This window comes from Triticum urartu, chromosome 4A (genome assembly GCF_056163025.1).
Source record: "Triticum urartu cultivar PI428250 chromosome 4A, HENAU_Tu73, whole genome shotgun sequence".
NCBI lineage: Eukaryota > Viridiplantae > Streptophyta > Magnoliopsida > Poales > Poaceae > Triticum > Triticum urartu.
The window spans coordinates 281,764,460-281,836,548 of NC_141876.1; the positions used below are offsets into that span (position 1 = coordinate 281,764,460).

Genomic DNA, 72,089 nt, shown 5'->3' on the forward strand with positions numbered 1-72,089 from the left:
GATACTAAATTTCTTAGCCACTTTTGGAGATGTTTATGGGCTAAGTTGGGGACTAAGCTGCTTTTTAGTACTACTTGTCACCCCCAAACTGATGGACAAACTGAAGTAGTCAATAGAACATTGTCTACTATGCTTAGGGCTGTTTTGAAGAATAACAAGAAAATGTGGGAAGAATGCTTGCCTCATATTGAATTTGCTTATAATCGTTCATTGCATTCTACTACTAAGATGTGGCCTTTTGAAATTGTGTATGGTTTCCTACCTCGTGCACCTATTGATTTGTTGCCTCTTACATCTTCAGAGAAGGTTAATTTTGATGCTAAAGAACGTTCTGAATTGATTTTAAAAATGCATGAGTTAACTAAGGAAAACATTGAGCGTATGAATGCTAAATATAAACTTGCTGGAGATAAGGGTAGAAAACATGTTGTGTTTGCGCCTGGAGATCTTGTTTGGTTACATTTGCGTAAAGATAGATTTCCTAATCTGCGCAAATCAAAGCTAATGCCACGTGCTGATGGTCCTTTTAAGGTGTTAGAGAAAAGAAATGATAATGCATATAAACTTGAGCTACCTGTAGATTTTGGGGTTAGTCCCACTTTTAACATTGCAGATTTGAAGCCTTATTTGGGTGAGGAAGATGCGCTTCCGTCGAGGACGACTTCATTTCAAGAAGGGGAGGATGATGAGGACATCAATACCATTGTTACACCCACAGACCCTACTGTTACATATACTGGACCAATTACTAGAGCTCGCGCACGCCAATTAAATTACCAGGTACTTTCGTTTCTTGGTAATGATTCTAATGTTCATGAGATTATGATGCTGCCTAAATTGGATACATTTGTTTTGCTTACAAATGAAGGGCCTAGCTTGGAGAAGGATGAACATTGGAGCAAGAACACGCATGGAGTTGATGGCATGCGCAAGGGGGTCAAGAACGGAGTTACAAGTGATGATTTCAGGACTTTGAAGCCGCCATAAGGAGTGCATGAAGCCTTGGACGAAATATACAAGATGCCACTTCATAATATTCGTCCATAGGCTATTCTAGGTGCTACGTCACCTTATTAATGGGCCAGGACCATGTAATTTCGAAATACTTAAGTATAGGCTATTTTTAGAGTCCGTATGTGTGGGGAAACAAGAGTTAGGGTTGGTTTCGGACCCCATCCTCAAGGGCCACGAAATTCCCCCCTCTTCCTCCATATATACAGCCCTTAGGGCGTCGTTTAGACTTTGGGTTTTGTTTAGATTAAAAGTTCGCCATAGCTGCAAATTCGCGTACTTCGTTTGTGTCCAATGACCAAACCAAGACGTCACAGAACCCCACCTTGATCAATAAAGCTTTCATCTTATATTCGCAATATCCCGATTGCAATCTCAGTTTCTTGCTTGTTCTTCGTTTGCTCGCAGGAAACAGACCCTCGTGGTCAGGTTGATCGTGCTCCGGCGTGGTCAATAACCCTCGGAAGTTGGTTTAGCGATTGCTAAGGCGCGACGTCTCGCACGTTCGTAGTCGGATCGTCAAGGTCGACTCCCACAGAAAACGATAGCCACCATCTCATCGAAACATCGGGACACCTTAGCCTCTATCACAAGCTGGACTGCTCGCACGTGAGAGATGGATACGAAACACAAACTTCATGGTTCAGTTCTTGGCATGACAGAATAATATTGCAGTTGGCACGACAAGATGAATGATTATTCTCTATCTCATAGTCAAATTATGAAACCAAGTTTGAAACCCTTAATCTTTAGAGCATCTCCAATAGATGATCAAAATTTGGAGATGTAAAACTAGGTGTTGTATATTTACATCACCAAAAGTGCTTTTTTACATCTCTAAAAAAGAGCCGACTCCAACAGATGATGTAAAATTCCAACTCCGATAGATGAAGTATTTGAAGATGTAAAACTAGTGCACTAAACCTACTGTCGAAACTGTCAAATCTCGTGCACTCCTGTTGTTGCTCGCCGGGGGCGGTGGGGATGGCCGGAATCGGCCAGCGGTGGAGAGGAATGGGTAGGAGAGGTCAAGAGGAAGCCAAACCGGTTGCGGCATCACGGGGCGGCGCCGGAGCTGCCTGTAATCGGCCGATGACGACGGCGGCGGAAAAAGGATCGGGCTGGTGGCGGGCTGGTGAGGCAGGCAATGGGGATGGGAGCGAAGTCGCGACGGCCCCAGCGGCCGCCGGAAAGGCATTTAGGCCAGCCGCAGCCACCGAAGAAGCTTCAATTCGGTGATGGCCGAAAGTGAATCAGCGACTGCTGGCGGCAGGCCGACGGGGCAGGCGGCGGGGGACAAGGGCGAAGTCACGGCAGGCCCGGTGATACGGGACGCCTTGGAAATGATCTTTCACGGTGCCAAAGAACTCACAAGGAGCAGCAACAAACTCACTCGAAACTTGTTTCAACAAACTTTGTTTCTCTCAAGTGGCAAGAACAAGAGGAAACACTCTCAGATAAATTGCAGCGGATAACTAACTTGATTTACAAGGATGCAACCCAAAACATGAAGCTTGTGAACCTATGAAGAATCACAAGAGGGAACCACAAGGATCCTATATGAATTGAGGACAAGCCCTCCAATCCACACACACGAGCTAACACTCAACGATACTAGTGCTCACAGCACAACACAACCTCACCGGCTGTCTACAAACATAAACTCAGAAATCTCATGCCCCCCTTCACATGGAACAGCTGTGGAGTATTTATACTAGAAGCACCCACTAGTTAGGTGTGAAAACAACTCAAAATGAAGGGTAAATTCTTGAGCCCCAAGCTGTAGCAAGAGCAAACTTGTTGAGCCTCGCGCTGTAATAAATTCCTGGACAGCTTGCATCGAAACTTGCACAACTTTTGACTCAAGACCTCAAAAGATGCACCGTTTTTTTGAATGAAAGCTGACTTCAAAGATCATCTTTTCCGGCCTCTATAAAGTGCTAGAGACTTCCAGAATTAATTAGGTTTAGGTGGGAAGTTGCAGCTGGAAATCTGATATGTCATTTCTTCCAAAATAGGGACCGGAAGCTTCCCAACTAAGATAATGGTTTTGCCCTTGTCTTCCTTTGGATGCTCTAATGGTTCAGCATTTGTGCTAGCATTAACCTCACTCTTGGATGCCTTGGTCATGATCTGGTCCACATCACCCGGCGGCCGCCAAAGAAGGCGTTTAGTCCAACCGTAGCTGCCGGAGAAGCTTTGATTCAGCGAAGGCCGAAAATGAATCAGCGGCTGCGGGCAGCGCGTCGACGTGGCAGACGATGGGGGACGGGCGGGCGAAGTCGCGGCGGGCGCGGCGGCAGTTGGGCGAGGGGGACGGTGTCGATTTGGTGCGGATTTGGCCGGTGACAGAGTCGCATGAAAGGGGAAGGAAATGGCAGTTGGGCGGTTGGCGGACGGACACGTTTTTACATCTCCTGTAGGTGGAGATGTAAATTTGCACCACGGGGTGTTATAGTTTACATCTCCGGGAGATGTATGTTGGAGCAGTGTTTTTGGGCCTCAGAGATGCAAAAGGTAGTTGTTTTTGCATCTACATCTTCTGTTGGAGATGCTCTTACAAGATGGGATCCCTCTCTCTCCCCCTCCCCCTCCCTCTCTCTCCCCCTCCCCCTCCCTCTCTCTCATCATTTCCTTCGATTAGTCGTGTGCCCTTCCTTCCCTATTCTTGCGGACTCAACTAGAGCGCATTCATAGGTGGGCGCTCCAATTAGGAAAACTTAATGTTTGTCCAATAGTCCATCAGACTACTCCACCGCTACAATGTCTCATCCATCATGCTCAAGCTTGACATTGCCAAAGCTTTCGATTATGTCACGTGGCTCTTCCTCCTTGAGGTTCTGCAGCATCGTCTGTCCCAGATGGCTCACTAGAATCTCACTCAAGTTCTCCACTGCTAGCACGAAGCTGCTGGTTAATGGGAACGCCGACGAATGTTTCTGGTATGGCTGTCGTTATGGCATGGGTATCCCACATCTCCCCTTATGTTCATCACTGTGATGGACGTCCTCAACGCCATCTTCAAAGAAGAGGGGAGAATGTGGCTTCTCTTCTTCGTTTGATTAGTGGATGTTCGTTATCGCCTTTTGATTTTCGTTGATGATGTGGTCCTCCTCCTTCGGCCTGTCACCTCTAAGGCCTCCACTGCCCTCACTCTACTCTGTGCATTGTGTGCCACCCAAGACCTACACAGTAATCTTGGGAAGCGCTCCATCTCACTTGTCGATTGCGGTATTGTGGTCCTTTCCTCATTCATTGATGTTTTGGGCTACCTAATCCGCCCCTTTTGGATAACCTACCTAGGTTTGCCCACCTCTCTCTTAGCATTCAAAACTAACCTCCAACCATCTCCCTTAAGTTTATCTAAACTAAGTGCAATAGCCTTGTTTTTTAGAGTGTCTCTTCCCCTATGGCTTCTGTTGTCAGCCGCATCAAGGCTGGATTTCATCTATGGTTATTAGCTAGGCTGAGTGTGTCAAATCGAGATGAAACTTAATCTTTTTACGTGTGGAGTTGCCCTTGCTGATACTTGTATTGTCGAGTGGCTTAAACGGTAGTGCTACTTCTTCCTTATTGACAAAGGCATGCAATCCTTTTTTCTCGAATATGCACGAGTGTGCATATTATATATTAAAGAAGAAAGGCAAAAGCATGCCTCCACCGAGATTACAAGAGTTTCATTACAATGGACTACTCATTCGTCGCCCACCACTCTAGCCGAAGGAAGAAAGGGTCTACATTCCCTTTGAACTTGCCGGCTTGCAACCATAACCTTCCCTCCGCCCTAATCCTACCAATAAGTCCAATAATAGAAGGCGATGCCCCCTCGAAGACAATCGCATTCCTATGCTTCCACAGCTCCCAAAGTACAAGTAGGAAGATAGTATGGAGATCGTTCCGATTGTTGCCAACCATACCAGGGCTCTGACCGTTGAGCATCATTGAGATTTAATCCTATGGGACAATAAAATAGTGATGATGGTGACACGCACGGTGCCTCAAGCTCGTACCCCTTCGCTTGTACCCAAAGGCACCCACTCGCTTAGGGTTTCCAGCGCCGTAGGAGCCGCCAAGGTCTACCTCGTCTCCTATGGTCTAAGGCCATGGAGGTGTGGTGGATCTTGGCCCTTGCCGACAGTGGGGCTCCGTTTTTAGGTGTTTTTTGTTAGGGTTTGTGTCTTGCTTAGAGAAATAAAGCGGTGACTCTTTCAAGATGAAATAAAATTCTCCCCATCTAGCCCCCATTCATGTGGTGCTTCTAGTATCATCGGAGGCATGTGGAGATTTGTCTATGGTGGATCTTATGGGATTCGGTCAGCGTTTGTCTTCAATGGATCCACACAGATCTGGTCTTTATTCGTCTTTGTTCGTATGTCTACATGTTAGACCCTTCCGATCTACGCGTCTGCTTATCGACGGTGGTTGTTGTTCTGGTGCACTGATCCTACGAGGCCTTAGCATGACAACTTTCCAACTATCTACTACAATAAGGTTTGTCCAGCTCCGATGAGGAAGAGGCGGTGATGGTGGTGCGCCTTCGCTCACTCTAGTCCTCTTGTAGTCGTTGATGGGTGGTCTACGGACCTAGATGTATTTTATTTTTTTACTTCCAATGTTCTTTATACTACCTTACAGTTTATGAATAGATCAAAAGTTTTCCCCAAAAACATAGTGATGATGTTCACCGATGAGCTGGTGACCATATCTTGGGTGCTTGCGGAGGAAACCGTTCATGGACAGCTTCCTTCACACACCTTGAATAGATGGACTATATGATTGGCTCGCTGGTGTATAGAGAGGCCAAGGAAGATCCTCTTGGACAGAGAGATGGAGGAAAATATCATGGGTTTAAATAATGTGATGGGGAGTGCAACCAAAGCCAAATGATTTCTTGGAGTTCACTTAAGAATTTGCTTTGGATTGTGGATGCAAGTAACTCTCATAGAGAATGCCACAGAATGTTCTACTTACAACAGCAAACAAGGTTGATCTAGAGAGCATGTCTAAATTTTACAATATGGTGTCAGATTCAGTACAAGTGGATACACTTCAACAAGACAACCGCGAACCACCACAACCTCTAACTCCGGTTTAACATCTACAGTAGCTTCCATCAAGTCTTACCTTACAATAATTCTCAGGAAAAAAACAAAGGCTCAAATTTGACTACTGCTTTGAACAATCATCTTCTTTTCGTGGTTTTCTCAGAAGAGGTATCTTCAGATTGTGCCAGAGTCAGCTTGGAATCCTCATTGATGTTCCATTAGTGGGTGGGTTTGTAAGCTCTTCCGGAATTGCAAGGGCAGAAGAGTATTGCTTAATCCTCAAAGAAATGAGAATGCTGGACACAATTCCAAGTATTGGGAACAAATAAGAATAGACATGAGATTTCTTAGATCCTGTAGTGGAGGCCACCGCTGCATCAGCAAGGCTTACAATGGAAACATTCTGTAGGATCATTGGTAAACAGCCAACAATTGTAGGAAGGAGAAAATCTCCAAAAAATCCAACATCTGTGGCAGATAGAGCGTAGTTGATGATGTACGAAGGCAGAGGAGAGAATCTAGCGAGTAACACAAATTTCCAGCCATCCTTCTCAACACCTTTAACCACAACATGGAAGTACTTATTTCTTTGTAACCATTCCATTGCTGAAGTAAAATATTTGAAAATTGCCCTGGGAAAATTCGGGAAAGAACCATGAGAAAAAAGGACTGGAACCAAATTACAAGCAATGAATCTACTTGTGTGCACAAACTGCAGAAGGCAAAAATCTCTGAAAAAAATTCAACATCAATGGCAGATAGAGCAAATGATTACAACATGTAGCCATGGCTGCAGAAGCTGATAAGGCATAAAACGCGTTTCAGGACATCAATCTGCCAGTTGCACATCAAAATAGAGAGTGACCAACACTGGATCCATCTAACGTGTGAAGTGACTTCACCGAGGGTACAGTAAAGGCTAAGGGCCAGCTTGCATGGACGTTTTTTTGGTCAATTCGGGTGTAAATTACAGGCACCCACAAAAATTCATCATTTCCAAAACCGATTGACATTCCTTGTCATATTAGCCCCATAAAAACCACACGGTTTGCCAAATAATACCTCTGTCCACAAATGTAAGACGTTTTGGCAGTTTCAATTTGAACTGTCAATAGAACTGCCAAAACGTCTTATACATACTGAAGAGAGGTGTACAACCGTAAAATATATAACTCTCCTTTTGACCTCTGCTTTCTTTTCCGTGTTTGCTCAATCTCCAGAGGCATCAGGGCAAGGCCAGGCCGCGGCCACCTTTCAGTCCGGCTGCTTCCCTGCTGCTCCTGCCTTTCGAGCCCTCCACCCTCAAACCCCGGTGCTTCCCTGCCAAGGGCACCGCCCCGCCTACGTATGGAAACGACCATGGCCAGAAGATCCGCCGTCGGCCAGCAATTGCGAGAGCTATGCGTAGGGTGTGGCTGCAGCAGTGAGCACCACAAGGTCAGACATGGCGGCAGTGTAGAGCCACGGCAACCCTATGGAACGATGTCGGCGAGAGGGCCTTGAGCCCAGCCACCTACTATTACGATCGCGGCAGCCTTGGGAACAGCACCTTGCTGCAGATCCTCAGCGCGACACCATGTAACAGAGCTCGTCGGTGGCTGGGAGGACCAGCGGTCCTCGCAAGGGTGCCACCGCCGGCTCATCTACAACAAAACAATGACACTCGCCTTACTCATTTCTGTCCACGCAGCCACTGGCTTCATCGTTCTCGTCAGTAACGGTGGCGCCGGCATCAAGCTTGCCGTGACGGGGCACCTGTCGATGGCGTACACGACGATGGCCAGAACGATTAGTGCTTTTGGTGCTCTTGGAGATGGATGTGCTCCCAAACAGCCTTGTACAAGGGAGAGGATTTCTGGTGGTTCCTCACTGATGGCTAGTAAAATACCGTTGTAAACTTATTCGTGTGCCCTGTTTTACAGAGTTGCCAAGCGGGGCCTAAAGAGGTCATTTTCCTTCCCCAGAGAAATGTCCGCCTGGATTCACTGTAATGTGTTCGCTGATCAGCCTTTTTGAGCTATCTTAAGGCCGCATAAGAATCTTCAAGTTCGATCAACTTTGCTGTTGAGGTGTCATACTGTATACTTTATGAACAACATGAGTTAACACGTGTATTTAAATATTTTGCATAATGTGGGTATGACTGAATTTGTTGCCCAGGAATCAAAGTAGCGGTGGCGGCTAAACACTATAGCAACCACCAATGCACAACACATTTGGAGTGTTCTAAAAGGCACTGCCTAAGCAGCACAAGTTTCCCACCTGACTGGCAAGGAAGCGAATGTCTAGCCTTCAGCTAGCCAGGTTTGTTCTCCATGTACAGGTGCATATGATGTCGACCGTGGAGTATAGCTTTATAGGTAGCAAAATCAAATTTCAGCTGGTATTCACTGCATACACTGCATCATTAATCTACAAATATATTGGTAAGTTTGAAAAAAGATTTAACCTCCAACACTATATACGCGGCACCTAAAATCGCGTATATTGTCCTTTACTCTAAATAGCTATGCTTCTTTCCCAACCTTCCTGGAAAATTGGGTCATTGCCGTCTTTATATCATCTGTTACTAGCAATATCAGTTTTAGTTTTTGCATTAAGAAGTCTAAGGTGAACTGTATATAGAGTATGGCCAATGGCAGAGTTAGCACCCGGCGAGCCCGGGGGCCTGCCCAGGCTCCGGCGACGAATCACCATTGCTTCATAGCAGAAAATGTTAATTCAGCTAAGAGTTCCTTTGGGCAAATTCCGATCAAGTGGCCACACTTGACTCTTTCCCAGACTTGCAGAATGGGCTGGCTCCGCCACTGAGTATGACTAGAATCTAGAAAGTGTAATGGTCCGGGTGCAATTAGTAACTACAAAAAAACCCTGCTCAGCACCTTACTGAGACACTCAAATGATGAAATAAACCATAGATACAACCTGGTGATTGGTAAAGTGAGTTCTAGCCTTCTAAGAATCTGCAGCTTCAAAGTAAACCTGTTTAAATACTACGAGACATTTAGGTGATAAACCAATAATACAAAAGTGTTCGCACACTCATCCAAATGTCCTATATTGGGTAAGCCCAGCTTACGTCCTTTTACCACCACTCTGTTAGGGCACCCATTGTGGCGTAAAATTGTTGAGCAGAATTTCAGATTTTTAACAAAGGGTGGATTTTATTTAACTCAAAATGAAGCATCAAGTACAAACTTAGTGAGCAGACACCCGGCTTCTGCATAACTAGGATGCACACAGCCAACACCAATGCACACACACAAAATCTGCCGGCAAATAGCAGTCATATAAGACCAAAGCTATGCCTAAGCGAGAAAAAAGAAAAACTCCGAAGAGATCAAAACTGCGATCGACAAACTATAGCAATGACCATATCCGCACCAACCATTTCTTGACACCACAAAGAATACGAGGATCTTCAACAGTAACGCCTTCACGAAGGGAGCGACACTCGAGCGCCGCCGTCACCGGATCAAACTACCAAGGCCAGAGTTTAGGTTTTGGCCCTAAAGAACCAGTCTGAGCATATCCTAGCAATGCCTTCAACAAGGTAACAACGCAAAAATCTCGCCATTGCTAGGTATAACCAACTCAAATCAGACCTAGGTATTCACCCCGGAGCTCGAGACCAAGTACTCAAGAAGTACCACCATCAAAGTCAATCATGTGTTATCGCCACCACTTCCACGCAAACATAGCAACTACAAGCGCTGGGCTAGAAAACCGACCGTCACTGTTGCACAACCATACCCTCTGAGTCAAGCCATCGTCCATAGATTGCATCTCACCATCAAAGGAATCTACCAAATCTATAGACTAACCCTCGCAATGACCTTTCGGTGGCGATCGCAATCCAAAGCTAGGCCGCCATCGCAGGCGGAAGTGGTCACCGCATGGACCAACACTGACGGCGGAGCACCTCACCGTTGACTGCCACCTAACCGGAGAGAGCTCTTCCCAAGGGCCGACATTACCGGACAGGAGCACGAAACGCAGATCTGTCCACTTGCCGCTCGCCAAGAACCAAAGGGCCACCACCCGCCTACGCACAGCACCCATGGCCCCTGGCCCACCTCCACCAAAGCGCTCGACGGCCGGCAGCCAACGCCCAATGCCACGCACTAGAGCAGCCGCCCTGAGCACCCGTGTGTAGCGCCGGCCGAGCCTAGCTGCCGGATCAGAGAAAGCCTTGGCCATGACACATGCCGGAGGTCGGAAGCCGCCGGATCAATGACCAGAACACTGAAGGGCGCACGGGGATCGCGCGCACGCCGGTGGTAGCCGTCATGGAGCTCACGCTAGCCAAGGCAGCCATGGCCACGCCGCAAGAAGAGGCAACGATGCAAACCAGAGGAGGCCAGGACCAGCTCTGACAGCACAGGCCAGGCATGGGCGTTGGCATGAGACAAGCGGGGAGGGAGGAGCACACACACGCGGGTGGGCTCCCACCGCCCTAGTCACCATGAGGGACTTTACCCTGGCGACTCCAGCTCGCTGCAGCGAAGGACAGGGCAGGCAGAGGGAGACTAGGCGGGGTGGCCACCCGAGTCGCCTGCAGGGATGACGAGGGGACATGTGTGTGTATTTCGGATCCCTTGTTACTTTCTTTCCCTCTTGTACAACAACTCCTAATTTGTGATAAATAAATAAATCCAAACTAGTCCAGAAGCACACAGAAAGGCTGAGATTTCTAAGTAAATGTGTAATTTTGCTCGCACCTAACTCTAGAAAACCTTGCCAATCATCTAAGAAACCGAACCTTAGATCTAAAGTGGCAGAGCTTTAAGGGTTACAAATATGTCAATGAATAGACTCAAGAAAGGAAGAAATAAAGGGATGTACCCTCTTGTTAGCCCTATGCTTCAGCAACGCAAAATCCCCCTTAATCTGGCCAGCCACAAATTGTGTGAAGGTTGCACCCCTCTGAACAACTTATCATTCCTTTCTTTCCAAATATTCCAAGCTGTCATCGAAAACACCTCCATAAACATAGGTTTGTGCCATGCTCTTCGCCCTTAATGCATCAATTCAGATCGTATGTGTTTGGCCAAAACATGGCTAGCGTGTCAGCAACAAGCAAAGGCAAACTCAAAGTGTGACGCGGAGCATCCTATGGTCATCCCCATGTACACTACGACTACTCCCCATGACCCAAGGAGACATAAGACGAGACCTCAAGCATGCGCCATTGGACACAAGGTTAACTCGCTCCTCTCCGAACCTTCACTTTCCACATATGAGACATGGCTACTACCTCAAATGTATGTGCTATGCATGATCACAAACCAAGAGGAAGACCATGAAGCAGCTAGGAACATTGGACGAGAAGGCGAGGAACCGGAGCAAGAGAAGGAGCTGCCAGAAAGCTACAGCTCTCGGACGTCCGACGATCACCGGACGGCCGACGATCTCCGGACGTCCAACGCCTGCAGACTTCACCAGCCAGAACAACTACAGACAAAGGCCAAGTCTACAGCGCCCGAACGACCGACCCCGACCGGAAATCCGACGCTACCGGACCAGAGCCAAAACGTCGAAAGTCCGGCCTCCTCCGGACGACCGGACACTCGCGAGCGACCGGACGACCGATACCCGTCGGACGCCTATCTGCGCACAGCTTCAGGCCCGAGGCCCATGTACCCGTTTCGCCCCTCACTTAACCCTTCGTGGCTCTAGACTATATATACTCCTCAACCTCCACCATTTTAGGGTGAGCATTGGTTTAGCTCATTTTGTGAGATAGAGTTGTGCTCATCCACTTGACACTTTCTCCATCGAAGACCACGGCCTTACGGAGAAGATCCCCAAGTGGATTCAAGACCCCTCACGGGAAGACCTTCAAGACCTCCTTCTAAGGGGATGAACTAGTTACTGTATCTTTCCTTTGTTGTCTTTGGATCTTTGTGACCTCGTGTGTGTATGGATCCAGCACATGTGTGATCGTATCTTGTTGATTTGAGTGTTTCCTCTCGTTCCCCTCGTGTTTTCCTCCTTATGTTCTTCGTGTTCGTCGTGGGAATCCCCTCCATTCGTGAAGATCGGCCTAGATCGGGTTAGCCCCGCATCATATGGTATCATGAGCCATGGTTGATCACAAATTTGGATCCCCTACCCCCGTTTTCTGCGTTGTCGAGACACGCGATCGAGCGAGGAAGATTAGAGAGAGCGATGAACACGAACGAGAGAGAGTCAGTTTTGTGCTGCCACCAACTGCGCAGCGTTTTCTGTTGATTGCTTCTGTTTTATCAAAGTATAACGATAAAAGAGCTAACTAACTCCTGGTCAGCTGGTATGTGATCCGAGACGGCCGCGCCATCCCACGGCCACGTCCACAACCGCTGCTAACCAGGAGGATCCAAGAGAGAACGTGCAATGAGCACTTCTCCTACTCTACGTGCATGCATGGGTCACATCAGATCGGATGTGCCACTTATTCTAACAGAAAACACAAAGAAAGAAAAGGCAGCCATGAGATTAGCTAGGCCTAACATTTCACCCCCTTAACCTCATGTCCCAATGCTGATCACCCCAAGCCTCTGCCTCATCTCAATGAAACGAACACGCCCGAGTGCCTTGGTCGATGCATCAACTAGTTGGTCTTGAGTCCCCACATGATCGATCTCCACTTGTCCCTTCTCCATGCAATCTCTGACAAAATGGAACTTCACATCTACTCCCTCCGTTCCAAATTACTTGTCGCAAGTAAGGATGTATCTAGATGTATTTTAGTTCTAGATACATCCATTTCTGTGATGAGTAATTTGGAACGGAGGGAGTATATGTTTGCTTCTATCATGATGGATTGGGTTCTTGCTCAAAGCAATCGCTGATTTATTGTCCACCAACAGTCTGAATTTTGCTGGTGAGACCCCTGTCATATCTTCCAGCGCCCGGCTTAGCCACAACCCCTGGCATGTCGCAACAGCTATGGCCACATACTCCGCCTCACAAGAAGAAAGGACAACAATTTTCTGCTTCTGAGAACTCCAAGTGATCAGGTTCTTGCCAAGAAAGAAGACATGTCCAGAGGTGCTCTTGTGATCGCCGGTGTCGCCGGCGTGATCACTATCACTGAACCCAAGCAACTTGGCACTGTCCCGACCTCTCTTGTAGTTGCATCCATGGTGCATGGTGCCTTTGATGTACCTCAGAATTTGTTTGACTGCCGCACAATGGTGTGTGCTAGGTTTCTCCATGAAACGGCTGACCATACCCACCGAGTGTGCTATGTCAAGCCATGTGTTCACAAGATAACGCAGGCTTCCGATCACTTTGCAATACAGAGTGGCGTCAAATGGCTCTCCGCTGTCTTCTTTCTTCAGTTTGAGATGGCACTCCATCGGAGTGTGACACCCATTGCAACTTGCCATGTTTGCCATCTCTAAGATCTTCCCAGCATAGCTCTTCTGACTGAGCATGATGCCGCTGCTGTTCTGCTCCACTTCAATTCCTAAGTACTCCCTCCATTCACTTTTGTAAGTCATTTCAGACAACTCAAAATGGGCTGTTTTGTACATTGTCTGAAATGTCTTCAAGGTCTTATAAAAGTGAACAGAGGGAGTAGTAGCTTAGCAGTCCAAGATCACTCATTTTGAATAGTTGTTGCATCTGGATCTTGAAAGAGTTTATGGCTGCTGCATTTGTGCCAGTTATGATCAAATCATCCACATAAACACCCACCAGCAGATACGAGTGCGCGTCACCACGTCGGTAGACGGCGTGTTCCAGCGGACTGCGTGTGAAGCCGAGAGCAGCCAGCGACTCGTCCAGCTTCACGTACCAATCACGCGGAGCCTGATGCAATCCGTACAGCGCCTTGTGGAGTCGCAGTACACTATCCTCCTTGCCGGCGACCTTGTACCCCGGTGGCTGAGCGACGTATACCTCTTCACGGAGATCACCATTCAGAAAGGCAGATTTCACGTCCATATGATGGACCTCCCAGCCGGAGTGTGCCGTATTGTTTCCATGCGAGCTACGGGAGCAAAAACCTCCTCAAAATCCAACCCCTGGCGATGGACATATCCCTTGGCGACGAGGCGGGCTTTATGCTTGATGATGTTGCCCGCCGGATCACGCTTGACGCGGTATACCCACTTCAGCCCGATCGCCTTGTGTCCGGCCTGGAGCTTAGCTAGCTCCCAAGTTTTGTTGTCAATGATCGACTGCATCTCAACATCCATGGCACCCTTCCATGCCTTGCTTGCAAGCGCTTCGTCCACGCCTCGTGGCTCCTTGGCGCTGAAGAGACAGCGCACTAGCAGTCAGCGCTCGAACTGTTTGCGCACCGCCTGGTCCTCGGTCTCCTCCAGCACACTCGTGAAACGCCGGTAACGAACCGGCTGCCCGGTTGGCACATCGCACCTGTAGTCGTGGGACTGAGGCATGTCCCAGCCGGCCCTCGGCGAGTCCGTGGGTGTCACCGGCTCGGACTGCGACGACTCGGGCGTGTCTGTCGATGGCGTGGCGACTGCAGGTGACCGCAGTGTCCCCAAGGCTGGTGTAGAGGGTGTCGCCGCGCTTCGAGGAGTGACCGGCGGGGTTGTCGACCCACTGTCAATCTCCTGGACACCGTTGTCCATGGTGTATACCACGGTAAATGTCGCCAGCGCCACGGTGACTGCGCTCGTGCCCGGGGTGCTCCAAGCCCATGGCCTGCTCTCCTCAAAAACAATGTCACGAGTTACCTGGACTTTCTTCGTTGCTGGATCATACGCTCGGTACGCCTTGGAGCCCTTCTCATAGCCAACGAACACCATCGTCGTCAACCGGTCGCTCAATTTGGTGATGTCGGGGCCGACGCGCTTGATGTGAACCGTGCACCCAAAAGTGCGCAACTGCTGCACGTTGGGTTTACGGCCGTGCCACGCCTCGTAGGGCGTGACATCCTCTAGGCTCCAGGTCGGCGCGTGGTTCAGCAGATAGACGGTCGTCCTCGCTGCCTCTGCCCAGAAGAACGCCGGCATGCCCATGCTCTTCATCAGGCATCGGGCCATCTCCACTACAGTCTGATTGCGGCGTTCGACGACTCCGTTTTGCTGCGGTGAGTATGGTGCAGTGCTGAAGTGCTTGATGCCGTTCTGATCGCAGTACTCACTGAACTCTGTGGAGTTGAACTCGCCGCCGTGGTCCGATCTAAATGCACGCAGCTTGCATTTTCCGTCAGCTTCGACCAAGGCATGGATCCTTTTGAAGCGTGGGTACGCCTCGTCCTTGGACTTCAGTAGTTCTAGCCACATGTAGCGACTATGATCATCAACCACAAGCAAGTAATACTTGTTACCTCCTGGAGTCGTCGGTGTGATCGGCCCGCACAAGTCTGTGTGCACGAGCTCCAGGCCGCGTTCGGCTCGGTACGCCGTGGTCTGTGGAAACGGCGCTCGGTGTTGCTTCCCAAGAGCGCAACCATCGCAGTACTCCTCAACCCGATCGATCACGGGCATGCCGCGCACGAGCTGCTTGGAGGACATGGTTCGAAGCGCGCGGAAGTGCAGATGCCCCATGCGCACGTGCCACCTCCAGGGCGCGTCATCCCCTTGTGCCATCAAGCACGCTGGCGCGTCGATGGTGAGCGCGCCGGTGTATAGCCTGCCATGACGCCGTCAGCGATGCTTATGATGCAGCCCGCCTCGTCTAGCTGCCCCACGAACACGATGTTGGTGTTAGAGTTATATTATAAGTCATGTACCCCTTTGTATTTATCCCGTTATATAAGGGGTTTCCTGCATATGTTTCACATCTGTACATGTATATATATCGGCCTATGGCCTCATGGGAATACAAGTTGCATATTCCTAACATGGTATTAGAGCTAGGTTAACTTTTTTTGCACGCTGCAACTCGTGCGATTGATCCGTCTCTCCTCCCGATAGAGGCCGCAGCCTCGATCTCCTTGTCCCGCTCGGATCCCGTCCTGGATCGGATCGGGCCTCCTCTCCCGTTCTCGATCCTATAAGGATCGCTCGCAGCCCCTCCCCCGATCGATCGCTCGCAGCCCCTCCCCCGATCGAGAAGGACGCTCCCGCTCGAGCTCGCCCTTGTTCCGACTCGCACAGGCCCTGCTAGATCCCGCCGCTGCCTCCAGCTGCCAGCCACCCCTTGGTCTGGATCGACCGCCTGCTGCTCCCCCGATCCCGTCCTGTTGCCGATTGGAAGCTGGTGGTCTCGTCCCTGCTGCTCTCGTCGGATTCTGCTGATTTTGGATCTCTGCTAAAAAAACAAAAAAAAGAAAGAAAAGAAAAAAAAAAGATATGTCTGCTGCATCAGGCTATGTTGCTGTCCCTCGCTGTCCGGTGATTTTCGATGGTACTAACTACACCGAGTTCACTGGCTTTATGCGCATTCACATGTGTGGCATTCGTCTCTGGGGTGTTCTTTCTGGCAAGGTCTGCTGTCCGCCACGTCCGGTTCCTCCGGTGGCCCCTACTCTGCCGACTCCACTGGTTCTTGCTCCGGATGCTAATCAGGCCGCCAAGGATGCGGCTAAGCTTGCTGATGAGGCTGCTGATCGTGCTTATGATGAGAAGGTTTTGGCTTATGAGGAGGCTCTTCAGATTTATCATGGTGCTCTGTCTGCTTACACCCAGTGGCTGCTGATCGTGCTTATGATGAGAAGGTTTTGGCTTATGAGGAGGCTCTTCAGATTTATCATGGTGCTTTGTCTGCTTACACCCAGTGGCTTGATGATGATGCTCGTGCTGCTGCTATTCTCACTGCTAGTGTTCTGCCTCAGTTTGCTTCTGAGTTTCTGGGTCTTCCTACTGTCTTTGAGATGTGGACCCGTCTTCGTCAGCGCTATCAGCCCTCTGGTGATGCCTTATACCTTTCTGTGGTCCGTCAGGAGCATGCTCTTCAGCAGGGTGACTCTACTGTTGATGACTTCTATGCACAGAGTTCTGCTATCTGGCGCCAGCTTGATTCTCTCCACAGTGCTGGTTGTCGTACCTGCCCCTGTTGCCAGGCTGTCCAGGCCAATTTGGAGTTTCATCACGTCTATGAGTTCCTGTCTCGGCTCCGTAAGGAGTTTGAGCCCCGGCGTGCTCAGTTGTTTGCTCGTGGCCGTATTTCTCTCATGGAGGCGCTTTCTGAGATTCGTGCTGAGGAGACTCGCTTACGTGGTGCTGGTTTGCTGGAGGTTCCCTCTGTGCTCGCTACTCGTGCTCCTACGCCACCTGTTGCACCGACCCCTTCTCGCTCGAGTGCTCCGCCGCTCTTGCCCACTCCTTCTGGAGGCTCAGGTCGCCCCCGTCCACATTGCGACTACTGCAACAATGATGGTCATCTTGAGTCTCAGTGCTACACGAAGAAGAAACACCTTCGCAAGGCGCGATCATCATCTTCAGGGACTTCGTCATCTACCTCGACAGCTTCAGCCATTACTTTGACTGAGCAGGATATTCTAAGACTTAAGCGTCTGCTCGCGGCTTCAGGTTCTTCCTCGACGGGTACTGCTGGTTCTGTGACTGATGCTTCCCGCACTGAGCAATCACCCTCTACACAGTCAGGTACATCCCCATGGGTTCTGGACTCTGGAGCTTCTTTTCATGTCTTCTCATTCTTCCATTTTGTCCTCTCTTCGCTCGCTGGATTCTCCTGTTCATGTCCTCACTGCTGATGGTACTCCACTTTCTGTCGTTAGTAGAGGCACTCTTACCACTCCTTACTCTGTTCCTGATGTTGCTCATGTTCCTCGACTCACCATGAATCTGTTTTCTGCTGGTCAACTTACTGATTCTGGTTGTCGCGTCATCCTTGACGTTGACTCTTGTTCTGTCCAAGACCGTCGCACGCACACTCTTGTTGGGGCTGGCCCTCGCCGCCGTGATTCTCAGGGTCTTTGGGAGTTGGACTGGCTTCATGTTCCTTCTGCTGCCACCACTATCGCCAGTTCCTCCGCTTCAGTCGCCTCTGTTACTGGTTCCTTCAAGCAGTGGCATCATCGACTTGGTCATCTGTGTGGTTCTCGGTTGTCGTCTTTAGTTCGTCGAGGCCTTCTGGGGTCTGTCTCAAGAGATGTCTCTTTAGAGTGTCAGGGTTGTCGTCTTGGCAAGCAGATTCAGTTACCATATTCACATAGTGAGTCAGTGTCTAAGCGTCCTTTTGATTTAGTCCATTCTGATGTATGGGGTCCGGCTCCTTTCGCTTCCAAAGGTGGTCATAAATACTATATTATTTTCATAGATGACTTCTCTCGTTACACATGGCTTTATTTCATGACTTCTCGTAGTGAGGTGTTGTCTATTTATAAGCGTTTTGCTGCCATGGTTCATACTCGGTTCTCTTCACCCATTCGTGTTCTTCGTGCTGACTCTGCTGGCGAGTATATCTCTAAGATGTTGCGTGGTGTTCTTGCTGAGGAAGGCACTCTCTCTTAATTCTCTTGTCCTGGTGCTCATGCTCAGAATGGTGTGGCTGAGCGAAAGCATCGTCATCTTCTTGAGACGGCTCGTGCATTGCTGATTACTGCCTCTCTCCCGCCTCATTTTTGGGCTGAGGCCGTCTCCACCTCCACCTATCTTATCAATCTCCAGCCTTCCGCTGCTCTACAGGGTGGTGTTCCTTTCGAGCGTCTTTTTGATCGTTCTCCCGATTATTCGATGCTTCGCTTGTTTGGTTGTGTTTGCTATGTTCTTCTTGCCCCTCGCGAACGCACCAAACTGACCGCTCAGTCTGTTGAGTGTGTCTTTTTAGGCTACAGTGATGAGCATAAGGGCTATCGTTGTTGGGATCCTATCGGTCGTCGGATGCGTATATCTCGAGACGTGACTTTTGATGAGTCTCGTCCCTTCTACCCACGCCCATCTTCCTCGACCTTTTCAGTGGAGGATATCTCTTTCCTCACTTTTCCTGACTCACCTATCACCCCCGTCGAGCCTGTGCCTATTCGTTCCGCTCCCTCTGCTTCTCCACCTCTAGTCGATTTGATGCCACCATCTTCCACGGTCTCCTCATCTAGCATGTCACCGGATTCTACACCTTCATCTCCGGTGACTTCTTCGTCGCCACCCCTCGATTCTACCTTAGCGATTCCTCCTTCTATTGTTCCATCTTTTCCTCAGTATTACACTCGTCGTTCACGTCCTGTGGATGCCTCCATGGATGTGTCGTCATCTTCCTCTCAGCCTACTTATGGCTTGCGTTCTCGTCCTCGTCCGCCTGTTGATCGCTTTGGATTTCCCACCGCTAGTGCTGCTGTTCTTGAGCCGACTTCTTATCGTCAGGCTGTTGTTCATCCTGAATGGCAGTTTGCGATGGCAGAGGAGATTGCTGCTCTTGAACGCACTGGTACCTGGGATCTTGTTTCCCTTCCTCCCGGAGTCCGTCACATCACTTGTAAGTGGGTCTACAAGGTTAAGACTCGCTCCGATGGTTCTCTTGAGCGTCACAAAGCTCGTCTTGTGGCTCGTGGTTTTCAGCAGGAGCATGGTCGTGATTATGACGAGACTTTTGCTCCTGTGGCACATATGACCACTGTTCGTACACTTCTTGCCGTTGCCTCTGCACGCCACTGGTCTATATCTCAGCTTGATGTTAAGAATGCTTTTCTTAATGGTGAGCTGCGTGAGGAGGTGGACATGCAGCCACCACCTGGGTATTCTGTTCCTGATGGCATGGTCTGTCGTCTTCGTCGCTCTCTCTATGGCCTTAAGCAAGCCCCCCGTGCCTGGTTTGAGCGTTTTGCCTCTGTGGTCACTGCTGCTGGTTTTTCAGCAAGTGCTCATGATCCAGCATTGTTTATTCACCTTTCTCCTCGTGGTCGGACTCTTCTTCTTCTCTATGTTGATGACATGGTCATCACTGGGGATGACCCCGAGTATATTGCCTTTGTAAAGGCCCGTCTTAGTGAGCAGTTTCTTATGTCTGATCTTGGCCCTCTTTGCTACTTTCTTGGGATTGAAGTCTCTTCTACCTCTGATGGCTTTTTTATATCCCAGGAAAAGTATATCCAGGATCTTCTTGCTCGTGCTGCTCTTATTGACGAACGCATTGTTGAGACTCCTATGGAGCTCAATGTTCACCTCCGTGCTACTGATGGTGATCCCCTCCCTGACCCGACGCGTTATCGCCATCTTGTTGGCAGTCTTGTCTATCTAGCCGTCACTCGTCCGGATATCTCTTATCCGGTTCATATTCTGAGTCAGTTCGTCTCCGCTCCCACATCGGTCCACTATAGTCATCTCCTTCGTGTTCTCCGATATCTTCGGGGCACAATCTCTCACCGTCTATTCTTTCCTCGCTCCGGTTCTTTACAGCTTCAGGCTTATTCGGATGCTACGTGGGCTAGTGATCCTTCAGATCGCCGTTCACTTTCTGCTTACTGTGTTTTTCTTGGTGGTTCTCTCATTGCCTGGAAGACGAAGAAACAGATTGCAGTTTCCCGTTCGAGTGCCGAGGCTGAGTTGCGAGCAATGGCTCTTTTGACGGCAGAGGTGACTTGGTTACGGTGGTTACTTCAGGATTTTGGTGTTTCTGTCACTACACCGACTCCGCTCTTATCTGACAGTACGGGTGCTATTAGCATTGCGCGTGATCCTGTGAAGCATGAGCTCACCAAGCATATTGGTGTTGATGCTTTCTATGTACGCGTTGGTGTGCAGGATCAGGTTATTGCTCTTCAGTATGTGCCTTCCGAGTTACAGTTGGCGGATTTCCTGACGAAGGCCCAGACTAGAGCACAACATGGCTTTTATCTCGTGAGTTTGAGGGGGGGTGTTAAGAGTTATATTATAAGTCATGTACCCCTTTGTATTTATCCCGTTATATAAGGGGTTTCCTGCATATGTTTCACATCTGTACATGTATATATATCGGCCTATGGCCTCATGGGAATACAAGTTGCATATTCCTAACAGTTGGTGCGCAAACTTGGGATGTAGAAGACGTCGGTGAGTGCGCGCTGACCGCCGCCCTGGCAGCGAAATACCACACTGCCGCGCCCCGTATGGCCACGACGGAGCCATCGCCGAACTTCACCAAGCCGTGTACGGTTTCATCGAGCGACGAGAAGATGTGTCTGTCACCCGTCATGTGGTTACTGACCCCGATGTCGAAGAACCACACCCCATCCGGCGAGGGGACTGGCATGACCTTCTCATTGAGATACACCTCTTGAGGCGCCACTAGCTGTGTCAAGTCAACGCGGGTGACCACGGCCATGTAAAGCCCCTGATCATGCTCGGCGCCAGCTTGTACAAGGTTGGCATGCTCCTGCTTGCCCTTCTGGTCCTCGTCCTTGAGCCGAGTCCTGCACTCCTTTTTCCAATGCCCAGGCTTGTTGCAATAGTGGCACTTGCCCTTTTTCTTCCCGCCGGAGCCACCCGCGCCCGCGTTCCCCGGCACAGGCTTGCCACCGTCTTGAGACTTGTTCTTCCCCGGCGACTTGTTCTTGCTGTTGCCGCCGGATGATGGCCCGCCGGAGCCGAGCTGCCGCTCGCGTGCGTCCCACTCAACGGAGGAGTACATGAGGCGCGCGCCAGACTGCGTTGTGTCGTCCAGATCGCAGTGATCTTCACACGCCGACAAGCGCCCGGTGAGCTCTTCAATCGACATGGTTTTGAGGTCGATGAGGGCCTCGATCGCCATCGCCATCTGCCGGTACTTGCGCGGCACGACGTGGAGGAACTTTTGGACGGCCTTGTGCTCCGTCACCGGGTCGCCATACAGCTCGAGATCGGAGACGAGGCCGGAGAGCCGCAGCGCGAAGTCTTCGACGGACTCACCGTCCTTGAAACGGAGCTCTTCAAACTCCCGGCGGCGCACCTAGTCCTTGGCCTCGCGCGTGCTGGTTGCCCATCCGGAGAGTCTTGATTGTCTCCCAGGCCTTCTTGGCCGTGTCCTTGGCGGCCAGCACTTGGATCATCTTCGGTGGCATGCCGGTGAGGATGATCTGCACGCGCGCCGGTCGTCGTGCTCGTCAGCGGCGTCCTCGGTCACCGCGGACCAGACACGGGCGACCTGCAACTTGACTTGCATGACAAGAGACCACTCCATGTAGTTTGTGCGGGTGAGGACCATGGATGACGAAGAGGTCTCGCTCTCCCGCACAACCCGCTCGACGATGCGGAGCTCGTCGCTGTCGGCGCGCCACGGGTGCTGTGGATAGTGGTGTCTTCGGCGACGACTTCGTCCCGCTCTTGTTCTTCTCCTCAGAATCGGTGTCAGGCATGGTACGCCGCAGATCGGACACCGCCAGCCACCGGAGAGTGGATCAAACACCACGTAGCTCTGATGCCAATTGTCGTTGTCGAGACACGCGATCGAGCAACGAAGATCAAAAAGAGAGCGATGAACACGAACGAGAGAGAGAGAGTCAGTTTTGTGCTGCCACCAACTGCGCAGCGTTTTCTGTTGATTGCTTCTGTTTTATCAAAGTACAACGATAAAGGGGCTAACTAACTCTTGGTCAGCTGGTATGTGATCCGAGACGGCCGCGCCATCCCACGGCCACGTCCACAACAGCTACTAACCAGGAGGATCCAAGAGAGAACGTGCAATGAGCACTTCTCCTACTCTACGTGCATGCATGGGTCACATCAGACCGCATGTGCCACTTATTCTAATAGAAAACACAAAGAAAGAAAAGGCAGCCAGATTAGCTAGGCCTAACATTTTCTAGCCTAATTTTGCTTTGTTCTTGCCTAATTTCGAGAATCCCCACCAAAAATAGCCTCAAATTTTTTTGTTATTTGTTGGTTTGGTGAAGTTTTGTTGATTTTGATCCATGGATTTGCCCCACTTTTCATCCACGAAATCTCCTCAATTTTGCCCTCAAAATCATCAATTTCCGCCCAAAATCGCGTCCCGAATCTCGGATCTCGAGTTGACCCCGACCCACCGGACGACCGACATCTACCGGACGTCCAGAGCCTCCTGAACCACCGGACATCCGAAACTTTCCGGACGACCGGTGCCACCCAACAAAAAGGAAGTACCGAATTTTCAGAGCTTCCGGACGTCCGTCCACCGGACATCCGACACTTACCGGACTCTGTAGATATTGACTTCGGCTGATTATTTTTTCGGCCATAACTAATTCATCCGAATTCGGATTTTGACGTTCTTTAGCTCGTTTTGAAGCTCTTGACATCATCCTTCCCACAAAAATACTACCTCCATCATTTGACTCCATCAAATTTTTGGAACTTTGGCATCTTTGCCTAGGGCCTCCACCACATCATCCGCTATACCACCACCGACTTCTGCAACCTAACCCTTTTTTATCCCCATTGCATTTGTGGTTGCTTGTGTAGTGATTCGAGTCTCCTAAGGTGTTTCGGCTACTTGGGGACGGTGACTTCTTCATCAACCACCACCATAACTTCCTCATAACCTCGCCCATCATACACTTCCCCAACTTCACCCAATTTTGTTTGCATTGTGGTTCGTGTCTCCTAAGGTGTTTCGGCTACTTAGGGACGGTGACTTCAACTCCGACTCGCATAACCCATCATTGCATTTCCGCAATCCCTTTGAGCTTCCGAACACCACCACCGCTTTCCGCTACCACCATTTGACTTTTGCCTTTAGATTTTGAGTTCACAGTTTTTTCGTTTCCTAAGGTGTTTCGGCTAATTAGAAACGGTTCTACATCAAGAACACCGCCACTCATCATCGCCACGAACGGTAACCTCGACGACATCATTGTACATTCTCCTTGCAATTGCATTGTTAACCCCAAGCCATCTTTGCGTAACTTTTCTATGGAGACTAGCCATTTGAGTATTGTCGGGCCACGCTACTTGTGCACTTTGATCATCGAGACGCATCTCCCATTGCGTGCATATCTCATTGTATCATTTATTGTGTCACAAGATTGTTCCCGCATATACACAATTGCTATCTTGGTTTGTGCAATGCGCATAGTGGCCATACAAAAAAAAGAAGTCGTTGCATTTTTGTCTCTTATAGGTTGTGCACAAGTGTCATATCCGCCTATTGAGCAATCATGCTAGCGTCTCTCTAGAGTTGTGCAACAAGAACATTTTCCGTGTATTCCACATTTTGAGCTCATTCCTTGGTTGCACGACCCCATTTATCTATCCGTGTGTGTGTTTCCGTGTGCCACATATTGCTATTGGTCTACTTGTTTCACTTGCGAATTTATGAATCTCTTTCAACATTATTGACTCTTGCTAACATTTTGTATCAAATTGTTGTGTCACTATCCTCACCAAGCTCCACCAAAAGCTTTACTTGTGTAGGTGTGAGAATTGACAAGATCCGGTACCAATTGTGCTATTTCCTTGATACATTATTGAGTGATCATTGATTCATCTTCAACATCGGGTAAGGTACATTGGCCTAGTTCTTCTCTTTCTTCCACTCACATTTGCTTGAGTCTTGTGATGGATAGGCGGAGCATTTCATCTCCAGTCTTCGACGACATCTACGGCACGAACAACTCCAACACCAACACTAGCCACTTCGGACTACAACGAGCAATGCAAGGCATCAAGAACATCGCCACCGACTTACGACATTCCAAAGCAAGGAGAAGGGACTACTTCGCCGACACGTTCGACTACCACAAGAAAAGGATGGACAAACACATGGAGGAAATCCGACAAATGTTGTCCGACTACATGTCTTCTTCCCCTTCATCATCTTCAAGGCGGCGGCGAGCGAGTCGCAAATCTTTGGAGCTATGATGGACGATATTGCACCCCCCCACATGGTACCATCAAGTTGATGAAGCTATTGACCAAGTGTCAATTTTTGCAACCTCACCTACCACACATGAGTGGAGCTCTTAAGGTAACATAGGTGATGGTACTTCTCTTGTCCCACTAGTGGACTATCTTGCAAATGATTGCTTGCATGATGATGACCACCTTATGGATTCATCGCATACTATGTCTTGTTTCGATATACCACCCATTTATGATGAATATGGTGATGAGCATGTTGACTTGACTTGCTGTGATGCTATGCTCCATAGGATATCATGTAAAATTCTATTGGTCACATTATGTTTGATAATCCTTTAAACTTGTCAAATGCTATGAGTGAGATCTCCCATATTGTATTTCAATCTCAACATAGTAACTATGCATGCCCCAATAAAATCAAACATATTTGCACTTATGGCATAGATGACGAGATAATGGTCATTAGCTTTTGTTTTTCATGCGATGATATTGCCATGCTTCCTTTACATGATTTGCGCAATTCATCTACTATAACCATGCCATGATCACATAGAACCAAATATGTTTTGTTTCGGATGTTGTCAATATTCTCCATGTGATGTTTTCATTAATGCTCATGAGGAGACCCCATAGTTTCCTCATACATATTAGAAGATTTTGATACATTCCATACTTTGCATGATTCCCATGATAGTGTACACCATATGCATTCCATGAATAAAAATGCTCTACATATTTCTCATGATGCATTACACAATTTGAGTCTCCATTATGCTATACATAATAACAAACCTCTCCTCATGCATGTCATTTATTTGAGCATTGAATATTTTGTTCTAACCAACACATGCACATGCGCATCATAATGGATGATGTGTACGTATACCACGCACACACAATTTTTCCTTTGTCTTTGTTTTGTGTAGGTACTTATGAACACTCGTCAACCTCACAATCCCATAAGTTGACGAAACGAGCTCTTGAGAGCAACAATAATTTGAGATCCTGTGAATTGTCCTTCATGTTAAATGTATATGTGGATTGCACTAGTCCTTTCCATCAGTTCGGACTTTTGGTTGTGTTGGCTAGTGCATGAAGCTTAACATGGTATCGGAGCTAAGGTCCTGGCTTTTGCAATTTATTAAAAATTGCTGGTAGCCCCCCTTTGTGTCCACGTAGAGGCCTCTTGAGTCATACGTGAGTTTCGCGCGCCGGCGCTCTCTTCCGGTTGCACGTGTTGACTTGTCTTCCCCGTCACACGTGAGAGGGGGTGTTACAGTATATGTGGATTGCACTAGTCCTTTCCATTAGTTCGGACTTTTGGTTGTGTTGGCTAGTGCATAAAGCTTAACACTTCACACCGTTCCCTTCGCGCAAGGACTACGCGCATCTCTTTTACTTGGCGCTCACACGGCTATGGGCTATATATCACTTGCTACTTTATGTACATCATACCATGTTCACTTTGCATGTTATGCCTCTTTTATATGCTTTTGACATGCAATTGTGACCCTTACTTGCATTTTACCATGATTCACCATTATACTACTTCTATGTGTATTTGCATGCTTGATGAAGATCCTTGTTGCTATTGCCATGTTTACCATGTGCCACATGCTATTGTTGATTCTTGTGTTGGAAGAGTCATGATGTTCCATTGCTATTTACATAGGACTTCTTGTCAATACAATGATGATACTTTACTCATATCTTGCTTTCATACTTGTGCCATGTCATGTGCATTATGTATGCCCGCTATTTGCACGCATGACATGTTCGCCATGATTCCTTCTAGTATGTTACATCTTGGCACTACTAGCTTGCATGACTTGTTTAATATGATCACTTGCTTTGTCGCATCACCCATTATACATAAGTGCTCATTGCATTGGGTTGATAGCGTATATATACATGCCTCTCACTTGATTTATCTTGATCATTGTCTCTTGTCTCCATTAGTTGTCTCTCTCATATCCACTTGTAGTGAGTGCAACAATAACATGCTTATTGATATTGGAGACTTGGACACCTTATTTGTGAAGCATGCTTGTTTAATTGAGCCTAATGTCTTCTGTTGTAGTCACATCATATGCTTTCATACCATGCCACATCTTGTACTTTCTTATGATAAGAATGATGAAAACACTTGTTGGGTATTTCACCAATCGAATGTAGGTTTTGCATTTCCGCTAACCTCATTTGTTTTTTTGAGTGTTTGTCATGTTCTTTCGTTTTGGAGAATTCGCAAGATAGTACCATCACAAGACATATTGGTTATGTGAAGGCGTACATGATGTGCGACACCAACATTTTCAAGAAGCTACTAAAGGTGAACTCCTTCACTTTGAGCCATCCTCAAATACGCATATTGGATGGATCATTCTTTCATTGTTGTCTCCTTGTCTACATGATACATCTATTGGATGGAGGACCGACATTGGAGATGAACCCTTTGGATCTTCAAGTTGAGGCGTGCCCGGACTTAGTGGATGCACCACCAGACCACCACTTATGCCACTTAGTCGGATCTTTCCCGGGAGGGGGGGGGGGAGATGATGCGAACCATCCTATGGTCATCCCCATGTACACTACGACTACTCCCCATGACCCAGGGAGACATAAGACGAGACCTCAAGCATACGCCATTGGACACAAGGTTAACTCGCTCCTCTCCGAACCTTCACTTTCCACATGTGAGACATGGCTACTACCTCAAATGTATGTGCTATGCATGATCGGGAACCTAGAGAAAGACCATGAAGCAGCTAGGAGCATTGTACGAGAAGGCGAGAAATCGGAGCAAGAGAAGGAGCTGCCAGAAAGCTACAGCTCTCAGACGTCCGACGATCACCAGACGGCCTACGATCTCCGGACGTCCGACGCCTGGAGACTTCACCAGCCAGAACAACTACAGCCGAAGGCCAAGTCTACAGCGCCCGAACGACCACCAAACACCGGACGTCCGACACTCATCAGCGCCTGGACGTCCGACACTCATCAACGCCCGGACGACCGACCCCGACCGGAAATCCGGCGCTACCGGACCAGAGCCAAAACGTCGAAAGTCCGGCCTCCTCCGAAAGACTGGACCCTCGCAAGCGACCGGACGACCGACACCCGTCGGACGTCCGACGCCTGTCTGCGCACAACTTCTGACTCGAGGCCCATGTACCCGTTTCGCCCCTCACTTACCCCTTCGTGACTCTACACTATATATACTTCTCCACCTCCACCATTTTAGGGTTAGCATTGGTTTATCTCATTTTGTGAGATAGAGTTGTGCTCATCCACTTGACACTTTCTCCATCGGAGACCACGGCCTCTACGAAGATCCCCAAGTGGATTCAAGACCCCTCACGGGAAGACCTTCAAGACCTCCTTCTAAGGGGATGAACTAGTTACCGTGTATCTTTCCTTTGTTGTCTTTGGATCTTTGTGACCTCTTGTGTGTACGGATCTAGCACATGTGTGATCGTATCTTGTTGATTTGAGTGTTTCCTCTCGTTCCCCTCGTGTTCGTCGTGGGAATCCCCTCCATTCGTGAAAGATCGACCTAGATCAGGTTAGCCCCGCATCAAAGTGGAAGAAATGATGCATTAGAGTTTCCTTCGGGGTGGAGTGCACATCAAGCAGTTAAAATTATCCTCAATTATTCTGTAATGTGTGTGTTTCAGCATATTCCTGGTATTCAGCCTATCAACCATCAAAAGCCACACAAAAACTTTCCACTTCATATTTCAGCTGGACTTCCAAATCCATAGGAACACTTAGGGTGTGTTTGGTAGCATGTATGGACCTAGCCTAGTTGTTCTCATGTCATACATGCTGAGTGTAGACATGCTGAGTCCATGCAGTTGCTGTTGTTTGGCAGTGATGTATGCGTTGAGACATGCTGAGCTGAGATTTTGTTTGGTAGCCTGCATGTGTTTAGACATGCTGAACAATTTCAAATTCTGAATATATTTTTTGAATGATGAACAAAATCGAAAAAATCTCAACACAAATTTAAACATATTTTGAAAATTTAAATAAAATTTGATATTCTAAACTTTTTTGGAAAATTAAAATAAATTTTGAAATTCTTTTTTTAATTTGAACATATTTGAAATTACGAGTTTTTTTTGAAAATTTAAACAAAATTTGAAAATTTTATAAAAAAATAAAATTCTATTTTTTTCAAAATTCAAACAAATTTTGATTTCCTTTTGAAATTCCGAACATTTACAATTTTTTTAGAAAAATTGAAATTTCAAATATTTATTGAAAATTCAAACAAATTTTGAAATTATGATTTTTTTTGAAAATTTAAACAATTTTGAAATTCAAACTTTTCATTTTTTCTGAAATTCTAAGGTTTTTCGAAAATTTAAACAAATTTTGAAATTCTGATTCTTTTTGAAAAAATAAACATATCTGGACGTGGTCTGGTCGGTGGGGACGAGTGTCAGGGCCAGCATAGCTGCCTCGATGCACCCTGTCTGGGGTGCATGAGATGAGCATGGCTGAGGGCACTTTTATGCATCAGATGAGCATAGCTCAGATGAGCCCATGCACCCTACCAAACAAGCAAAAGTGGGTCGGATTGGGAACTTTTGCCCTCATGCACCCTCCATGCACCCTACCAAACACACCCTTAATCTGCCTGAGCACCATTGAAGCAACAGGAGTACAACCTTGTAGAAGAAAATGATTTTCCCCAAATGCATATCTAGACATCATGATTCTCACTGCTAGGGTTGACCTGTGCACTCAGGTCCTGAAGATGCTGAACCTCTTGCCTGGCCTGCAGGAAAAGAGGGGCCTGCAAGGAAAGAGGTAGGTGAAAAATCTCACTTACAGTGTTTGCTGAGAGCATGTCCAGAACAAATATATCCTCAGCCCTAGCAAAAGAGTAGGCTCTGGGGTGTGAGTCAGAAGCATATCATCTTGCCACAAGTCTTTCCAGAAAAGGACAATATAACCATTGCCAACATCCACTTTAGTGACTCCTCTATAGTCATCAGGTAATTAAGACACATCTCTCCACCAAGACGAGCTAGCATGTGGTATTTTATCCTCGTAATACGTTGCCCAGATGAGTTGCAGCCAAGGCACGTCCTCTCTGTTATACTCCCTCCGTTCCAAATTACTCGTCGTAAAAATGGATGTATCTAGAACTAAAATACATCTAGATACATCCATACCTGTGACAAATAATTCAGAATGGAGGGAGTAGAATTTATGTAGGTATTTGAGCAACAACCCCTGATTCTGTATTTTGATGTTGATAACTCCCTAGACTATCGTTATCTTTGGGTTGACACACCACATCCCAGGCAGCAAGAGACTTACATTTCATTCCATCACCAGTTTTCTTTCTCTAGAGGCATCAACTTGTCCAAATGCTCAACTATTCTTGGTTGTACTGAGAGTACACATCGCATAAATGGCCAAGGAGGTAAGCACCGAGTTCATCAAAGTGAGCTTGGCCCCATAGAAGAGCAGACACGTCATGGTGGCGAGCCTTCTCTCCATGGAAGCTACCAACGGCATAATATTAGAAACAGTGGGTCGAGTAGTGCCCATGGGTAAACCCAGATAAGTAAACTAGATCGAGCCAAACACACATCCAAAGATACTGGCTAGATAACTCTAGCCTGGCACCACATTCAAAGGGATCGGAGTGGATTTCTGGAAGTTGATGTGGAGACCAATGGATGTTGCATATTTTACCAAGATCTATTTCATACGGCTAGCTTGAACAAGGCACAGCTACACCAACATCACCATAATCATATCATCGACATACTGAGTCACTAGGAATTAGCATCAGCCGATGGAATGAGTAATTTGATCCAGTCATTCATCAACTCTTGATCACCGTCTGCAAGAGATCAGCCGCAAGCACAAAGATCAACGGCCAGAGAGGATCACCCTGTCGCACTCCACCATTGCAAACAAACTGTCTGCTAGGGGTGCCATTCAATAAAACAGATGACTTGCTAGAGGAGAATATACCTATGTTTTTAAAGCGTCCCTAAGGCGACGCCTAGGCGTCGAAGCGCTCCCCCTCCGCTTTGGAAAATCGACCGCTTTGGGCGCCTAGGCGTCCAAAGCGCCCGCCTAGGCGTCGCCTAGGCACCAAAGCGCCCCCCCTCCCTAAGGCGGTAAGGCATCGCCTTAAAAACATAGGAATATACACTTGATCCTGCCTAACCACTTCTCATAAAACCCCATGTGCTTCATAATGTCAATCATTGGTTCATGCTCAATCATGTCAATCGCTTTGGCAAAATCCAACTTAAGAATAATAATCTCTCTCAGACATTGATGAATAAATTTGAACGCCCATGCCAGATAGTCTTGGATCGTGCGGCCTTTAAGGAGGCCATATGGGTTCCTATGAACAATGCGTAAGATCACTTTCTGAAGACGGTTAGCAAGAAGCCTCGTGATAATCTTCATACAACAGTTAAGCAATGTAATAGGACGAAAGTCGCTAGCAGTTTCTGATGAATGGGTCTTGGGAATCAAGAGTAATAAGCTCGGCATTAGGCACTCAAGGTCAAGATGCCAGCATGAAAATCCATGCAAAGCTGATAGAAGTCTTGCTCAATGAGGTGCCAGCAAGATTTCAGAAAACACCCATTGAATCCATCTGGGCCCGATGCTCTATCCGAGGGCATCTCCTTCATAACATTGTCAATTTCCTCATGCATGAATGGAATAGAGAGGTCCTCAAAGCCCATCCACTCTTGTCATGACCGAAACCAAATCAAACAGCATATTAACCGGATCAGACTGACCAAGTCTTTCCTTGAAAGCCTGAAACAGAATAGCCTCCTTTCCAACATGGTCTGTCACTACAGTGTTGTCAGGTAGCTGCAGAGAAGCAATGGAATCAGAACGATGTCGTTCAGTTGCTATTGCATGAGAAAATTGTATTACCATCTCTGAACTGAAAGTGTCGCACCATACAACGTTTTTTCCTATGGCTGCTTCTAGTTCAGCAATCTTACAGATGATTTTTCATAATAGCCCTGAAGTTACATTCAGGTGTGGTGAGTTCCCTTCTCTCTTCTAGGTCATCAATTTCCAGCAGAGCCCAATTGGTGTTTTCAATAAGCAATTGGTGTTTTCAATAAGCAACTATAAATGGGAAATACCTCTACTCCAATGTTTGAGAGTATATCTCAATCTCACTAGGTTTTTATGAGCAAGGCAGCTAATTTTTTCCAAAGCAAGGTTTGGACCAGGAGGAATGCCCCACTTCATGAAAGCCATGATGATCCACCCAGAAGTTTCCGAACCTAAAAACTTTGCTTTTTGGCACTGCAGATTCAATAGACTACAAAAGGCACGTGATCTGAAACTGGTTTGCACTATGGCAACACTATTGTATTAGGATAACTAGAGGTCCAATTAACAGAGGTAAAATACCAGTCCAGTTGCTCAAGAGGGGGCAAGTTCTGCATGTCCATGTAAACGATCTACCGTTGATAGGCAATTCCATAAGGGATTGGGTGCGGATGAAATCATGAAACAAAAGCATATCATTGGCATTACCTCCAGGTTTATTACGATTTTCAGGGCTAAGGATGAAATTAAAATCACCTAGGAGCAGTCAGTCCTCATTATCTGGGATATCAAGATCAAAAAGCCTGAGGTAAAAAGCTCCCTATCCAAGCCACCACAAGGGCCATAGATATTCACCAGTTTCAAGGAAGTGTTTGATTGTGTAGAGGTAAAATGCACACCCAGCGCAAAGGATTCAGTAAACACACTAACCCCATCGAAAACAACACTATTCAGCAGAGGAGATAAACTGATCAAATCTCTTAGGACATGACTACTTAATAAACGATCGATCAAAAGACTAGCGCTTAGTTTCTTGCAAACAAACGATAGCACAACCGCTTATATCAATAGCATTTCAGGTAGCTAGTTGCTTATCGTCAGAGTTCATTCCCCGAACGTTCCAGCAAAGGACGTTCCAGTTCTTGAATCTTGGCATGGAACTACTTGGGGGAGGACAAAGATGAGCCATCCTGAAGACTGGCTAGCAGCTTCTTCAGGGAGAGCTCCTCGGGAGGGACATCACACATCCTGGTGCCAACATTCTGCATAGTGACAATGGTGGTAGGAGGAATCCAATCACGAACGGCAGACTGAACACCAGTTGAGCCAAGTAGGGCAGTCTTGGCCTTGGCAGGTGGCCTAGCAGCCGACACGTTCTTGTCCTTGACCTTGGAAGCAGTTACTTCCTTATGAGTCAGCTGGTTGACCTTGAAGCCATCATATCTGGTCGAACTAGAGCTGCGCCTAAGGTATGTCGTGTCAACATGGAGCTGCTCATTGTGTTCCGCATTCTGCAGTGCAGTCCAAAGAGGAGCAACCACGACAGGCTCAGAGGTCTGAACACCAACAGCACGCTCAACCACATGTTCAGAGACATGTGTGGGAGAGTTTAGGTTTGACAGTTGGACCAAAACTTCTTCCCTTCGCTTACTTGGGCTATCAAGAGGCCCAACAAGACCAGTCCCCTTTGTAGAAGCCCCTTGATCTAAAGTCCATTAAAAACGACCACTGGCGTTGAGAGGCCCAGGACAGTTCAAATTGAAAGTGTTGCCTCCATGAGCCGGCAAGAACTCCAAGTAATGAGTAGCAGACCGCCAAACATCAAAATCCAGCACAAATCCATCAACCAAGCGAGTGCCAAAGCAGAAACCAAAGCTATGGTTCTCAGGACGAATGTTGTTAATAATAGCCAAGCAAACACTATCAACCTGTGTTCTGATAAGGGCAAATGGGTTGAGAAGGAAACATGCTCCCCCAGAACAGGTGCGGCTGTGATAAGAGGAGTGTAGATTAATTTTATCATACAGCCAATCCAACCCAACAGAGGTACATCAAACAGAATCATGAGTGTTGAGGATGCACCTCCAGCCCTGACAAAAACTAACTGCGCATTGTACACACCATTAATAAAATTGTCAGTTGCATCTTCCACCTCAGCATATTCAGACCAGACATCAGAAAGATTGTCCTGAATGTTGTACCTATAATATCCAAAGAACCTTCTAAAGCTAAAACCAGTATACTAAGGGGGATTACTGGCAAAAAAACAGCCATTGTCCTGCACACCCTCATGATCCCATGGAACAGCATTCCAGGCTGCCTCTGCCTGAATTATTTGTGCCTCCGTTGCATCAATCCTAGCCTACTGCATGGGCATGCAATATGGTAATTCATACGGATGAGGTGATGCGTTTAGCAGTGGGGGGACATCTTCATTGTCAACCACGCCCGGTGTGATGTTCTTGCCATTAAGGACATACACAGGAACATGCCAAGATCTCCCCAATCCAGGAAGCAAACCCCACACAAGTGAGCAGCAGACTATGGGGGCATAGACTTATTATGCCTACGGCGAAGCCAAAGTTTCCCAAATTTTGACACTGCTTTGTGAACGTAGTGATCTGTCTAATAGTCAAACGGGAATGCCAGAAACACAATCCAAGCCTCATACTCAAAAGCAGGTGTTCTCATTCCAGTCCTTGATCATGCGGGAGTAAAGAAAGCGATGAATCTTCAGTGAATGGGTGGGGGCTCTCTCTGATCAGATTATAACGGATATTGACATCCTCAAGTGCAATACAACCGATTCCAAACGGATAAACAAAATCATCAAGAACTGCAAACTCAAAACCATCCCTAATAATGTGGCACACCTCAGCAAGCCTAAAACCGAAAAACCCTTCTGATGGGGGTGTAGAAGTGCATGCTCTAGACAATGCAACCAAAAGACCAATCTAAAGGAAGAGACTAGGCAATACATTTATACGTTAACACTCCCCCTCACGTGTGGCTCCCTCAGGCCTAAACGTGGACCGAAAGTGGGCCAATTTAATTGCGCCAACCGGGTTTTGAACTCAAGAGCTCTTGGCTCTGATACCATGTAGAAGTGCATGCTCCAATGCAACCAAAAGACTGATGGAAGAGACTAGGCAATACATTTATACGTCAACAGGAGGGTTGACTGTCACCAGCTATCATGGTTGACAGGATGGTCGTTGACCACCATGATGTGCCTCCAGACGCGAAGATCAGGCCCTCTCTCATAGTGAGAGCCCACCAGAGCAAACTCAAAGGGGCGCACCGAGAAGTTCGTCATCGGAGCAATGAAGCAGCAAGTAGGTGTCTCTTCGCCGGCGGGTGGATGATGTGTCGATGTTGTGGCGGCGGTGGCGGCGACGGCGATGGTGGTTTCTAGGCGCAAGAAGTAGAGCTTGGGGGTTGTGGAATTAGCTGCGTCAGAGCGGCAAGGGACAATGGGAAGGTGCTACGTCAATGCAACTGGGGATTCTCTATTTCATCACAACCCAAACTTTCCTCTGTGGATAACCCCTTTTACAATTTATTAAATTCATAACAGAATGGATATTTTTGGCGTCACAATCCCTCTTGATCCTGTGCCTATGTGAACCAACCTTATGATATTTGCATGACCATATGAGTCAAGGTTGCAGCGATTCAACATGAAGCAAGGAATCATGTAACGTTCCAACTCCAAGACGTAAGCAAGCAAGGAACATCGTTCTTCTCAACATTATTGACCTGGGCACCACGATCGGTGACAAAAAGCCTCAAAATTTGAGATCACACACACACAGGTAGCGGTGATAGATCTCGACTCCCATGCACAGCCCAAAACACTTGATCTAACACAACAAAAAGGCAGGGATGTAGTAAAACGAAGGAGGCGTGTCTCGACCTGCCGATCCAGAAGGAGAGCGACGCGCCAAGGATTTTGGCGCAGAAGACGCAAACAACGCCAGGGAGGAACCCGAAGAAGAGCGCAGCGGCGCCCTCGAAGAAGATGGCGTAGGGTGGGCATAGCGCGAGCGTGAGCGCGTGGGCCGCGACGTAAGCGGGTGCCGCCCAGGGCCCCAGCGCGCCCCTCCCGCGCCTGAACACCGCGACCGCCGCCTCCACGTCCCAACTGTACCGCCGCCCCGCTGACACCGCGACTGCCACCGCCGCGAACGCCAGCAACCCTCGTGCCCACCCGTTGGTCGTCCTCGCCATTGCTGCCGGTCGGTGGTGAAGCCGCTGCTTGGAGCAGCGTTTGCTGTGTCTGTGAAACGCCGCGACGGCGAAGGCGTGCGGCGAGAAAGCAACTAAAATGGGGCACTGCCGTAGCCGCTGGTGACGTTGTTTGGCCGCCATGGACGGTCAGATCGGAATCTCACGGTTTGGATCCCGCTAGAGGCATGGACATGGTTGATAAAATATATCTTAAGTTTTTGCATGTAATTTAGAGATGACAAAAAAACTTAACGTATCTTAAGTTTTGTCATGATCATCTTTTAGCCTTATGTTCAATAGTAGTTATTTTTAAAACCGTGGTGAGACATATTGTGTTAAAAAATCATCTCTTAAATAAGAGAACACAAACATTTTCTTATGATTCCTCTCTCTTCCATCTCATCGTGTATCCTACGTGGCACTTCTAAGATAGCACCATTTTACATGTCATATGCCATCAAACAAATAGAATAAGAGCAACACCAATCACCTTTTTTTCATTGATAGAAGGAGAGTTGTAGCATGGGGTTACAAACACTTACAAAGCCATGTGCGCAAGTAGGCATGGTGGCAAGCGAAAGAGCAGAAAAAAGAATGGGGGGTTGCTCAGCCCCCCAACAACTAAGTGTCGGGGTCCGGTGGCGCCAGCCTTAGCCCATAGGCGCACCTCGTCTTTGATGATGATGAAGATGTGGGTGACCGAAGGTCGGTCGTCGTCGAATATGCATCCATTGCAATGCTTCCAAAGCCACCAAGCGGCGAGGATCATTAGCGATGACAGGCCCTTGCGAGATGATGTCGGAACATGGTCGCAACCGCCCACCATGTGATGCGAAGCATCCTACGGTCATCCCCATGGCCCTATCTTTAATAAAACTTTTGAAGTGCATTGTGACGCTAGTGGTAACTGTTGGGGAACGTAGCATGCAATTTCAAAAAAATTCCTACGATCATGCAAGATCTATCTAGGAGATGCATATCAACGAGAGGGGGAGAGTGTGTCCACGTACCCTCGTAGACCGAAAGCGGAAGCATTAGGTTAACGCGATTGATGTAGTCGAACGTCTTCGCGATCCAACCGATCTTAGTACCGAACGTACGGCACCTCCGTGTTCTGCACACGTTCAGCTCGATGACGTACCTCAAACTCTTGATCCAGCAGAGGGTCGAGGGAGAGTTTCGTCAGCACGACGGCGTGGTGACGGTGATGGTGATGTGATCCGCGCAGGGCTTCGCCTAAGCACTACGACGCTGTGAAGAGAGACGCCGCACACGGCTTGGAACAATTGTTGCGTCTCCAAGGGGTGCCCTGCCCACGTATATAAAGGAGGGAGAGGGAGGAGGCCTGCCCAAGGCGGCGCACCATAAGGGGGGAGTCCTACTAGGACTCCCAATCCTAGTAGGATTCGGCCCCCCTTCTTTTCCTTCTCATGGAGGGAAAAGGGGGAAAGGAGAGGGAGTAGGAGAAGGAAAGGGGGTGGTGCCCCCTTCCCTAGTCCAATTCGGCCTCATCCCTTGTGGGGAGTCCACCAACCGCTTGTGGGCTGGTTAGCCTCCCTCCTATGGCCCATATGGCCCATATCTTTCCCCGAGAGGTTCCGGTAACCCCTCCGGTACTCCAGTATGTACCCGATACACTCTGTAACCCTTCTGGTGTTCGAATACTACCTTCCAATATATCAATCTTTACCTCTCAACCATTTCGAGACTCCTCGTCATGTTCGTGATCTCATTCGGGAATCCGAACAAACTTCGGTCACCAAAAACACATAACTCATAATACAAATCGTCATCGAACGTTAAGCATGCGGACCCTACGGGTTCGAGAACTATGTAGACATGACCGAGACACATCTCCGGTCAATAACCAATAGTGGAACCTGGATGCTCATATTGGTTCCTACAAATTCTACGAAGATCTTTATCGGTCAAACCGCAATAACAACATACGTTATTCCCTTTGTCATGGGTATGTTACTTGCCAGAGATTCGATTGTCGGTATCATCATACCTAGTTCGTTCTCGTTACCGGCAAGTCTCTTTACTCGTTCTGTAATGCATCATCCCGTAACTAACTCATTAGTCATATTGCTTGCAAGGCTTATAGTGATGTGCATTACTGAGAGGGCCTAGAGATACCTCTCGGATACTCGGAGTGACAAATCCTAATCTCGAAATACGCCAACTCAACAAGTACCGTTCATTCTCCTAATGATGTGATCCCGTTCATCACATGACAACACATGTCTATGGTTAGGAAACTTAACCATCTTTTATTAACGAGCTAGTCAAGTAGAGGCATACTAGGGACACTCTGTTTTGTCTATGTATTCACACATGTACTAAGTTTTCGGTTAATACAATTCTAGCATGAATAGTAAACATTTATCATGATATAAGGAAATATAAATAACTTCTTTATTATTGCCTCTATGGCATATTTCCTTCAGTAACAGCATAGGCGGCGTGTTAATGCAAGAGAAGCACCCAATCACATACTTTAGCGAGAACTTTCCGGAGAGCAACTTAATTATCCCATTTATGACAAGGAGTTATATCTACTCCTAATTGGGGAGTTTGTACGTAGCATCGTTAGGACTCCCCTCGATCCCCCTCCCCCCGCCCACCGAACGCCCCTCCCCCACATGCCTGATTTTTTCTACTCCTTAAAAAATCGGTAGCCCATTGGTTTTTATTCAACCAAAAGAAGGAAATCGAATTATTTTCCTTCTTTACATAAGATCGGATTCTTTTCCTTTTTTACATAACATGTATTCCATGTATAGCAGAAATCATATCATAATTCATGATCAAGTTGTAGTCTTTCTGCGTATACAGCCTAGACCTTCCACATATCAAGTTGTAGTCTTTCCATGTATACTGCCAAAACCTTCCCAATGGACGTCCCGTATTTGCGAGCCAGATTTCGCCTCATTTGGTGATGGCATCCCCATCCCTACAAACAATGATAGGGTCGGGCAACGATCTCTGGAAGCGACGACATGATTGGGCGACAATCTCTGGAAGCGACGACCCCTCCCGGCGAGCCAGAGTTTTCCATGGGAGGTGAAGCCACATGTGAAAGTGCAACTATCCGTGGGTGGTTTTGGTAATTCCTAACAACATATAGCTCATTGAGCTAATGCTATTTCAAGATAAATATTTCAGGAAAGCTCAATGATTGCCATGGATTAGAAAGTGGACCCCTCACAATGCTAAGGACAAAAGGATTGGCTCAAGCTCAAAGCACAAGACTCTACATTTCTCATTTTAGTGAACCAATATCACATTGAGTCCATAGGAAAAGCCAATACTATCAAGAGGGGGTGAGGTGTTGCTGTAACACCCACGATGCGGCTATATCTCCAACGTGTCGGAGCACGACTTAGAGGCATAACCGCATAGTAGGCATGTCGCAAGAGGGGTAATCTTAACACATCTCATGTACTGAATATGAAAGGGGTAAAGAGTTGGCTTACAATCGCCACTTCACACAATATATAAAATATAGCATTATATCATCCAGAACACAATCAAGGTCTGACTACGGAACCAAATAAAGAAAGACAACCCCTAATGCAATAGATCCCCGATCGCCCCGACTGGGCTCCATTACCGATCAACTGGAAACGAAACAACACAAAGAACAAGATCTTCATCGAGCTCACATCTAAGCTGGGTTGCGTCACCTGCACTGGTAATCATCGGCACCTGCAACTGGTTTTGGAAGTAATCTATGAGTCACGGGGACTCAGCAATCTCATGCCCTCGCGATCAAGACTATTTAAGCTTATGGGTAGGAAAAGGTAGTGAGGTGGAGCTGCAGCAAGCACTAAGCATATATGGTGGCTAACTTACGCAAATGAGAGCGAGAAGAGAAGCAAAGCACGGTCGTGAACTAGAAGTGATCAAGAAGTGATCCTGAAACTACTTACGTTCAAGCATAACACAAGAACTATGTTCACTTCCCGGACTCCGCCGGAAAGAGACCATCACAGCTACACGCGCGGTTGATTCATTTTAATTAAGTTAAGTGTCAAGTTCTCTACAACCAGATATTAACAAATTCCCATCTGCCCATAACCGCGGGCACGGCTTTCGAAAGTTCAAAACCCTGCAGGGGTGTCCCAACTTAGCCCATCACAAGCTCTCACGGTCAACGAACGATATTCCTTCTCCTAGGAAGACCCGATCAGGCTCGGAATCCCGGTTACAAGACATTTCGACAATGGTAAAACAAGACCAGCAAAGCCACCCAGATGTGCCGACAAATCCCGATAGGAGCTGCACATATCTCATTCTCAGGGCACACCGGATAGGTCAAGCTACGAGTAAAACCAACCCTCGAGTTGCCCCGAGGTGGCCCCGCAGGCTGCCCGATTCGGACCAACACTTAGACAAGCACTAGACCAGGGGGGTTAAAATAAAGATGACCCTTGGGTTGGCCGACCCAAGGGAAGGGTAATAGGTTGTTAGGCAAATGTAAAACCAAGGTTGGGCCTTGCTGGAGGAGTTTTATTCAAAGCGAACTGTCAAGGGGTTCCCATAACACCCAACCGCGTAATGAACGCAAAATCAAGGAACATAACACCGGTATGACGGAAACTAGGGCGGCAAGAGTGGAACAGAACACCAGGCATAAGGCCGAGCCTTCCACCCTTTACCAAGTATATAGATGCATTAATTAAATAAGAGATATTGTGATATCCCAACATATCCATGTTCCAACATGGAACAAACTTCATCTTCACGTGCAACTAACAACACTATAAGAGGGGCTGAGCAAAGCAGTAACATAGCCAAACAACGGTTTGCTAGGACAAGGTGGGTTAGAGGCTTGACATGGCAATATGGGAGGCATGATATAGCAAGTGGTAGGTATCACGGCATAGCAATAGAGTGAGCAACTAGCAATCAAAGATAGAAGTGATTTCGAGGGTATGATCATCTTGCCTGCAATGTTCTCAGAGAAGACGAAAGCTTGATCCTCGTAAGCGTACTCAACGGGTTCCTCGATCATGAACTCGTCTCCCGTCTCTACCCAAGGCAAGAACACAAGCAAAGGAAACCACAATCAACCACGGTGCAATGCGCAAGCAACATGATGCAAAACATGGCATGATATGCGGGATGTGATATGCAATGCATATGCGAGCTCCGGAAGGAAAAGATTGAACCAGGCCTCAAATTGGCAAACCAAGAGTGCCGCTGGAAAGATGAGTTGATTTTGGTCGAAATCGATATAAAGATCACCGGAATCGGATGCACGGTTTGCAAATGGCAAGCAAAACAAGAATGGCACAATTCTGCGATTAACAGCACGATGCCATCTAGAATGCAACAAGAAACTAAGCTACTGCGCCCCAACATAGCAACAAAGCACATGGCAGTGATCTACTCAAGATGCTTGACAAAAGATGAACACTGAGCTACGGCTAAATCACACAAGAGAAGGTTCAAACAAGCATGGAAAAAGTGCAAAAGATATCAGCATCACAGACTTGGTGAAAATACTAACATGTCAGGAACTAACATCAGGAAGCAATGCTTAGAGCAAGATAACAACATGCTACAGGAACATAACATAGCAAACAAAGGCATGGCATGAATCTACTCAAAGCATATAACAAAAGTCCCTTACTGACCAAAAGCAAAAAGGGCACAGAAAATATGATGGCACCCATGTAAACATAGCAAGTTTCGTTAACACATTCAGACTTAGCAGAAAACTGGACATGGCATAAACAGAATTATGAAGGCACGTTTGCGAGCTCGATTCACTCAACACAATGCATTGCATGACAAGATAAGCATAGAAATAGCAAGAAGACATGATCAAGAAGCTAACCATGGCAATAACAATCTCATAGCATGCATGGATCAACTACAACGACCTTGGCAAAATTGATTAACACGTAAACAATCTGCCAGGAACATTTTTTAGCAAAAGTAGAGCAAGATTGAGTCATGCTAGGGCCCTCCATAAATGCAAATAGGGGCATGGATGGATAGAGCATAACCATATGTCCAAATCATCCTTACTAAACATACTCAAAAGAGGCATGGATCTCACTCTAGCAACATGAATACATGGCATAAAAATAACAGCAGAGCAAAGACTTAGTGAAATTCTAAGTCCCTGAAATCAACAATAACATGAGAGCTACTTTGCATGCTTGTGCTAGTCACCACATTGATCACAAAAATACATGGCATACACCCCTGTAAGTATGGAATGGCATATCCCAAAACACATGTAGAGCTCATGCTCATATGCAGCACACAATAATCATGGCAAAAATGACAAATGCTCATAAACTGATAAGAATCAACACCTAACATTTTATAGCACTCTTGCATCAACTATTTGGGCATCAAGATGGACTCAAACAAGCATGGTGTAATGGAACAAAATAAAGAACACATCCAGATGAACATTTTGATATCTAATGCATGCAAAACGGAGTAGCGAGCACAAAGTTATGGCATGATGAACAGAGGCATAAAATTGCACAAATCTGGGACTTGGTGGAATTTTCACCTCCGCGAAAGTAAACGCGGGACGAGGTGGTTCCAGGACGGAGAAATCTGAGGTGCGGGCGACGCGTTTAGTTGAGATCCCGGTGGATCTGGTCCAGTTTCGTCTCCGGCGAGGCGCGGAAGTCGAGGCGGCGTCGGGGACGGGTGGATCCAGCGGCAGCTTGCCGTATCCGGGCGAGGGCGTGGCGCGCGGGGAGGCACGGTTCACCGACGACCAGAGGAGGTGGCCGGAGCAGGTCCGGCGGGCGTCGGTGGAGGCGCGCGGCGCCGGGTGAAGACCGCGGCGGACGACGATGGAGGCGGGGCGGCGCTCGCAGGCGGCGGCGACCGGAGCAGCGGCAGGGAGCGGCGGAGCGAAGCGGCGGCGGGGCGGTGCGCAGTGGTGGACATGTCCAGCGGAGTTGGATGCGTCCGGCACGGAGGGGAAGGTCGGATCTAGGGTTTGGACTCGAAATTTCTGAGGGAGAGACATATTTATAGGTAGAGGGAGGTAGGAATGTCCAAATGAGGTGCGGTTTTCGGCCACGCGATCATGATCGAACGGCCGAGAAGATGGAGGGGGTTTGGATGGGTTATTGGGCCACTTTAGAGGGGTGTTGGACTGCAACACACGCGAGGCCTATACGGTTCCTCGATTAACCGTCTGAGTATCAAACGGACTTCAAATGGCACGAAACTTGACAGGCGGTCTACCGGTGGTGTACCAAGGCCGCTTGGAAAATCTCGGTCCAATCCGAGAAATTTTAACACCCGCACACGAAAAGAGGCAAAAGGGGGCGCCGGAGGACATAGGAGTGTCGGATTGCAAAACGGACAATGGGGAAAATGCTCGGATGCATGAGACGAACACGTATGCAAATGAGATGCACATGATGACATGATATGAAATGCATGACACGCAAACAAATGACAAGGCAACAACATCGAATAACTGGAAGACACCTGGCGCAACGGTCTCGGGGCGTTACAACACTCCACCACTATGAGAGGATCTCGTCCCGAGATCTAGGATGGCACCGGAGGGAAAACGGAAGAGGAAGATAAGAGGTAAAACTAAGTTGCTTCTTTGACAAACGAGTGAATCCAAGAACCTTGAGAGGTTGAACAACTTGAAAGAAGGAATACAACGAAGATGAACAAAGTTTATAACTCTCCATTAGAAAAGGGGAACAAGGAACATAATGAGAACCTTTGTAGGTTGAAGGACGTAAGAAAAGGGTTGCAATGGACAAGAAGTATATGCAAGCACTCCGGTTGAAATGAGATGTACAAGGAACGATAAAGATCAATTACGACAACACTCCGGTTAGAAAATGAAAGGTAAGGAATATGAGCTTGGCAAAAAGAAAGCACTTGGATGAGAGTCCGGTTAGAAGAGGAATGATAGACACAACACTCTGGTTAAAACAAGATAGAGAAAGAATAAGAATAATATAATTTGGACAACACTCCCGTACAAAAAAGAAGGAAAACTTGATAAGATGAAAAGAGATTGAAGGAATGACACAACAGTCTGGTTGAATGGATAAGCAAAGGAAAGAACACGATCCTCACCATTTGAGATGATGAGAGAAAAGAGCAACATCACAATGCCTCCGGAAGAAATGAAAGAATGGAATGGAATGGACGGAAGGAAACAAGATCTTGAGAGAGCACGCTTACAACAAATGCTAGAATAGATTCGTTGGATTATCAACAATGAAAGGATAAACTTGATGTGGGCTTATGGAAGACATCTCAAAATTATGAGATGAAATTCTGCCACTAACAAAAAATAATAGATTGGATTGATATCAACAAGGAGATGAGAAGCTTATTTCACCGGGAGGATAAAAGAAGAACTTGGGTCATTTATGAGCACCATAAATAGCAACAATCCTTAGGGAAGGCTTTAGGTGAAATTTATACCAAGATAACTCCATGGAAGAAAGTGATGGGTTTAAATACCTCATTCTTGTGAATGAAGAATGATATATTACCACCTCAAAAAATAAGGGAGAACAATTGCACTCCGGATTACAAGAAGAAGAAAACTTGAGCTCCTCTGAAAAGAATCTCAATGAACACTTCGAGAAGGAATTAAATCCTTGATGAACCATCATGTAGAGCCTCCATGAAGAACTCCGGTAACAAAAAGAAGATCAAACGAAAGAGAAGTTGAGAATATAAGGTGAATCCTTGCAATGATTTAGATGAATCTCCATGGTGATATAATTGTGAGAGCTTGGAACTCTTTGAAAAGAAAAGATAAAGCATCTCGAACCGAGAATGTGATATGATGAACCACTCTAGAAAGAAGAAATTGAATTTACTCGATGAAACAAGAATAAGAATTACATTATGCTTATCCTTCACCAATTAAATTGATGACAAGCAACAGACTGCATACAACTTATTCTTGTAGAAAGGATTAAGATAGATATAGTGCAAACTTGAGAAGGTCTTCAACGAACCGCCGGTATGATTGGAAAGAACAAATGAATTGATATGATAACGAAGGAAGAGAGATCTTGAACGAACCACCATAAGAATTGAAAATGAACGAAGTAAAGGGATGAATCACCGGTAAGAATTAGAGAACGAATGAAGATACTTGAGGGAATTTAGATACAAGAGAACGAAGAGACCACGAGCTGATTAGAGGATATTTGAATGAAGCACCGGTAAGATTTGGAGAATGAGAGCTGAAAGCTGAGAATGAGTAATACTTCTGAACTGATGACCTTCGGAGGAAAGAAATGAAAACAACTCATGAAATGCTCCGGATGGATGGAGGAATTCTCACAATCGAAAAAAATTTATGAGAGGATGGCATCAAGCTAGAACCACAAATCTTTGATAGAACGGAACAAGATTTAAGGGAAAACTCTTCTTCGGTCTTCAAAATCTGAGAATGACGATGAGAAACACCACCATGAATTGTTGAGATACTCCGGGATGACGAATTTAAAGGTTGAGCCAACGGTGATAAGAATTTGACAGATCTTGGAGAAAGGCATTTGACTGATGATAACTCATTCTTACGTCAAATTTCGAAAAGAAATTTGAGGATAGCCTCGGGAAAATAAGAAGAGTCAGGTAAGATCCTGGAAAAAGACCTGTGGGTTAGAGCCCACTCAAAAGAAACACCTTTGGAATTATTTTGAAAAGAGATCGCACCGGTTGAATTAAATGGCTTGAGTAAGATAAGACCTCGAAATAACTTGAATGGATCTTGAATGACAAGACGAGCCTTCTGAGATATCTTCAGCACTCCGAAACAATTGAATAGCAAGCGGGGAATGATTAAGAGGTGCACCGGCATGAGAAAGCATTTGAAACGAGGAAAGGAATATGATCAACACTAAAAGCTTGAATTGAATCCACCGGAGAAGAAAAGAATGACGAATGATGAACTTGAAGCTCTGTTAGTATCTTCATAAGAAACACCGGATAAGAATATTGACGGAAAAGAATGGAGAGACTTCATAGCAATAAAAATGGATACTAGATTAAGATATATGAGTCCTTGTAGAAAAAAGGGTGGGAGGGCTGGAAAACAAATGCAACTTGGGGACAGATGAAATGAACAATGTTGGGAAAACCGAGAGGTGATCTTGCGGATGTTGAAATGATCAGATCCACTTGAAGAGAAGACACCGATTGGTAGATAGAATTGAGATGACAACCTCGATGATCAAGAAGGATTAGTATTCACATAGAAATATGAGAACACCGCTTAGGGAAGGTATGGAATCAACACTTGACATTGAAGCAACTCGAATACCACAACTCAAAATAAAACAAAGGATTGGCTTGCAGAAAAAGCCGGAACAAACATATGATAGAGATTTCGTCCGAAGTTTTCATGGTGGGCCCACACGGGCTCGATAGTACAACACCATCATGTACAAGGCAGTGCACATGACATACGAAGCGTCCCCGAGTCAGCATAGCCAAGGACTCTTTAAGACACAACGAGACCACTTTAAAACCAACCGTGGATAGGCGGACCACTAGACGTCGAACCCCAATCTCATATCATGCATCTGTCGGAAAGATATCCTAAGGGCTACTTGAATTCCCACTTATAAACTCACGAAACTTTCTGGTTATGCAATCAGGTGTTGGGGATACAGGGGAAGCATAATATCTCACTCAAACTAGCAATTCCTACATCCAGCTATATCCATCCTTCAACACATAACCAAGAAACCTTCGAAAATCATTAACCTCAACCTTCGAAAAGCATCCGTTATACGAGAATGGCAATACTCCCGAACTCCCGCCCTAGTACTGGGTGGCATCGAGGTTATCTCACCAACAACTGCATAAAAGAGATTTCGATGTCGGCGAAACTCAGGTATTCCAGAACTGCAACAATAAAATTGTGACGACAACACCTCGGAGCTCAACTCCCCGGGACACTGCCACAACCCCTAAATCTCAGGAGGCACCAAGAACAATGTTCTTGTCACAAAACCATCGGAACGATTCCAAGATACCCGCGTGATCATAAATTTTTTAGTGAAAATTGAGGAGAGAAGAGTCAAAACTCTACATCAGGAGGCTTCACCAGAGCGACGAAGGGACCGAGGAGTAAAAAGAATCCTACTCTCCGATATATATAATCCTAAGACTCAAAACATTTTGTTATAGACTCAACAACATCAGCGATTCGATCAAGAAGGGGGTTCCTAAGTCGGGGAAGGCTCTGATACCAACTTGTAACACCCACGATGCGGCTATATCTCCCACGTGTCGGATCACGACTTAGAGGCATAACCGCATAGTAGGCATGTCGCAAGAGGAGTAATCTTAACACATCCCATGTACTGAATATGAAAGGGGTAAAGAGTTGGCTTACAATCGCCACTTCACACAATATATAAAATATAGCATTATATCATCCAGAACACAATCAAGGTCTGACTACGGAACCAAATAAAGAAAGACAACCCCTAATGCAATAGATCCCCGATCGCCCCGACTGGGCTCCATTACCGATCAACTGGAAACGAAACAACACAAAGAACAAGATCTTCATCGAGCTCACATCTAAGCTGGGTTGCGTCACCTGCACTGGTAATCATCGGCACCTGCAACTGGTTTTGGAAGTAATCTATGAGTCACGGGGACTCAGCAATCTCATGCCCTCGCGATCAAGACTATTTAAGCTTATGGGTAGGAAAAGGTAGTGAGGTGGAGCTGCAGCAAGCACTAAGCATATATGGTGGCTAACTTACGCAAATGAGAGCGAGAAGAGAAGCAAAGCACGGTCGTGAACTAGAAGTGATCAAGAAGTGATCCTGAAACTACTTACGTTCAAGCATAACACAAGAACTATGTTCACTTCCCGGACTCCGCCGGAAAGAGACCATCACGGCTACACACGCGGTTGATTCATTTTAATTAAGTTAAGTGTCAAGTTCTCTACAACCGGATATTAACAAATTCCCATCTGCCCATAACCGCGGGCACGGCTTTCGAAAGTTCAAAACCCTGCAGGGGTGTCCCAACTTAGCCCATCACAAGCTCTCACGGTCAACGAAGGATATTCCTTCTCCCAGGAAGACCCGATCAGGCTAGGAATCCCGGTTACAAGACATTTCGACAATGGTAAAACAAGACCAGCAAAGCCACCCGGATGTGCCGACAAATCCCGATAGGAGCTGCACATATCTCATTCTCAGGGCACACCGGATAGGTCAAGCTACGAGTAAAACCAACCCTCGAGTTGCCCCGAGGTGGCCCCGCAGGCTGCCCGATTCGGACCAACACTTAGACAAGCACTAGACCAGGGGGGTTAAAATAAAGATGACCCTTGGGTTGGCCGACCCAAGGGAAGGGTAATAGGTTGTTAGGCAAATGTAAAACCAAGGTTGGGCCTTGCTGGAGGAGTTTTATTCAAAGCGAACTGTCAAGGGGTTCCCATAACACCCAACCGCGTAAGGAACGCAAAATCAAGGAACATAACACCGGTATGACGGAAACTAGGGCGGCAAGAGTGGAACAGAACACCAGGCATAAGGCCGAGCCTTCCACCCTTTACCAAGTATATAGATGCATTAATTAAATAAGAGATATTGTGATATCCCAACATATCCATGTTCCAACATGGAACAAACTTCATCTTCACGTGCAACTAACAACACTATAAGAGGGGCTGAGCAAAGCAGTAACATAGCCAAACAACGGTTTGCTAGGACAAGGTGGGTTAGAGGCTTGACATGGCAATATGGGAGGCATGATATAGCAAGTGGTAGGTATCACGGCATAGCAATAGAGTGAGCAACTAGCAATCAAAGATAGAAGTGATTTTGAGGGTATGATCATCTTGCCTGCAATGTTCTCAGAGAAGACGAAAGCTTGATCCTCGTAAGCGTACTCAACGGGTTCCTCGATCATGAACTCGTCTCCCGTCTCTACCCAAGGCAAGAACACAAGCAAAGGAAACCACAATCAACCACGGTGCAATGCGCAAGCAACATGATGCAAAACATGGCATGATATGCGGGATGTGATATGCAATGCATATGCGAGCTCCGGAAGGAAAAGATTGAACCAGGCCTCAAATTGGCAAACCAAGAGTGCCGCTGGAAAGATGAGTTGATTTTGGTCGAAATCGATATAAAGATCACCGGAATCGGATGCACGGTTTGCAAATGGCAAGCAAAACAAGAATGGCACAATTCTGCGATTAACAGCACGATGCCATCTAGAATGCAACAAGAAACTAAGCTACTGCGCCCCAACATAGCAACAAAGCACATGGCAATGATCTACTCAAGATGCTTGACAAAAGATGAACACTGAGCTACGGCTAAATCACACAAGAGAAGGTTCAAACAAGCATGGAAAAAGTGCAAAAGATATCAGCATCACAGACTTGGTGAAAATACTAACATGTCAGGAACTAACATCAGGAAGCAATGCTTAGAGCAAGATAACAACATGCTACAGGAACATAACATAGCAAACAAAGGCATGGCATGAATCTACTCAAAGCATATAACAAAAGTCCCTTACTGACCAAAAGCAAAAAGGGCACAGAAAATATGATGGCACCCATGTAAACATAGCAAGTTTCGTTAACACATTCAGACTTAGCAGAAAACTGGACATGGCATAAACAGAATTATGAAGGCACGTTTGCGAGCTCGATTCACTCAACACAATGCATTGCATGACAAGATAAGCATAGAAATAGCAAGAAGACATGATCAAGAAGCTAACCATGGCAATAACAATCTCATAGCATGCATGGATCAACTACAACGACCTTGGCAAAATTGATTAACACGTAAACAATCTGCCAGGAACATTTTTTAGCAAAAGTAGAGCAAGATTGAGTCATGCTAGGGCCCTCCATAAATGCAAATAGGGGCATGGATGGATAGAGCATAACCATATGTCCAAATCATCCTTACTAAACATACTCAAAAGAGGCATGGATCTCACTCTAGCAACATGAATACATGGCATAAAAATAACAGCAGAGCAAAGACTTAGTGAAATTCTAAGTCCCTGAAATCAACAATAACATGAGAGCTACTTTGCATGCTTGTGCTAGTCACCACATTGATCACAAAAATACATGGCATACACCCCTATAAGTATGGAATGGCATATCCCAAAACACATGTAGAGCTCATGCTCATATGCAGCACACAATAATCATGGCAAAAATGACAAATGCTCATAAACTGATAAGAATCAGCACCTAACATTTTATAGCACTCTTGCATCAACTATCTGGGCATCAAGATGGACTCAAACAAGCATGGTGCAATGGAACAAAATAAAGAACACATCCAGATGAATATTTTGGTATCTCATGCATGTAAAACGGAGCAGCGAGCACAAAGTTATGGCATGATGAACAGAGGCATAAAATTGCACAGATCTGGGACTTAGTGGAATTTTCACCTCCGCGAAAGTCAACGCGGGACGAGGTGGTTCCGGGACGGAGAAATCCGAGGCGCGGGCGACGCGTTTGGTTGAGATCCCAGTGGATCCGGTCCAGTTTCGTCTCCGGCGAGGCGCGGAAGTCGAGGCGGCGGCGGGGACGGGCGGATCCGGCGACAGCTTGTCGGATCCGGGCGAGGGCGTGGCGCGCGGGGAGGCGCGTTTCGCCGGCGACCGGAGAAGGTGGCCGGAGCAGGTCCGGCGGGCGTTGGCGGAGGCGCGCGGCGCCGGGTGAAAACCGCGGCGGACGACGAGGGAGGCGGGACGGCGCTAGCAGGCAGCGGCGACCGGAGCAGCGGCAGGAAGCAGCGGGGCGGCGCGCGGTGGTCGACATGTCCGGTGGAGTTGGACGCGTCCGGCGCGGAGGGGAAGGTTGGATCTAGGGTTTGGACCTGAAATTTCTGAGGGAGAGACATATTTATAGGTAGAGGGAGGTAGGAATGTCCAAATGAGGTGCGGTTTTTGGCCACGCGATCGTGATCGAACGATCAAGAAGATGGAGGGGATTTAGATGGGTTATTGGGCCACTTTAGAGGGGTGTTGGACTGCAACACACACGAGGCCTTTAAGGTTCCTCGATTAACCGTTGGAGTATCAAACAGACTCCAAATGGCACGAAACTTGACAGGCGGTCTACCGGTGGTGTACCAAGGCCGCTTGGCAAATCTCGGTCCAATCCGAGAAAGTTTAACACCCGCACACGAAAAGAGGCAAAAGGGGGCGCCGGAGGACATAGGAGTGTCGGATTGCAAAATGGACAACAGGGAAAATGCTCGGATGCATGAGACAAACACATATGCAAATGAGATGCACATGATGACATGATATGAAATGCATGACACGCAAACATATGACAAGACAACAACAACGAATAACTGGAAGACACCTGGCGCAACGGTCTTGGGGCGTTACGGTTGCTTAATGAGTTTCTTGCTCAAAATGCTTAGTGATATGCTCCAAAGCCTTCAACTACTTTCTCATTCCCACATATGTCCCAAACCAAAAGTTAAACTCAGCCCCACCGAAATTCTCTACCTGGCGCCACCGAGTTCTCTTGACATAGCCACTGCCAGAAACCCTAGTCTTTTCGGTCTCACCGATAGGGATCTTGGTCTCACCGAGATGGGATTGTAATCTCTGTGTTTCCCTTTGTAATGTTTCAGTCGAACCGAGATGAGCGATCGGTCCCACTGAGATTGCAATGAAAACTATCTGTTTCCCTTTCATAATGTTTCGGTCCTACCGAAAGAGCGAATCGGTCCCACCGAGATTGCCTGACCAACTCTCTGTTTGTCTATTACGAAAATTGGTCCCATCGAGTTTGTGTAATCGGTCTCACCGAGATTACGTTATGCCCTAACCCTAATGACATCGGTCCCACCGAGTTGATGTGTCGATCCCACCGAAAATCCTAACATTCACATTTTGAACTAAATTGGTCCGACAGAGTTTCATGATTCGGTCCCACCGAGTTAGGTAAATTGTGTGTAATGGTTAGATTTTGTGTGGAGGCTATATATACCCCTCCACCCACTCTTCATTCGTGGAGAGAGCTGTCAGAACATGCCTACACTTTCAACATACATTTTCTGAGAGAGAACCACCTACACTTGTGTTGAGGTCAAGATATCCCATTCCTACCACATAAATCTTGATCTCTAGCCTTCCCCAAGTTGCTTTCCACTCAAATCTTCTTTCCACCCAATCCAATCCTATGAGAGAGAGTTGAGTGTTGGGGAGACTATCATTTGAAGCACAAGAGCAAGGAGTTAATCATTAACACACCATTTGTTACCTCTTGGAGAGTGGTGTCTCCTAGATTGGCTAGGTGTCACTTGGGAGCCTCCGTCAAGATTGTGGAGTTGAACCAAGGAGTTTGTAAGGGCAAGGAGATCGCCTACTTCGTGAAGATCTACCCGAGTGAGGCAAGTCCTTCGTGGGCGATGGCCATGGTGGGATAGACAAGGTTGCTTCTTCGTGGACCCTTCGTGGGTGGAGCCCTCCGTGGACTCGCGCAACCGTTACCCTTCGTGGGTTGAAGTCTCCATCAACGTGGATGTACGATAGCACCACCTATCGGAACCACGCCAAAAATCTCTGTGTCTACATTGCGTTTGCTCCCTCCAAACTCCTCCCTTTACCTTCATATGCAATTGTTTTATTTTCCGCTGCTATACTCTTGGGATTGCATGTGTAGGTTGATTGCTTGAATTGTGCAAAGTTGCTAAAAATCTGCCAAGAACTAAAATTGGGAAAAGCCTAGATTTTTATTTGGTCAAGTAGTCTAATCACCCCCCTCTAGACATACTTTCGATCCTACAAGTGGTATCAGAGCTTTGGTCTCCATTTGCTTTAATTTCCATAGCTTTTGGTGGTCATAGCCTTGGTTTCACAACCTAGGAGAGTATGGCGTATAGCGAGGGAAATTACCACCGTAGAGGTCCTTACTTTGATGGTGCAAATTTTGCTAGTTGGAAGCATAAGATGAAAATGCATATTCTTGGACATAACCCTGCCGTTTGGGCTATTATGTGTATTGGCTTGCAAGGTGAATTCTTTAATGGGAGAGAACCGAACCGTGAAGCTACCACGGAAGAGTTGAAGATGCTGCAATACAATACTCAAGCTTGTGATATTCTCTTCAACGGATTGTGCCCCGAAGAATTCAACAAAATCAGCCGTCTTGAGAATGCAAAAGAAATTTGGGATACTTTGATTGATATGCATGAAGGTACCGACTCCGTCAAGGAATCCAAATTGGATGTGCTTCAAAGTCAACTTGACAAGTTCAAAATGAAGGATGGTGAAGGTGTCGCTGAAATGTACTCTAGGCTTGCTCTCATCACAAATGAGATTGCCGGCTAAGGAAGTGAAGAGATGACCGATAGATTCATCATCAAGAAGATCCTAAGAGCCTTGGATGGAAAATATGATACCGTGTGCATATTGATCCAAATGATGCCCAACTACAAAGATCTCAAGCCAACGGAAGTCATTGGAAGAATTGTTGCTCATGAGATGTCACTTAGGGATAAGGAAGAGCTTCACAACAAGTCAAGTGGTGCTTACAAAGCCTCATGTGATGCCCCCACATCATCAAATGAGAAGCAAACCTTCAATGAAGAATTGAGCCTAATGGTGAAGAACTTTAACAAGTTCTACAAAAGTAGAAGCAAGGAAAGAAGTTCCAAGTCAAGGTCCTACAATGACAAAAGATCTTCTAGTCGTGAGCGTAACTGCTACAATTGTGGAAGACCCAGACACTATTCTAATGTGTGTACGGCTCCCTACAAAAGAAGAGAAAATTCTCCCAAGAGAAGAAGTAGCAGAGAAGAATCGCCATCAAGAGAGAGGAGGAGTAGAGATGACCGTTATGAACGAAGAATGATGACCCACAAGTATAGGGGATCTATCGTAGTCCTTTCGATAAGTAAGAGTGTCGAACCCAATGAGGAGCAGAAGGAAATGATAAGCGGTTTTCAGCAAGGTATTCTCTGCAAGTACTGAAATAAGTGGTAACAGATAGTTTTGTGATAAGGTAGATTGTAACGAGCAACAAGTAACAAAAGTAAATAAAGTGCAGCAAGGTGGCCCAATCCTTTTGTAGCAAAGGACAAGCCGGAACAAACTCTTATAATAGGAAAAGCGCTCCCGAGGACACATGGGAATATCGTCAAGCTAGTTTTCATCACGTTCATATGATTCGCGTTCGATACTTTGATAATTTGATATGTGGGTGGACCGGTGCTTGGGTGATGTTCTTACTTGAACAAGCATCCCACTTATGATTAACCTCTATTGCAAGCATCCGCAACTACAACAAAAGTATTAAGGTAAACCTAACCATAGCATGAAACATGTGGATCCAAATCACCCCCTTATGAAGCAACGCATAAACTAGGGTTTAAGCTTCTGTCACTCTAGCAACCCATCATCTACTTATTAATTCCCAATGCCTTCCTCTAGGCCCAAATAATGGTGAAGTGTTATGTAGTCTACGTTCACATAACACCACTAGAGGCTAGACAACATACATCTTATCAAAATATCAAACGAATACCAAATTCACATGACTACTCATAGCAAGACTTCTCCCTTGTCCTCAGGAACAAACGTAATTACTCACAAAGCATATTCATGTTCATAATCAGAGGGGTAATAATATGCATATAGGATCTGAACATATGATCTTCCACCAAATAAACCAATTAGCATCAACTACAAGGAGTAATCAACACTACTAGCAACCTACTAGCACCAATCCCGGACTTTGAGACAAGAATTGGGTACAAGAGATGAACTAGGGTTTGGAGATGAGATGGTGCTGGTGAAGATGTTGATGGAGATTGCCCTCTCCCGATGAGAGGAGCGTTGGTGATGACGATGGTGATGATTTCCCCCTCCCGGAGGGAAGTATCCCTGGCAGAACAACTCTGCCAGAGCTCTAGATTGGATCCGCCAAGGTTCCGTCTCGTGGCGGCGGAGTCTCGTCCCGAAAAGTTCCTTCTTATTTTTTTCTCATCGAAAGACCTCATATAGGAGAAGATGGGCATCGGAGAGCCACCAGGGGGCCCACGAGGTAGGGGGGCGCGCCCTGGGGGGGGGGGCGGGGGGCGCCCCCCACCCTCGTGAGAAGGGTGTGGGGCCCCTGGCCTTCATCTTTGGCAAGGATTTTTCTTTATTTCTTTTAAGACGTCCCGTGAAGTTTCAGGACTTTTGGAGTTGCGCAGAATAGGTCTCTAATATTTGCTCCTTTTCCAGCCCAGAATTCCAGCTGCCGGCATTCTCCCTCCTTATGTAAACCTTGTAAAATAAGAGAGAATAGCCATAAGTATTGTGACATAAAGTGAAATAATAGTCCATAATGCAATAAATATCGATATAAAAGCATGATGCAAAATGGACGTATCAAAGAACATCACGGAGAAGCAAGGATTAAGAAAGGAAGGACAAATCATCAAGGGGCTACACAAAACGAAGACATCAAGCTCACGTTGGTGAATGGGTATCCGGCTCTGACTCCGACGATCACTCCGAGAGAAGTTATCACGTTGGTGAATGTTGCCGGTCTAGCACTTGTGTCAACCAACTCCTACGACATATTTGAGTCACCAAATGAAGGAATTGGAAGGTGCTTCATGGCAAAAGGTCCAAAGGTATCACACCCCGAGTATGTTGATTTCAATAGTGATGAAGATGACTTGCTAGGTGATGATGATTTACTTGTTGACAATTCTAGTGATGAAAACTATGATGAACTTGCTATTAATCATGCTAATCAAGACAAAACGAATGACGATGATAATAAGGATATTGAGCGTCTAACTAAAGAGCTAAACACTCTTAAGTTAGCTCATGAAACTACCTTGGAAAATCATCGAGAGCTTTTAAAGACTCATGAGAAGTTACGCTTCGAAAAGCTCAACCTTGAGCAAGAGCATGGGTTCTTAAAAACGATCTATGATGATCTTCGCAAGAAGAGTTCTTCTTACATTGCCAAGCGTTTACTCTTGTCTACTTACATGCCACAAGTTAAATCTAGCAACAAGAGTAAGAAAGATTCTTCTTCTAGTAGTAACAATAATCATGCTAAACCCAATGATGTTGCTTCTAGTAGTTCTCTTGATTCCACTAATGATTCTCTTAGTCAAGTTACACTTGAGCAAGAAAATAGATTATTAAAGGGAATTATAGAGAAAGGTGTTTACAAGAGCCTTGCCGTAAGTAAGCAATTTGAGGAAATTGTACGCAAGCAAGGGAGACGCCGGAAGAATCAAGGTGTTGGTTTTGAACGAATGTTCAATGCCAATGGAGTTGAGTGGGAAGAAGATCAATACCCCAAGACGAAGTTTGTTCCTCAACAAGAGAAGTATGATCCTACTTCTTTCCAAGGAACACAAGCTCAAGATGATCTTCCACCTCAAGACCACAAGCAAAAAGGCAAGGACAAGCTTCAAGAGGAGATTGATGCATTTTAAGAAGCTCCTAAGGCCTTGGTCAAGTGGGTTCCCAAGAATACATCAAGTTCTAGCTCATCAAGTACGACTACAACTCCAAGGATCCCCATCAAGATGGTGTGGATCTCGAAGAATAAGAACTAGAGAGTTCTTGAGGGTGACTCCGCCAACAGACATCACTCTTATCATTTGGCAATAACAAGTGCAAACAACTTCCATATCTTGCACTAGTTCAAGGAGTCACAAACCCTCTTGTTGGTAAGACAAGGGAAAAGGTAACCTAATGCTTCCATGAATATCATCTTGTGTATACATCACTCTATGCCTATGGATATCCTTGCTTGTTCCTTGTGGGACTAACCTGTGTAGGTATTGAAAGTGCAACTCACTCCAAAGGATTTCTCCAAATGATCTACATCAACATTGAGCATCCTCATCTTCATTACCTACATGAAGTCATCAAACCCAAGGTTAGTTCATCCCTCTTAGGGGGGATATCACATATAGGGGGAGCTTTACTCTAAAATTGAGCTAAAGAAACTCTAATGGTGTGAGCACAACAATGCTTTATGTAAAAGTGGTAACCCCACTTGTGCTTAAACGATGAGTATGACCTATGATCAAATGTTCTCATTTGACTCCTAAGTCAATATACTCATATATAGATGACCTAGTCATCGCCAATTGCTTGATAGATGCTAGAGTGTCTGTGCATGCTTTGTCACATATTTCATTTGCCATTTTATTGTGTGAGCAAGTTGGATGCATATTTCTCTCATTTGAGGACATCCATTTGTTGCTTTGATTGTTTGGCTCTTTCTCTTTTACCAAATGGATGGACAAGAATGCCTAAGAACTCCCTCTAGCTATCTATGCTTTCCTCGTCTCAAACTCTATTCATGCTACATCACAAAGTTTGATCAAGTCAGATTCGAATCACTCTGTGTGAGGAGCACTTGGAGTCCCCGATTCGTTATAGACTTAAACTTCCAAAACCTCTTTGTGCATTTCGGTCTGACCGATTCATCCTTTTCGGTCCTACCGAGATCACTTAGTTGATCTAGGTTTTCAATCTCGATGCAAACGATTAGAACCTTTCGGTCACACCGAGTTGCAGTAACTGCCTGCAGTTTTGCATCTTGGTGCCACCGAGTTGTTCCACTCGGTCACGCCGATAGGGTCAGGTTATATATACTGATGGGTCAAATTCTGGAATTTTTTCCGAAACCCTTCACCCGCGCGTAACCTTCTCTGCCTCTTTGGGTCTCCGGATCGTCCTCTCGCCGTCAGCGACCTCCCGCCGCTGGTCTCCGCCGCCGTCAACGGCAATCTGCTCCGCCGTTGCCACCGTAGCGAACACTCGCCGCTCTAGGGTAAGTGTTCGACCCCTTGTGTTGTCTTTTTCACTCCGATTCCTAGCACAAGGACAATGCCATGTTTCTTGCCACTATTGAGATTGATCCATCCAGCTAAAACTTCCTTAGGTCTAGATTGATTCGAAAATTTTAGGGTTAGCTCTCCGCAGAACTCATCTCGGACCAACCGAAATGTAGAAATCGGTCTCACCGATTCGGCCTTGGCCATTGCACATGAGCTTTTCGGTCCAACCGAAACGTGCAAATCGGTGTGACCGAGTTCAAGATTCTGTGAAACCCTAGCAATCTCGGTGCCACCGAACTGTGACTAGGTTCCAAGTGTTGCTTCGGTATCATCGAGTTTGTCAATTCGGTAGCTCCGAGATCACTTCTGTAGAGAACTAAAACTAAGCTTTTTGACTCAATTGTTTTGCGAAACCTCTGTACTTTGTGATGCTCATCTACTCTACCTCATCTACAACTTATTCACAGGGTCTGCTGACAGTTTGCCTGAAGATGTCTGATCAAAGTGACAGTGAGGACAAGTCTGAAGATCAGGTTCAGTTGAGTGAGGGCACTAGTCCCTCCAGCAACTATGATGAGGGCAGCAGGAGCACACCTAGTAACTTGCCAAAAGCAGCTACCAGGACAAGGAAGAAGAAAACCTCAGATTCTGAAGATGAGGATTATGTGGCCATTGAGGATGAAGCCACTTCAAGGAAAAAGGTGCTGAAGAAAGAGTATGGCTCAGCTTCTACAACAAAGCCAAGGATGCACAAGAAGGCTCCAGCAAAGAGGATTCCCATGTCAAAGGCCAAAGCCTCAACTGCTGAAACCTCCAAGCCAATGGAAGAGGCAGTTGGAGAAGGAAATAAAAGGAATGAAAGGGTCAAGAAGACCACTGCCAGAGTACTTGGTAGATCCTCCATGATGAGAGATGATGAAGAAGAAGAGGATGCTGCACCAGCACCCAAAGCTCAAAAGCTTATGGGAGATGCAATCAGATCAGGGGTTGTTCCATCAAAGCCTAAGTCTGCTCCCAAAGCTCCAACTCAGAAGTCTGCTCCAAAGAGAAGCACTAGAAACATTCCAGCTGCAGAAAAGAACAAGGCCCCAGTGCCTGAGACTGTTTATGAAGAAGATGATGAAGCCCAAGTGCTAAGGAAGCTCAAGCCCAAGATCCCTGACCACAATGATGCACATCCTTTTGTAGAAAATATGAAGATCACGAAAGATTTAGGACTGCGATAGTGGAGACAGTCTGATCCATATGCTGTCAGAAGGAGAACTGCTGTGGACTATAGGTTCCACACAAAGGAACAACAAGACTTTTATGAGACTATCCTGCTTGACAAGAAGCCCATAGTGTGTGACATGAGATGGGTGCTACCTCTTGAGCACTTGCATTGGTTTTCCCTTGAAGAGGAAAGGGTGATGCAGCAGAGTAGTGTAAGTATTTCCCTCAGTTTTTGAGAACCAAGGTATCAATCCAGTAGGAGGCTACGCGCGAGTCCCTCGTACCTACACAAAACAAATAAATCCTCGCAACCAACGCGATAAGGGGTTGTCAATCCCTACACTGTCACTACGAGAGTGAGATCTGATAGATATGATAAGATAATATTTTTGGTATTTTTATGATGAAGATGCAAAGTAAAATAAAAGGCAATGAAAATAACTGAGTGTTCGAAGATTAATATGATGAAGATAGACCCGAGGGCCATAGGTTTCACTAGTGGCTTCTCTCAAGAGCATAAGTATTTTACGGTGGGTGGACAAATTACTGTTGAGCAATTGACAGAATTGAGCATAGTTATGAGAATATCTATGTATGATCATGTATATAGGCATCACATCCGAGACAAGTAGACCGACTCCTGCCTACATCTACTACTATTACTCCACACATCGACCTCTATCCAGCATGCATCTAGAGTATTAAGTTCAAGAGAACAGCGTAACGCTTTAAGCAAGATGACATGATGTAGAGGGATAAACTCATGCAATATGATGAAAACCCCATCTTGTTATCCTCGATGGCAACAATACAATACGTGCCTTGCTGCGCCTACTGTCACTGGGAAAGGACACCGCAAGATTGAACCCAAAGCTAAGCACTTCTCCCATTACAAGAAAGATCAATCTAGTAGGCCAAACCAAACTAAAAATTCGAAGAGACTTGCAAAGATAACCAATCATACATAAAAGAATTTAGAGAAGATTCAAATATTGTTCATAGATAAACATGATCATAAACCCACAATTCATCGGTCTCAACAAACACACCGCAAAATAAGATTACATCTAATAGATCTCCACAAGAGAGGGGGAGAACTTTGTATTGAGATCCAAAAAGAGAGAAGAAGCCATCTAGCTAATAACTATGGACCCGAAGGTCTGAGTAAACTACTCACACTTCATCGGAGAGGCTATGGTGTTGATGTAGAAGCCCTCCGTGATCGATGCCCCCTCCGGCGGAGCTCCGGAACAGGCCCCAAGATGGGATCTCGTGGATACAGAAAGTTACGGCGGTGGAATTAGGGTTTTGGCTCCGTATCTGATCGTTTGGGGGTACGTAGGTATATATAGGAGGAAGGAGTACGTCGGTGGAGCAACAGGGGGCCCACGAGGGTGGAGGGCGCGCCTTGGGGGGGGGGGGTAGGCGCGCCCCCTACCTCGTGGCCTCCCTGTTGGTTGCTTGACGTAGGGTCCAAGTCTCCTGGATCTTGTTCGTTCCAAAAATCACGTTCCTGAAGGTTTCATTTCGTTTGGACTCTGTTTGATATTCCTTTTCTTCGAAACCCTAAATAGGCAAAAAACAACAATTCTGGGCTGGGCCTCCGGTTAATAGGTTAGTCCCAAAAATAATATAAAAGTGTAAATAAAGCCCAATATTGTCCAAAACAGAAGATAATATAACATGGAGCAATCAAAAAATATAGATACGTTGGAGACGTATCAAGCATCCCCAAGCTTAATTCCTGCTCGTCCTCGAGTAGGTAAATGATAAAAATAGAATTTTTGATGTGGAATGCTACTTGACATAATTTCAATGTAATTCTTTTTAATTGTGGTATGAATATTCAGATCCAAAAGATTCAAGACAAAAGTTCAATATTGACATAGAAAATAATAGTACTTCAAGCATACTAACTAAGCAACTATGTCTTCTCAAAATAACATGGCTAAAGAAAGTTATCCCTACAAAATCATATAGTCTGGCTATGCTCTATCTTCACCACACAAAGTATTTAAATCATGCACAACCCCGATGACAAGCCAAGCAATTGTTTCATAGTTTTGGTGTTCTCAAACTTTTTCAATTTTCACGCAATACATGAGCGTGAGCCATGGACATAGCACTTAGGTGGAATAGAATGGTGGTTGTGGAGAAGACAAAAAGGGAGAAGATAGTTTCACATCAACTAGGCGTATCAACTGGCTATGGAGATGCCCATCAATAGATATCAATGTGAGTTAGTAGGGATTGGCATGCAACGGATGCACTAGAGCTATAAGTATATGAAAGCTCAAAAAGAAACTAAGTGGGTGTGCATCCAACTTGCTTGCTCACGAAGACCTAGGGCATTTTGAGGAAGCCCATCATTAGAATATGCAAGACAAGTTCTATAATGAATAGTTCCCACTAGTATATGAAAGTGACCAAACAAGAGACTCTCTATCATGAAGATCATGGTGCTACTTTGAAGCACAAGTGTGGTAAAAGTATAGTAGCATTGTCCCTTCTCTCTTTTCTCTCATTTTTTGGGGCTTCTTTGGCCTCTTTTTTCGTCCGGAGTCTCATCCCGACTTGTGGGGGAATCATAGTCTCCATCATCCTTTCCTCACTGGGACAATGCTCTAATAATGATGATCATCACACTTTTATTTTCTTACAACTCAAGAATTACAACTCGATACTTAGAACAAGATATGACTCTATATGAATGCCTCCGGCGGTGTACCGGGATATGCAATGAATCAAGAGTGACACGTATGAAAGAATTATGAACGGTGGCTTTGCCACAAATACAATGTCAACTACATGATCATGCAAAGCAATATGACAATGATGGAGTGTGTCATAGTAAACGGAACGGTGGAAAGTTGCATGGCAATATATCTCGGAATGGCTATGGAAATGCCATGATAGGTAGGTATGGTGGCTGTTTTGAGGAAGGTATATGGTGGGTGTATGATACCGGCGAAAGGTGCGCGGTATTAGAGAGGCTAGCAATGGTGGAAGGGTGAGAGTGCGTATAATCCATGGACTCAACATTAGTCATAAAGAACTCATATACTTATTGCAAAAATCTAAAATTTATCAAAGCAAAGTACTACACTCATGCTCCTAGGGGGATAGATTGGTAGGAAAAGACCATCGCTCGTCCCCGACCGCCACTCATAAGGAAGACAATCAATAAATAAATCATGCTCCGACTTCATCACATAACGGTTCACCATACGTGCATACTACGGGAATCACAAACTTTAACACAAGTATTTCTCAAATTCACAACTACTCAACTAGCACAACTTTAATATCACCATCTCCATATCTCAAAACAATTATCAAGTATCAAACTTCTCTTAGTATTCAACACACTCATAAGAGAATTTTATTATTAATCTTGTATACCTAGCATATTAGGATTATTTAAGAAAATTACCATGCTATTTAAGACTCTCAAAATAATCTAAGTGAAGCATGAGAGATCAATAGTTTTTATAAAACAAATCCACCACTGTGCTCTAAAAAGATATAAGTGAAGTACTAGAGCAAAACTATATAACTCAAAAGATATAAGTGAAGCACATAGAGTATTCTAATAATTTCTGAATCATGTGTGTCTCTCTCAAAAGGTGTGTACAGCAAGGATGATTGTGGTAAACTAATAAATAAAGACTCAAATCATACAAGACGCTCCAAGCAAAAATCATATCATGTGGTGAATAAAAATATAGCTCCAAGTAAAGTTACCGATAGAAGTAGACGAAAGAGGGGATGCCTTCCGGGGCATCCCCAAGCTTTGGATTTTAGGTGTCCTTAGATTATCTTGGGGGTTCCATGGGCATCCCCAATCTTAGGCTCTTGCCACTCCTTGTTCCATAATCCATCAAATCTTTACCCAAAACTTGAAAACTTCACAACACAAAACTTAAAGTAGAAAATCTCGTGAGCTCCGTTAGCGAAAAGAAACAAAAGACCACTTCAAGGTACTGTAATGAACTCATTCTTTATTTATATTGGTGTTAAACCTACTGTATTCCAACTTCTCTATGGTTTATAAACTATTTTACTAGCCATAGATTCATCAAAATAAGCAAACAACACATGAAAAACAGAATCTGTCAAAAACAGAACAGTCTGTAGTAATCTGTAGCTAGCGCAAGATCTGGAACCCCAAAAATTCTAAAATAAATTGCTGGACGTGAGGAATTTATCTATTAATAATCTGCATAAATAATTAACTAAATATCACTATCCAAATAAAAATTGCAGAATTTCTCGTGAGCGCTAAAGTTTCTGTTTTTTTACAGCAAGATTAACAAGACTTTCCCCAAGTCTTCCCAACGGTTCTACTTGGCACAAACACTAATTAAACACAAAAAACACAACCAAAACAGAGGATAGATAAATTATTTATTACTAAACAGGAGCAAAAAGCAAGGAATAAAAATAAAATTGGGTTGCCTCCCAACAAGCGCTATCGTTTAACGCCCCTAGCTAGGCATAAAAAGTAAGGATAGGTATTGCCATCTTTGTAGGCAATCCATAAGTGGCTCTCATAATAGATTCATAGGGTAATTTAATTTTCTTTCTAGGAAAGTGTTCCATGCCTTTCCTTAATGGAAATTGGAATCTAATATTTCTTTCCTTCATATCAATAATTGCACCAATCGTTCTAAGGAAAGGTCTACCAAGAATAATAGGACATGAAGGATTGCAATCTATATCAAGAACAATAAAATCTACGGGCACATAATTCCTATTTGCAACAATAAGAACATCATTAATTCTTCCCATAGGTTTCTTAATAGTGGAATCCGCAAGGTGCAAGTTTAAAGAGCAATCATCAAAATCACGGAAACCTAACAAATCACACAAAGTCTTTGGAATCATGGAAACACTAGCACCCAAATCACACAAAGCATAGCATTCATGACCTTTAATTTTAATTTTAGTAGTTGGTTCCCACTCATCATAAAGTCTTCTAGGGATCGAAACTTCCAACTCAAGTTTTTCTTCATAAGATTGCATCAAAGCATCAAGGATATGTTTGGTAAAAGCTTTATTTTGACTATAAGCATGAGGAGAATTTCGCATGGATTGCAACAAGAAAATACAATCTATCAAAGAGCAATTATCATAATTAAATTACTTGAAATCCAAAATAGTGGGTTCATTACTATTTAAAGTTTTGACTTCTTCAATCCCACTTTTAACAATTTTAGCATCAAGATCTAAAGACTCAGAATTTTTGGAACGCCGTCTAGGTAAAGGTGGATCATATTCAGTCCCATCATTATCAAGATTCATATTGCAAAATAAAGATTTAATAGGGGACACATCAATAACTTTTAGATCTTCATCTTTATTATCATGGTCTTCCGGCTTAGCGGCCATCTTATTAACTAAGGTAGCCTACTTATCTGAAACTTCAGCTATTAACTTCTCAAGACAAGCAATTTGGGATCTCAAACCATCAAATTCTTCAGACATATCACCGAGCTCTTTATTCATATAACTCATAAAGCTTTTTTGTTCCTTAAGCTCGTTTCTAAAGAAACTATTATGCTCAAATTGCAAGACCATAAAACTCCTAATGTTGCTTTCGATTTCTTCTAACCTTTTAAGGTGAAGATCACCAAATCAGGGAAGAGCCATCGTGACAAGCAAGCAATCCAACACACAAGCAAACGAGGAACGGGCAAAAAGAGGCAACTAGAGAAAGAGAGGGAGGATAGAGAGAGGACGAATAAAACGGGAAGGGTGAAGTGGGGGAGAGGAAAACGAGAGGCAAATGGCAAATAATGTAATGCGGGAGATAAGGGATGGGTACTTCGTATGTTGACTTTTGCATAGACCTCCCCGGCAACGGCGCCAGAAATCCTTCTTGTTACCTCTTGAGCACTTGCGTTGGTTTTCCCTTGAAGAGGAAAGGGTGATGCAGCAGAGTAGCGTAAGTATTTCCCTCAGTTTTTGAGAACCAAGGTATCAATCCAGTAGGAGGCTACGCGCGAGTCCCTCGTACCTACACAAAACAAATAAATCCTCGCAACCAATGCGATAAGGGGTTGTCAATCCCTACACGGTCACTTACGAGAGTGATATCTGATAGATATGATAAGATAATATTTTTGGTATTTTTATGATAAAGATGCAAAGTAAAATAAAAGGTAATGAAAATAACTGAGTGTTGGAAGATTAATATGATGAAGATAGACCCGGGGGCCATAGATTTCACTAGTGGCTTCTCTCAAGAGCAATTGACAGAATTGAGCATAGTTATGAGAATATCTAGGTATGATCATGTATATAGGCATCACGTCCGAGACAAGTAGACTGACTCTGCCTGCATCTACTACTATTACTCCACACATCGACCGCTATCCAGCATGCATCTAGAGTATTAAGTTCAAGAGAATAGAGTAACGCTTTAAGCAAGATGACATGATGTAGAGGGATAAACTCATGCAATATGATGAAAACCCCATCTTGTTATTCTCGATGGCAACAATACAATACATGCCTTGCTGCCCCTACTGTCACTGGGAAAGGACACCGCAAGATTGAACCCAAAGCTAAGCACTTCTCCCATTGCAAGAAAGATTAATCTAGTAGGGCAAACCAAACTGAAAATTCAAAGAGACTTGCAGAGATAACCAATCATACATAAAAGAATTCAGAGAAGATTCAAATATTGTTCATAGATAAACTTGATCATAAACCCACAATTCATCGGTCTCAACAAACACACCACAAAAGAAGATTACATCGAATAGAACTCCACAAGAGAGGGGAAGAACTTTGTATTGAGATCCAAAAAGAGAGAAGAAGCCATCTAGCTAATAACTATGGACCCGAAGGTCTGAGGTAAACTACTCACACTTCATCGGAGAGGCTATGGTGTTGATGTAGAAGCCCTCCGTGATCGATGCCCCCTCCGGGGGAGCTCCGGAACAGGCCCCAAGATGGGATCTCGTGGATACAGAAAGTTACGGCGGTGGAATTAGGGTTTTGGCTCCGTATCTGATCGTTTGGGGGTACGTAGGTATATATAGGAGGAAGGAGTACGTCGGTGGAGCAACAGGGGGCCCACGAGGGTGGAGGGCGCGCCTAGGGGAGGGGGGTAGGCGCGCCCCCTACCTCGTGGCCTCCCTATTGGTTGCTTGACCTAGGGTCCAAGTCTCCTGGATCTTGTTCGTTCCAAAAATCATGTTCCCAAAGGTTTCATTCCATTTGGACTCCATTTGATATTCCTTTTTTTCGAAACCCTAAATAGGCAAAAAACAACAATTCTAGGTTGGGCCTCCGGTTAATAGGTTAGTCCCAAAAATAATATAAAAGTGTATAATAAAGCCCAATATTGTCCAAAACAGAAGATAATATAGCATGGAGCAATAAAAAATTATAGATACGTTGGAGACGTATCAATGGGTTGACTGGGAGTACATCAAGGAAAATGAAGATCACTATCCAGGAGTCTATGACAGCTTCAAGGCTTGTGGAGTAGATACATTTGTTGCCCAGAAGCTCACCAAGTGGAATGATGAGCTCATCATGCAGTTTTACTCCAAAGCCCACTTCTATCCAGATGGAAGGATACTTTGGATGTCTGAAGGTACTAGGTACCAATCCATTGTTGAAGAATGGGCTCAGTTGATCAATGCCCCGAGGAACATGAAGATGACTTGGATGTTTATGCCGAGAAGAAGAAAGACCACAACACTATGGCACACATGTACAGAGAGATCCCAGATGATGCTTTAGAGACTCATAAGTTTCGATCTGTCCACTTCTTGTTGTCTGGTCTGCCTACCATCAACTGGATCCTAAGGCACACATTGCTACCCAAGTCAGGTGATCACAAGATGATCAGAGGACATGCTATCAATTTTCTACATTTGTTTGTTGTGCCTCAAAAGTTCAAAGTCATGAGTCTGATCATAGAGACAATCAAAAGGACAACAGCTGATCAGAAGAGAAGCTGTGGGTATGCCCCACAAATTCAGGAGCTCATCAACTCCAAGATGGGCACATGCAAATATCTATTCGATAAGGAACACCTGGCCATATACCCTAAATTTGAAGACAACATTGTTGTGATGAATGAGGAAGACCCCACATCTGTGCAAGCACATGAGAAGAGAGAGAAGGCAAGGGCAGAGAAAGCTGCAAGAATGCCAACTGTTGAAGAGGCATCTCAAGTGTTTCTTGAAATCCAAGCAAGATCAGCTTGGATATCTGATCCAATCCACCTTGAGGATTGAGAAGGGCTTGGCCACCCTGAATCAAAACCAGGAGAGCTTGGAGAGGACCGTTGGGCAGAAATTCTATGATCTTGATGTCAAAGTAACTGAGATTCAGTCAGCAGTTGAGCAGCTTCAGGAGGAAGTGGAGGAGAAGAAGGGCAAGTCAACTACAGATGCTTTTGCTAGAGTGCCTCGAAGCCAAAGGTCTGATGCAGTACCAGTTACAGATACTAGAGCTACAACGTCAGCTCCAGCAGCTACAGCTCCAGTGCCACCTCCAACAGCCACTCCACCAGCTCCAGCTACATCAACAAAAGCTTTCGTCCTTGGAGTCATCTCCACACCACCTCCCAAAGATCAAGCCTAAGAGACATTTAGCACTATGCATTTTTGTACTTTTTGGTAACTTGTTGCCAAAGGGGGAGAAAAATTGTATAGATCATAGGCTTCGAGAGAGAGTGTTGCTTTTTATCTCTCTTGTTTTGGTTTGGTTGAACTTCTTTATTGTGTGCTTGTGAGAGATACTTTATGTTCTTGTGAGATACTTGTTTGATCATGTGTTTGATCATATGCTACCCTTAATGCTTGCTGGATGATATTATCTCTTATATCCTTATATGATCATTCACTTGCTTGGTGATGAGTGCATGCTTTTAATTTCTATCATTTTGAGCGCTCCATCAAGATGTATTTGACATGGAAGAGTAACCCATGATCCTAATCGATTGTGCATTTGCATTCAAAAGCAAATTTTAAATAATGTACAAATTTGGGGGGAGCTCTTGCTTATGACATACTTCTCAAAGGGACGATGTTTCTCAATCTTATTATCATTTCTCGAAGCTTTGATCTATATGTTGTCATCAATTACCAAAAAGGGGGAGATTGAAAGTGCAACTATCCCTGGGTGGTTTTGGTAATCCCTAACAACATGTAGCTCATTGAGCTAATGCTATTTCAAGATAAATATTCAGGAAAGCTCAATGATTGGCATGGCATGGATTAGAAAGTGGACCCCTCACAATGCTAAGGACAAAAGGATTGGCTCGACCTCAAAGCACAAGACTCTACATTTCTCATTTTAGTGATTCAAGATCACATTGAGTCCATAGGAAAAGTCAATACTATCAAGAGGGGGTGGGGTGTTGCTTAATGAGTTTCTTGCTCAAAATGCTTAGTGATATGCTCCAAAGCCTTCAACTAATTTCTCATATCCACATATGTCCCAAACCAAAAGTTAAACTCGGCCCCACCGAAATTCTCTATCCGGCACCACCGAGTTCTCTTGACATAGCCACTGCCAGAAACCCTAGTCTTTTCGGTCTCACCGATAAGGATCTCGGGCTCACCGAGATGGGATTGTAATCTCTCTGTTTGCCTTCGTAACGTTTCGGTCAAACCGAGATGAGCGATCGGTCCCACCAAGATTGCAATGCAAACTCTCTATTTCCCTTTCGTAACGTTTCGGTCCTACCGAAAGAGTGAATCGGTCCCACCGAGATTGCCTGACCAACTCTTTGTTTGTCTACTACCAAAATCGGTCCTGCCGAGTTTATGTAATAGGTCTCACCGAGATTACGTTATGCCCTAATCCTAATGACATCGGTCCCACCGAGTTGACGTGTCGGTCCCATTGAAAATCCTAACATTCACATTTTATACTAAATCGGTCCGACCGAGTTTCATGATTCGGTCCCACCGAGTTTGGTAAATTGTGTGTAACGGTTAGATTTTCTGTGGAGGCTATATATACCCCTCCACCCACTCTTCATTCATGGAGAGAGCCATCAGAACATGCCTACACTTCCAACTTACATTTTCTGAGAGGGAACCACCTACACTTGTGTTGAGGTCAAGGTATTCCATTCCTACCACATAAATCTTGATCTCTAGCCTTCCCCAAGTTGCTTTCCACTCAAATCTTCTTTCCACCAAATCCAATCCTATGAGAGAAGAGTTGAGTGTTGGAGAGACTATCATTTGAAGCACAAGAGCAAGGAGTTCATCATCAACACACCATTTGTTACCTCTTAGAGAGTGGTCTCTCCTAGATTGGCTAGGTGTCACTTGGGAGCCTCCGTCAAGATTGTGGAGTTGAACCAAGGAGTTTTTAAGGGCAAGGAGATCGCCTACTTCGTGAAGATCTACCCGAGTGAGGCAATTCCTTTGTGGGTGATGGCCATGGTGGGATAGACAAGGTTGCTTCCTCGTGGACCCTTCGTGGGTGGAGCCCTCCGTGGACTCGCGCAACTGTTACCCTTTGTGGGTTGAAGTCTCCATCAACGTGGATGTATGATAGCACCACCTATCGGAACCACGCCAAAAATCTCTGTGTCTACATTGCGTTTTCTCCCTCCAAACTCCTCCCTTTACCTTCATATGCAATTGTTTTACTTTCCGCTGCTATACTCTTAGAATTGCATGTGTAGGTTGATTGCTTGACTTGTGCAAAGTTGCTAAAAATCTACCAAGAACTAAAATTGGGAAAAGGCTAGATTTCTATTTGGTCAAGTAGTCTAATCAACCCCCTCTAGACATACTTTCGATTCTACAACAGGTCAACATCATTGCCCTATTCATATGAGTACAAGATCTATATAGTTCAAAGTCACCAGAAAAGAGTATGTTTATTGTCCAACTATATCTACCAGGGCTTTGTCCCACTATATCTACCGGTGCTTGCAAATGTCATTTTCAAAGTTTGTTTGATATGCTTTGTCCAACTATATATGGAGATGCCTATTGCCGCCAAAATTTACAAAACGGTAACATAGTAGCTTGTATTATTGCTCAATCGCTTGCCTATTGTTGTTGTTTGAAACTTGTATTATGTGAACTCAGATTTGTGTGGTTATAGTACAGATCATTTTGGCATGCATGAGACAGAGTAGTTGGAGATTGGAAAAACTAGAACAACTAATGTTATTTATTGGTACAAAATGCTGGGTTATGTAACTGAACAAGTTAACTCAAACTCCAAATGGAAACTTGTGCAACCCAAATTGGCAGCGATAACCATATGAAGTTAGTATTATTTATGTCTTTGCTCTATCAGTTGTAGCCCATGAATACGTGGAACAAAAACATCAAATTAAAAGGCTATGTTGGCCTTAATCCAGAACTGCTAATTTTTAACTATCTAACTTATTGTAAACGAATGTACTGCAATATCATGATGGAGTGCTAAGCTACAGGAGTGACTATCCCCTCGTGGGGTTCTAGGTCAGGGTGACTTGAGTCTCGAACCTCTGGATAAGGTCACTGTCTCCCAGGAAGTTACTACCAGCCACCGCTCATCACCATAGGACATTACTCTATGGAAGTCAATGCACTTATAGCTCAATGGAAGCCTTATAAAAACCCTGACCTTACTGAACTAGTAATTTTTTGCTATAAACTGTGCAAGATGCAACAGTTCGGGACTTTCTATTTGGGAAAAAACTCAATAAGGCAGTGCTTTGTCCATTCAGACTTAACCCTCAATTATAGGTTTGGCAATGGTGCAGACGACATGGAGGCGTACCTTACCCGTCTCATGGATGAGAATGCCACCCCTTACAACATGTTTGACAATGAGTATTATTTGTTTACTGGTGAAGGTATGTCTACCCACTTGCACAATATCCACACTTACCCCTTAAGATGCGCATCTCGAGGTAACACACAATTTTGATGATACACTACTGGAATCTGGCAATTTGCTGTCTGCCGGCTGACGGCAAAGAGCCTCTTTGTCGTCCGATCCCACAAAGCGGACGACAAAGAAAGTGCGGATGGCAAAAAGGCTATTTATCGTCTGCTGCTTCTTTGCCGTCAGCCAGCTGACCGCAAAGAGCTAGAAGGCGGACGGCAAAGGGCCAGGTGGGCCCCACAGGGCACGGCGTGGCTAGGTTAGGTTCTTTGCCGTCCGCCGACGGACAATAAAGAGGAGACATGGGCCAGCCCTAAACGGCCGCCCTCTTTGCCGTCTGCTAGCAGACGGCAAAGAAGGCCCACTTAACGGGCCGAGCCGTCTCCCCTCTCTCTCTTTCTCTGTCTCCCTCCCGCGCGCCCGCCTCTCTCCTTCCCCGCCGCCGCCGCCCGCCAGCCCCGCCACCCGGACCCAGCCCCCACCGCCATCCAGCCCTCCCCCCCGCGCCCCGTCGCCCCGCCACGCCCCGTCGCCCCGCCGCACCCCGTCGCCGGAGAGGCCTGCTGTAGCGCCCCGAGACCGATGTGCCTGGTGTCTTCCAGTTATTCGCTGTTGTTGCCTTGTCATTTCTTGCATGTCATGCATCTCATATCATGTCATCATGTGCATCGCATTTGCATACATGTTCGTCTCATGCATCCGAGCATTTTCCCCGTTGTCCGTTTTGCAATCCGGCGCTCCTATGTCACCCGGTGTCCCTTTCTACCTCTTTTCATGTGCGGGTGTTAAACGTTCTCGGATTGGACCGAGACTTGCCATGCGGCCTTGGTTTACTACCGGTAGACTGCTTGTCAAGTTTCGTGCCATTTGGACTTCGTTTGATACTTCAACGGTTAACCGAGGGACCGATAAGGCCTCGTGTGTGTTGCAGCCCAACACCCTTCCAAAGTGGACCAAAACCCACCTAAACCTCCTCCATCATCTCAGTCGTTCGATCACGACCGCGTGGCCAAAAACCGCACCTCGTTTGGACACTCCTAGCTCCCTCTACCTATATATATATGTCATTTCCCTCGAAAATCTCGCGGATGAAACCCTAGCTCCTCCTACCTCGCGCCACCGGACAAATTCTCCCACACTGGACATGTCCGCGCCGGCCTCCACAGCCAACCACACGCTGCCACCTCACCACCGCCGCCCTCTCTCTCCTCCCACCGCCGCCGCGGCCCGCGGAGCCCATCCGGGGCACGCGCGAGCCCGTCTGCGCTGCCGTCCGGCCCGCGTGCACCCGCGCCCCGCGCCGTCCGACCGCGCGTTCACCGCCGCTGTCTCGCCTGCTCCGGTCGCTGTCAGCCCCATCGCTGGCGACCGGACTTCATCGCCTCGGCTGCCGAATCTCCCCGAGCCAC

General features: G+C 45.9%; 2 protein-coding genes across 2 annotated transcripts; one reads left to right on the forward strand and one right to left on the reverse strand.

Annotated features, from left to right (window-relative positions):
- Positions 1 to 6,002: 6,002 nt before the first annotated feature.
- On the reverse strand, positions 6,003 to 35,874 carry LOC125551629 (SNARE associated Golgi protein family). The gene is given in 3 exon segments (XM_048714899.2): positions 6,003 to 6,259; positions 6,262 to 6,688; positions 35,460 to 35,874. Coding segments are annotated over 3 exon segments (807 nt in total). The 5' UTR covers positions 35,774 to 35,874; the 3' UTR covers positions 6,003 to 6,193.
- LOC147975605 (uncharacterized) lies at positions 16,310 to 17,673 on the forward strand. Its single transcript, XM_087519384.1, has 2 exons — positions 16,310 to 16,568; positions 16,646 to 17,673. The coding sequence occupies exons 1-2, from the start codon at positions 16,310 to 16,312 to the stop codon at positions 17,671 to 17,673; spliced, it is 1,287 nt and encodes a 428-aa protein (XP_087375510.1).
- Positions 35,875 to 72,089: the final 36,215 nt, after the last annotated feature.

What these genes read in the sequence shown, in the direction of transcription:
- LOC147975605 (XM_087519384.1), top strand. Translation starts at nt 16,310, where the DNA reads ATGTCTGCTGCATCAGGCTATGTTGCTGTCCCTCGCTGTCCGGTGATT. An exon ending in TGCTGATGAGGCTGCTGATC is followed by an intron (nt 16,569 to 16,645) that starts GTGCTTATGATG and finishes GCTTACACCCAG; the next exon opens with TGGCTGCTGATCGTGCTTAT.